The 62,411-nt window shown below is 41.7% G+C and overlaps 1 protein-coding gene across 1 annotated transcript; it reads left to right on the forward strand.

The window, feature by feature from the left end:
• Window positions 1–22,465: 22,465 nt before the first annotated feature.
• On the forward strand, window positions 22,466–56,139 carry LOC115149200 (calcium-binding protein 7-like). The gene is made up of 5 exons (XM_029691834.1): window positions 22,466–23,559; window positions 53,455–53,598; window positions 53,734–53,846; window positions 55,404–55,551; window positions 55,746–56,139. Exons 1-5 carry the CDS (start codon window positions 23,445–23,447, stop codon window positions 55,871–55,873), a joined length of 648 nt encoding a protein of 215 aa, XP_029547694.1. The 5' UTR covers window positions 22,466–23,444; the 3' UTR covers window positions 55,874–56,139.
• The last annotated feature ends 6,272 nt before the right edge of the window (window positions 56,140–62,411 follow it).

Here is a 62,411-nt window from a genome sequence, read left to right on the forward strand (position 1 = left end):
TCTCGGATCTCTACAGACAATTCCTTCAACCTCATGGCTTGATTTTTGCTCTGACGTGCACTGTCAAATGTGGGACCTTATAAAGAAAGGTGAGTGCCTTTCCAAATCATGTTCAATCAATTGAATTTATCACAGGTGGACTCCAATCAAGTTGTAGGAACATCTCAAGGATGATCATTGGAAACAGGATGAACCTGAGTTCAATTGCTAGTCTCATAGCAAGGGTCTGAATACTTATGTAAATAATATATCTGTTTTTTTATTTTTAATACATTTGTAAAACATTTTAAAAATCTGTTTTCGCTTTGTCATTATGGGGTATTGTTTGTAAACTGATGAGGAAAACATGTATTTAGTACATTTTAAAATAAGGCTGTAACATAAAACATTTTGGAAAAGGGAAGGGTCTGAATACTTTCTGAATGCATTGAACCATTTAATGTCACGATGGTGTGTTCACTAGAGGCCTCCACTGTCTTTCTGAATACTTTTAAATTAATCACGTTTTGCCCTTTGGTTTATACATTCTAACTTATGGAAACTTTTACATTCCAATCAGACTATCGGTCTTTGCGAAAGACCATTATCACAGGATTCAATGATCAAAAAGGGGAAAAACTGAATCGGTAATTATTATATTATTCACAGACTCATAATGGGTATGCATGATACGTGTGAAATATATTTTCATTAGAATACTGATAGGTCCAAACGTACAACCAATAATAACATTTTTGAGGATATGCAACTTTGGAACCATTTCTAGGTCATCTTGAACTGAAATGTTCCTTCTTTTGTTTCCAAATGAGTGTGTGGTGAAAAGAATGCATTGTGCTTGCATATCCTCAGTCATCATTTTTCCTCTTATGATAACGATCTGTCTCCGTCAGGAATCTCTATTTGTCATTGAATATTCACAAACCTGCTCATTAACATTGTGCATTCTATACCACCTAATGGATGATTCATTTTTGTTCATCCTCTACAACTTTCATCTGTTCAATGTTTGAGGGGGAAAAACACTATCTGGTGTCTAAGATCTGTAACAAAACACTGAGATCATTCAAACAGCACAAACGAGGTGTGCTTGTTCCCTGGCTGCACCAGACAATGGATTTTACTCTGAATTTCACCCACTGACTTGAATTACTTACCCACTGACTTGCATTACTTAACATGTTTTCTAGACTTGAATAATCATCTGAATTCCCCTCAGGCTAGTCGGTGAAAGTTATCAAACCAAAATCGAAAAAGTTGTGATAATATTGCTTAAAATGCTATCCACTGTACTCATGTTACTCCATCCAGCAAATGACCGGCATGAGCTATTAGCTGAAATTCAAGTATATTAGTGTTCTGTATCTAGAAGGTCATTGTTTTGAATAGACTGAACCCTCGGTTGCACTTTTTGAAGATCTTTCTGATCGCTTGCATTGCTGCGAAGTGCCAGGAGCACAGCAGAAAAGGACTGTGTAATTTATGTATCTATGCTGTTTTGCCTTTCCCAGTGAGTATGCTGGAAAGCTCCAGAAGGTAACCTAATTGGATACAGAGTGGCTGTGTGCCCTTCACAAACAGAAAAAAACACCCTTTTCAAATTAATGGGAAGGCTGCATTGCTATTTTGGATTTTCTACTCTTTTGAAGAAGGCAGGTTTAGAGTTTTTTTTATAGCCACACAGGCACACGCATAAAACAACATTTTGTCATGTTTTGCCTCAATAAAAGTGAGGGGTTAGGGATTAGGTTGCAATGTGAATACCTTCTGGCAGTCTGCCACAGAGAGTTAGTCAAATGTCTTCTGTCAAATTCAAGGCATCGATCTGTTTGACACTGGATACATACAACTCATGCTATACTTCCCTTCATCACCTAGTTGATTAAATACTCATGTAATTCCAGTCTCATTACAATTTAAATATGACATATCAACATCCTGTTGCTATTAATCTAAATATTGTAAACTAACACACTGATTGAAATACAGTCAGGAAATGTATTGTATATCACCTGGTAATGTACAAGTGCAGCAGTCAGTGTGTGTGTGTGAAAGAGAGAGCCCTATTTTCCAAAATTAGAGCAATGCTAATTTCATTCATCCAGGATTCAAACAGGCACACGGAGCTATAAGTCATAGCTGCCAAGTGAAAGCCTTTACAGTTATTTAATGTAAGTCTGGCTCTGGTGGCTGATGTAGAGTGTCTCTATCTGAATGACCTTGGCTCTCCTGCGCTACAGTGGTGTTCTCTCCCTCCCTCTCTCTCTCTCTCCCTCGCTCTCTCCCTACCTCTCTCCCCATCTTCCTCTCTACCGGAGTTTGTGCATAGGAGGGAAAGATAAGGCTCTGTGATCAGACATAGTGATACAGTCCAGGAAGTGTATCGTCAAGGCACAGCTTATACTAAAACAAATCAAATTTTATTTGTCACATACTTTGTAAACAACAGGTGTAGAGTAACAGTGTAATGCTTACTTACGGGTCCTAAAAAATGCAGAGTTAAAGATAAAAAAACTTAAATGTAATATATAAGAGGTGACATGAGGAATAAATACACAATGAACAAGAATAACGAGTAAAAATAACATAGCTATATACAGGGAAAATCAGTACCAAGTCAATGTGCAGGGGGGTAGAGGTAATTGAGGTAGCTATGTACATATCAGTAGGGTTAAAGTTGTCACTTTGATGTATGATAGACAGTAGCAGAAGTTGGTAGCCATTTGATGAGCTATTTCGCAGTCGTGTTTAGCACATTAATGGCTTGGGGGTAGAAGCTGTTCAGGATCCTGTTGGTTCCAGACTTGGTGCACTGGTACTGCTTGCCGTGCAGTAGCAGAAAGAAAGTCTATACCTTGGGAGTCTTTGACCATTTTTGGGGCCTTCCTCTGACACTGCCTGGTATAGAGGTCCTGGATGGCAGGGAGTTCGGCCCCAGTGATGTACTGGGCCGTACTCACCACACTCTGTAGTGCCTTGCGGTCGGGGAGCCTTGCAGTTACCGTACCAAGTGGGGATGCAGCCTCCTGAGGGGGAAGAGGTGCTGTCGTGCCCTCTTCACAACTGTGCGGGTGTGTGTTCAAACCTTAGTGATGTGTACACCGAGGAACTTGAAACTCTCCACCTGCTCAACTTCAGCCCCCTGCTCGCCCCTCGATTTCCTGTAGTCCACGATCAGCTCCTTTGTCTTGCTGACGTTGAGGGAGAGGTTGTTGTCCTGGCACCACATTGCCAGGTCTCTGATATCCTCCATATAGGCTGCTCATCATCATCGGTGATCAGTCCTACAACTGCCGAGTCGTCTGAAAACTTGATGGTGTCGGAGTCGTGCGAGGCCACCCAGTTGAACCGGTTAATAACGTTATATTATGTTCCATGCATTTCTTTTCTAGTCACACAAAGAAACGTAACAACGTGCCTATGCAAAGCCCTCATTCTGTCACTCAGGAACATATTCCAGCGTATGCCTGCAAGTTTAACATCTCTGCCAGTGTGTGTGCGTGCTAGGGCTAAACATAGGCTGACATTACAAGAGTGATTCAGAAAATAGGGAGAGAGATTTTTAATTAGCTAGAGAAGAATGGATTCACTTTTCAATGCTACTTATGGATACTATGGGCCTAGCTTTCACGTTTTTAATTCTGGTACCGCTCTGCACACACAAACTTGGTAGCTAGCGAAGTCAAAGGACATTCAAAGTTCCTCCATAGAAAGCCGCTCCTTCTAGGTATGATTCTGTGGACCTAATACAGATAATGCATGTCATAACAAGATGCCCAGTGCCACAAGCCTCCTCCTCACCCTCTCTCGCTCTCTCCCCACCCACAACTTTTCAGTTGCATCTCGTGCCATAGACAACACTTGTCTGTCCATCATGCATGTAAAAACAAGCTTGCCTGTTCTATCCTCACTGATTGCTAAAGCTAAATTAAAAAAATATATATATATATATTTTGTTGGTCGGAACAGTGGAACGGAACAAAAGAAATTGTGGTTCTGTTCAGGACGAAACTATTGGAAAATAATTTTGGTTCCAACTCCTGCTAAGCACACACCCCTGAGGGGCCCCCGTATTCATGGTCAGCATGGCTGATGTTGTTGCGTCATACCCAAGAAGACTCGAGGCTGTAATGTCTGCCAAAGGTGCTTCAACAAAGTACTGAGTCAAGTGTCTGAATACTTATGTAAATGTAACATTTAAAAAAAAAGAAGATAAATATGTAAACATTTCTAAAAACCAGTTTTTGCTTTGTCATTATGGGGTATTGTGTGTAGATTGATGAGGGGAAAAACTATTTAATCCGTTTTAGAATAAGGCTGAAACGTAACAAAATGTGGAAAAAGTCAAGGGGTCTGAATACTTTCCGAATACAATGTATGTATTCCTTTTGTCAGTTTGTCCTTTTAATGGCACATGTTCAAAGTGGATGGCCCTTGATAATGTCTCTCACCTGAGCCGCCACTGTCCTTTGCAGTCCGTTATGTCTTTGTACATTTTCCTACCAGTACAGCAGCAGCATGACAGAAGTTTGGACTGGATCTCTCTCCATGCTCACTCCACATGGACCCATGTTGCACTCCTGAGAGAAAAAGCATGAGAGAAAAAGCAGTTGAAAGCTTCGACTGGATGCTGTGTACAGGTTGCTGGCTTGGACTCAGGTCTCACGGTAGAAGTGGTGACGGACCATACTGAACATAATTTTGGCCTTTTTCAGCCGGTTAGAGGGGGTGTTGAGGTTCACACTGTTCTTGGCCGAATTATCTTCCATGCATCTAGATACCATCTGTGGTCACCTTCGCCATAACCTCAAGAGAGTACAGCCCAGAACAACAGTTTAGTTTAGAATAACAACACACAGTTGAAACAAACATGCCCCCCCCCCCCCAATTGGCTTACACTCCCCTATCATCTCGGCAATCTCACTGCAGAGTTACAGGTCAGGGAGTCAGGTGGCTAATCCTTAGGGAGAAATCCCGACCATCCAGCAGACCCAATCTGGTGAGATTTGTTATTGAAGCAAGACAAAAACAAAGAAAAGAAAACAACAACAGCAATACACATCTATCACTCAAGGTGGTGGAAAACTTAAATTAATTTGGAGTAACCAACATCTATTTTTTCCTTTTACAGGCAGGCATGTGAAGAAAAATAATTTGCATATTTACCAAAGGGCCCCAGGGGACCGGTAATTCCCCCTTTGGACACATGGCTCACATTGTAATTCATGCATCCCAAAAAAACAACAACACTGCCTGTTAAATCAAAAAGAAACAAATTAGAATAACAAATCAAATAATCTCTTGATAACTCCATAAGGAAATAATTGTATCCCATAAGGTAATGGTAAAAAAGAACAGAGACAGCTCTTTCTCTATCCTTCTTGTGGTCCGAATCACACATAGGATTATTGATAAATTATAAACTTCTTCCTAATTATTTATTTTTATATAGCCCATAAAAAACAAAACAATGTCTCCTGTCTTTCTAGTGAGGGTGATCAGGCCTCACCAGGAAGTCTGAACAGAGGTCAGAGGTCTCCTATTGAGTGAGTGTTTGTTTTCTTGTACCTCAGACATTATTTAAAGATATTTCAAACAAAAAACCTCAGCTCACACAGAACTGGTTGGGGTATCCATTTTTTCATGCACTCAGTAATCCTCTTTCACACTGAAGCTAGTCAGTCGCCTGACAGCTCTTATTCACTCTGTACAGTCAGCTTAATATCCACCATTTCAATCTCTTAATTAACATCCAAATTTCAATCAATAATTTTTTCATCCAAATTCCAATGAGCTTAACAACCAAATTTCAGTCAATCATCTTATTTTCCAAATTTCAATCAGATTAACACATCCTTTCCCCACTCACACAACCATACACAACTTTCACATCCACATTAACTTAGTAACAAACACAAACAAACACACTCGGTAATCTCCCTTTGTCACGCCCTGATCTGTTTCACCTGTTCTTGTGCTTGTCTCCACCCCTCTCCAGGTGTCGCTCATCTTCCCAATCATTCCCTGTGTATTTACACCTGTGTTCTCTGTCTGTTTGTTGCCAGTTCGTCTTGTTCGTTCAAGCTAACCAGCATTTTTCCTGTCAGCTCCTATCGTTTCCCAGCCTCTCTATCCTCGTCCTCATGGTTCTTGACCTGCTATTCACAGAGAAGTTATATTTGCATGATTTAGCATAATTCATTAATCTTTACCGTTTTGTTCATTCATGTGACCGACCAATGCTTCTTCTTTCTAAGCTGAGACCTTGAATCTGAGATATCTTTTGTTCTCAAAACAAGGTCTGGGCGTACTGACAAATTGTCTGGGCGTACTGCCAAAATGCAGCTACTGATAGTGAGGATTCGTTCAGTCAGCCACTAAGAAAAGCACAAACATTAAATTTCCATTACACCAGTTCCTACATTTGAATATAAAAATGGATTGTATCAAACAAAACGATGCTTCATTTTATCTCTGGGACCCTCAGGGTGACAAATCAAGATTACTGAATGTAAGTACATTATTTACCTTCAGAGGTGCATGTATCAAACCAGTTGCCATGATAAGTGTTTTGTTGTTGTGCACTATCCTCAAACAATAGCATGGTATTTTTTTTTGCTGTAATAGCTACTGTAAATTGGACACTGCAGTTAGAATAACAAAAATGTAAGGTTTATGCCCATAAATCAAATCAAATGTATTTGTCACATACACATGGTTAGCAGGTGTTAATGCAAGTGTAGCGAAATGCTTGTGCTTCTAGTTCTGACCATGCAGTAATATCTAACAAGTAATCTACCAATTCCACAACAACTACCTTGTACACACACACAAGTGTAAAGGAACGAATATGAATAAAAAAATATATAAATGAGTGATGGCCAAACGGCATAGGCAAGACGTAATAGATGGTATGGAGTACAGTATATACATATGAGATGAGTATTGTAGGGTATGAAAACATATAAAGCAGCATTGTTTAAGGTGGCTAGTGATACATTACATCAGGATGGCAAGATGCAGTAGATGGTATGGCGTACAGTATACACATATGAGATGAATAATGCAGGTAATGTAAAAAGTATCTAATATCAATAAAGTGGCAAGTGATAAATTGATTACACCCATTATTAAAGTGGCTTGAGTTGAGTCAGTATGTTGGCAGCAGCCACTCAATGTTAGTGATGGCTGTTTAACAGTCTGATGGCCTTGAGATAGAAGCTGTTTTTCAGTCTCTCGGTTCCAGCTTTGATGCACCTGTACTGACCTCGCCTTCTGGATGTTAGCGGGGTGAACAGGCAGCGGCTCGGGTGGTTGCTGTCCTTGATGATCTTTTTGGCCTTCCTGTGACATCGGGTGGTGTAGGTGTCCTGGAGGGCAGGTAGTTTGGACCCGGTGATGCGTTGTGCAGACCTCACTACCCTCTGGAGAGCCTTCCAGTTATGGGCGGAGCAGCTGCCATACCAGGCGGTGATACAGCCCGACAGAATGCTCTCGATTGTGCATCTGTAAAAGTTTGTGAGTGTTTTTGGTGACAAGCCGAATTTCTTCAGCCTCCTGAGGTTGAAGAGGCGCTGCTGCGCCTTCTTCACCACGCTGTCTGTGTGGGTGGACCATTTCAGTTTGTCCGTGATGTGCACGCCGAGGAACTTAAAACTCTCCACCCTCTCCACTACTGTCCCGTCAATGTAGATAGGGGGCTGCTCCCTCTGCTGTTTCCTGAAGTCCACGATCATCTCTTTTGTTTTGTTGACATTGAGTGCAAGGTTATTTTCCTGACACCATACTTCGAGGGCCCTCACCTCCTCCCTGTAGGCCGTCTCGTTGTTGTTGGTAATCAAGCCTACCACTGTAGTGTCGTCTGCAAACTTGATGATTGAGTTGGATGCGTGCATGGCCACGCAGTCGTGGGTGATCAGGGAGTACAGGAGAGGGCTGAGAACGCACCCTTGTGGGGACCCAGTGTTGAGGATCAGCTGGGTGGATATGTTGTTACCTACTCTCCCCACCTGTGGGCGGCCCGTCAGGAAGTCCAGGACCCAGTTGCACAGGGCGGGGTCGAGACCCAGGGTCTCGAGCTTAATGACGAGTTTGGAGGGTACTATGGTGTTAAATGCTGAACTGTAATCGATGAACAGCATTCTTACATAGGTATTCCTCTTTTCCAGATGGGTTAGGGCAGTGTGCAGTGTGATGGCGATTGCGTCGTCTGTGGACCTAATGGGTCGGTAAGCAAATTGGCGTGGGTCTAGGGTGTCAGGTAGGGTGGAGGTGATATGGTCCTTGACTAGTCTCTCAAAGCACTTCATGATAACGGAAGTGAGTGCTACAGGGCGGTAGTCATTTAGCTCAGTTACCTTAGTTTTCTTGGGAACAAGAACAATGGTGGCCCTCTTGAAGCATGTGGGGACGTCACCCTGCTCCTCCGCACACTCCACTGGCTTCCAGTTGAAGCTCGCATCTGCTACAAGACCATGGTGCTTGCCTACGGAGCTGTGAGGAGAACGGCACCTCCGTACCTTCAGGCTCTGATCAGTCCCTACACCCAAAGAAGGGCACTGCGTTCATTCACCTCTGGCCTGCTCGCCTCCCTACCTCTGCGGAAGCACAGTTCCCGCTCAGCCCAGTCAAAACTGTTCGCTGCTCTGGCACCCCAATGGTGGAACAAGCTCCCTCATGACGCCCCAATGGTGGAACAACCCCCCTCCCTCCCCCCCATAAAAGATATAGATGTACTATTGTAAAGTGGTTGTTCCACTGGATATCATAAGGTGAATGCACCAATTTGTAAGTCGCTCTGGATAAGAGCGTCTGTTAAATGACATAAATGTAAATGTAAATGGGACAGCAGACTGGGATAAGGATTGATTGAATATGTCTGTAAACACACCAGGCAGCTGGTCTGCGCATGCTCTGAGGACGCGGCTGGGGATGCCGTCTGGGCCTGCAGCCTTGTGAGGGTTAACACGTTTAAATGTTTTACTCACGTTGGCTGCAGTGAAGGAGAGCCCGCAGGTTTTGGTAGCGGGCCGTCTTAGTGGCACTGTATTGTCCTCAAAGCGAGCAAAAAACGTGTTTAATCTGCCTGGGAGCAAGGCATCGTGATCCGCGACGGGGCTGATTTTTCTTTTGTAGTCCGTTACTGACTGTAGACCCTGCCACATACCTCTCGTGTCTGAGCCATTGAATTGCAACTCCACTTTGTCTCTGTACTGACGCTTAGCTTGTTTGATTGCCTTGTGGAGGGAATAGCTACACTGTTTGTATTCGGGCATATAGGTATGTCTATGTCTCGGAAAGTTGTCTGTTGTTTACAACGTCATTCTAGTCACATTATTGCATAATGAGCAACAACTGTCCCGGTTTAGGGACACCGATCCTGTAGAGGTTTTAATACTGCCTAAACTGATGCATGTAGGGAATATCATCCATCAACATCTTCTAATTGAACTGTGGTTGGCTGTGAGAGCAGACTAAAGGATGAGACATTAGTGTAATTTAGCCACTTTTTGAGTTGTCCAACTCTGTCTTGCAAATCACCTTGTTAAAACTGCAACAGCAGTATGCCTTCACTCCCTCTCTCCTTTAAATAAATACAATATCCCTGCCTATCAATCAATCAACTCATCAAGAAACTATTCAATCCAACAATCAAGTATACAGTTGATCACACTTGAACAGGGCTCCGCAGCCGAGCGGAAATGGAGGAAAACTCGCCTCCCTGTGGACCTGGCATCCTTTCACTCCCTCCTCTCTACATTTTCCTCTTCTGTCTCTGCTGCTAAAGCCACTTTCTACCACTCTAAATTCCAAGCATCTCCCTCTAACCCTATGAAGCTCTTTGCCACCTTCTCCTCCCTCCTGAATCCTCCCCCCCCCCCCTCCTCCCTCTCTGCGGATGACTTTGTCAACCATTTTGAAAAGAAGGTCGACGACATCCGATCCTCGTTTGCCAAGTCAAACGACACCGCTGGTCCTGCTCACACTGCCCTACCCTGTGCTTTGACCTCTTTCTCCCCTCTCTCTCCAGATGAAATCTCGCGTCTTGTGACGGCCGGCCGCCCAACAACCTGCCCGCTTGACCCTATCCCCTCCTCTCTTCTCCAGACCATTTCCGGAGACCTTCTCCCTTACCTCACCTCGCTCATCAACTCATCCTTGACCGCTGGCTGACCCTTCCGTCTTCAAGAGAGCGAGAGTTGCACCCCTTCTGAAAAAACCTACACTCGATCCCTCCGATGTCAACAACTACAGACCAGTATCCCTTCTTTCTTTCCTCTCCAAAACTCTTGAACGTGCCGTCCTTGGCCAGCTCTCCTGCTATCTCTCTCAGAATGACCTTCTTGATCCAAATCAGTCAGGTTTCAAGACTGGTCATTCAACTGAGACTGCTCTTCTTTGTGTCACGGAGGCTCTCCGCACTGCTAAAGCTAACTCTCTCTCCTCTGCTCTCATCCTTCTAGACCTATCTGCTGCCTTTGATACTGTGAACGATCAGCTCCTCCTCTCCACCCTCTCCGAGTTGGGCATCTCCGGCGCGGCCCACGCTTGGATTGCGTCCTACCTGACAGGTCGCTCCTACCAGGTGGCGTGGTGAGAATCTGTCTCCGCACCACGTGCTCTCACCACTGGTGTCCCCCAGGGCTCTGTTCTAGGCCCTCTCCTATTCTCGCTATACACCAAGTCACTTGGCTCTGTCATATCCTCACATGGTCTCTCCTATCATTGCTATGCAGATGACACACAATTAATATTCTCCTTTCCCCCTTCTGATAACCAGGTGGCGAATCGCATCTCTGCATGTCTGGCAGACATATCAGTGTGGATGACGGATCACCACCTCAAGCTGAACCTCAGCAAGACGGAGCTGCTCTTCCTCCCGGCTGGGCTCCTTGCCTGTGCCATTAAACCCCTACAACTCATCCAGAACGCCGCAGCCCGTCTGGTGTTCAACCTTCCCAAGTTCTCTCACGTCACCCCGCTTCTCCGCTCTCTCCACTGGCTTCCAGTTGAAGCTCGCATCCGCTACAAGACCATGGTGCTTGCCTACGGAGCTGTGAGGGGAACGGCAACTCCGTACCTTCAGGCTCTGATCAGGCCCTACACCCAAACAAGGGCACTGCGTTCATCCACCTTTGGCCTGCTCGCCTCCCTACCTCTGAGGAAGCACAGTTCCCGCTCAGCCCAGTCAAAACTGTTCGCTGCTCTGGCACCCTAATGGTGGAACAAGCTCCCTCACGATGCCAGGACAGCGGAGTCAATCACCACCTTCCGGAGACACCTGAAACCCCACCTCTTTAAGGAATACCTAGGATAGGATATAGTAATCCTTCTAACCCCCCCCCTTTAAAAGATTTAGATGTACTCTTGTAAAGTGGTTGTTCCACTGGATATCATAAGGTGAATGCACCAATTTGTAAGTCGCTCTGGATAAGAGCGTCTGCTAAATGACTTAAATGTAAATGTAAGCATCATATGGTTGAATAGTGTAAATAGTAATCATATTATGGGTTAACTTCTGATTGAGTATTTGTTTGTTTTCATTCACACTAATTACATTTACATTTCAGCATGGCTGTGGTGCTAACATCCGCATGTAAATTCGAGTAAATTAAAATGAAGACCACTCCCAACAGATGCGTTAAAAAATCAACAGGATTTACAACAGGTATATTAACGTCATGGGCAATCTTTACTAAAGGGGTAGAAAAGGTTGATGTATTCCAGGCAAACATTGGGCCTAGGCTCTGATTGAGTTACAATAACAGTTACTGCAGAGTAATCAGATCAGGAAGAAAGTGATCCAGGCCGGCTGGAGTCCCTTATGGCTCTGCCAGTCAGTGTGCAGAGGGTGATGGAAGAAAACAAGGCAGGTTAGTTCAAGGTCAGTCTCACACCTTCAGTAATATACAGTACACACTCACTCACTTGGTGATGTTTGATAACGCCTCTGCCTAAAGACCCTAACTTGTAATGCCTATGTACATCCTTTAACAACATATTACAAGCATAAACTCAGATCTTCCACAATCTTCCACAGACACTCAAGTAAACAAGGTTTTGAAAGACCTTTGACAGTTTATCTTCATCCTTTTTATTATATATATAGATTTTTTTTACATATTTCCCTGCAAACACTATTTGTTAATCAGTGGTACAGTAGATGTGGCTGGTGGGTGGTTATAGCATTTCTTTCACATGACACACCAATTTACACATGTGTGTCTGGGTAAGCATCATCTAATAATTATAAAATATTTATACAATATTTTTATCTGGACACTTTCTATTTTTGATATTGCTACTATGCAAATATGCAAGTAACCATTTCACTGTACCGTTTACACCTTCTATATCCTATGCATGTGACAAATAAACATTGGTTTTATTTGATATAGTGTGTGTTTACCAGAGACGGTAATGTGAAGAACAACATGACCTGCCCCAAAGTCAGATTATGATATTGGCTAAGGACTAGATAAAGTTTATTTTTACCTGGAGTTTTTGCTTTTTGTAGGCTACTACTTTCACCACTTTTAGTCATGAAATCTTTGGTTGTTTACTGTACTACCCTACTCACGTGTGAATCATTAAAGAGAGGGGTGGTGCTAAAGAGGGTGTAAACGATCCTGAATAGGTGTAGACAAAGAGGAGCTCTCCAGTGGGTGTACCAAAAAATTTAAGGGCCATTTTCTCAAAAGTGGGGTTACAAGTTTATCAACTTTAAAAGCAGAATCACTTTCCCATTGTTCCTCAGCTGTAGTGTATGATATACCATTTTATAGCTCTGAGTCTCTACTTTTATCCAATGTAAATAACACAATTTCAAATGTTGCTATGTAAGACCGAATCGAGGCAGTCGATCACATATTGGCTGTTCTTTCTCTTTTCCCACCAACAAACTCTGCTCTGAATAAACTGGTTTTAATTGGGTCTTCACGTGAATAATCTGAAAGCAATATGTATGTACATGAATGCAATGTTTGACCCATCATTTGCATTTGATTAGAACCGTCCATCAATACTCTTACTGTATTGTACCTCATGCTGTCAAAGTTTAGAGGGCTATAATGCTGTCAACATTTCACCATAGTCAAGCTAACAATGACAGGATCATCTGTAGGCTGACTCACAAGGGTTTACTGCTGCATCATTCATCACCACAAACTGCTGTGTCATTATTGCTTGTGACACCCATTAAGCCATACTGGTCCCCCGTGGGAATTGAACCCACAACCCTGGCATTACAAACACCATGCTCTACCAACTGAGCCACACAGAATCATAAGTGTAACATAATTCTTAAGGAGAGCATCATTTGATGACATATGAATTGTTTCCTATTCAAGCTGGAGGGTCTGTTGGACTCTCTGAGTGATTTTCTTCTACCAAGAGAAACTTCTTTGAGAAGAGGAAGATTGTTAAACCCTCTGTCCCCAATATTGACTCAGCTCATACAAATCAGCTCTATAACTTGGAGCCTAATTGCTTTGAGAGACTAGTCAAGGATAATATCAACTCTACCTTACCTGACACCCAAGACCCACTACAATTTGCTTACCGCCCCAATAGATCCACAGACAATGCAATCGCCATTGCACACTGCCCTATCCCATCTGGACAAGAGGAATACCTTTGCAAGAAATCTGTTCATTGACTATAGCTCAGCATTCAACACCATAGTACCCTCCAAGCTCATCATTAAACTCAAGGCCCTGGGTCTGAACCCCACCCTGTGCAACGGGGTCCTGGACTTCCTGACGGGTTTCCCCAGGTGGTGAAGGTAGGAAACAACACCTCCACTTTGCTGATCCTCAACACTGGGGCCCCACAAGGATGCGTGCTCAGCCCCCTCCTATACTCCCTGTTCACCCATGACTGCGTGGCCATGCACGCCTCCAACTGTGTCGTCAAGTTTGCAGACGACACAACAGTAGTAGGCTTGAATACCAACAATGACGAGACAGCCTACAGGGAGGAGGTGAGGGCCCTGGGAGTGTGGTGCCAGGAAAATAACCTCTCACCCAACGTAAACAAAACAAAAGAGCTGATGCAGAGGGAGCACGGCCCTATCCACATCGACAGGACCGAAGTGGAGCAGGTGAAAAGCTTCAAGTTCCTTGGCGTACACATCTCTGACAATCTGAAATGGTCCACCCACACAGACAGTGTGGTGAAGAAGGCGCAACACAGCCTCTTCAACCTCAGGAGGCTGACAAAATATGTCTTGGCACCTTAAACCCTCACATACTTTTACAGATGCACAATTGAGAGCATCCTGTCGGGCTGTATCACCGCCTGGTACAGCAACTACACCGCCCGCAACCGCAGGGCTCTCCAGAGGGTGGTGCAGTCTGCCCAACGCATCACCGGGGGCAAACTACCTGCCCTCTAGGACACATACAGCACCCGATGTCACAGGAAGGCCAAAAAGATCATCAAGGACAACAACCACTCGAGCCACTGCCTGTTCACCCCGCTATCATCCAGAAGGTGAGGTCAGCACAGGTGTATCAAAGCTGTGACTGAGAGATTGAAAAACAGCTTCTATCTCAAGGCCATCAGACTGTTAAATAGCCATCAATAACACATTAGAAGCTGCTGCCCTATAGACTAGAAATCACTGGCCACTATAAAAATGGAACACTAGTCACTTTAATAATGTTTACATATTTTGCATTACTGATCTCATTTGTACAGTTGAAGTCGGAAGTTTACATATACCTTAGCCAAATACATTTAAACTCAGTTTTTCACAATTCCTGACATTTAATCCTAGTAAAAATTCCCTGTATAGGTCAGTTAGGATCACCACTTTATTTTAAGAATGTGAAATGTCAGAATAATAGTAGAGATAATTATTTATTTCAGCTTTTATGTCTTTAATCACATTCCTTGCTCGCACACACTTTTTCAGTTCTGCCCACAATTTTTCTATGGGATTGAGGTCAGGGCTTTGTGATGGCCACTCCAATACCTTGACTTTGTTGTCCTTAAGCCATTTTGCCACAACTTTGGAATTATGCTTGGGGTCATTGTCCATTAGGAAGACCCATTTGCGACCAAGCTTTAACTTCCTGACTGATGTCTTGAGATGTTGCTTCACTATATCCACATCATTTTAGTTTCTCATGATGCCATCTATTTTGTGAAGTGCACCAGTTCCTCCTGCAGCAAAGCACCCCATAACATGATGCTGCCACCCCCGTGCTTCACGGTTGGGATGGTGTTCTTTGGCTTGCAAGCCTCCCCCTTTTTCCTCCAAACGTAACGATGGTCATTATGGCCAAACAGTTCTATTTTTGTTTCATCAGACCAGAGGACATTTCTCCAAAATGTACAGTCTTTGTTCCCATGTGCAGTTGCAAACTGTAGTCTGGCTGTTTTATGGGGGTTTTGGAGCAGTGGCTTCTTCCTTGCTGAGTGGCCTTCCAGGTTAAGTTGATATAGGACTCGTTTTACTGTGGCTATAGATACTTTTGTACCTGTTTCCTCCAGCATCTTCACAAGGTCTTTTGCTGTTGTTCTGGGATTGATTTGTACTTTTCGCACCAAAGTACGTTCATTTCTAGGAGACAGAACGCGTCTCCTTCCTGAGCTGTATGACGGCTGCGTGGTCCCATGGTATTTATACTTGCGTACTATTGTTTGTATGGATGAACGTGGTACCTTCAGGTGTTTGGAAATTGCTCCCAATGATGAACCAAACTTGTGGAGGTCTACAATTTTTTTCAGAGGTCATGGCTGATTTCTTTTGATTTTCCCATGATGTCAAGCAAAGAGACACTGAGTTTGAAGGTAGGCCTTGAAATACATCCACAGGTACACCTCCAATTGACTCAAATTATGTCAATTAGCCTATCAGAAGCTTCTAAAGCCATGACATCATTTTATGGAATTTTCCAAGCTGTTTAAAAGGCACAGTCAACTTAGTGTATGTAAACTTCTGACCCACTGGTATTGTGATAGAGTGAATTATAAGTGAAATAATCTGTCTGTTAACAATTGGTGGAAAAATTACTTGTGTCATGCACAAATGAGATGTCCTAAGCAACTTGCTAAAACTATAGTTTGTTAACAAGACATTTGTTGAGTGGTTGAAAAACGAGTTTTAATGACTCCAACCTAAGTGTATGTAAACTTCCAACTTCAACTATATGTACTGTATTCTGTCCTTTTCTTCTGTATCTTAGTCTATGCCGCTCTGACATTGCTAGTAGAAATATTTATATATTCTTAATTCCAATCCTTTACCTTAGATTTGTGTGTATTTTGTGTATTGTTGTGAAATTGTTAGATATTACTTGTTACATATTGTTGGAGTTGTTGGAACTAGAAGCACAAGCATTTCGCTACACCCGCAATAACATCTGCAAAACACGTGTATGTGACAAATATAATTTGGTTTAATTTGATTTGATGAGTTATGTCACATTCCTGCTGGAATAGAAGCACTCTGCTAAACTATCACAGGATCATCCTTGTACCACTCTTCTGTACACTCGCATTGCAGGGTATAAGAAAAATATATAAAAGGTATAGGAAAATAACTTTGAAAAGGAAGCATTTGTTTATTATCTATGCGTAGAGGTCTCTTCATAGTCCCCAAGTCCAGAACAGACTATGGGAGGCATACAGTACTACATAGAGCCATGACTACATGGAACTCTATTCCACATCTAGTCTCTGACGCAAGCAGTAAAATTTGATTTAAAAAACACCTTATGGAACAGCGGGGACTGTGAAGCAACACAAACATTGGCACACACACACACACACACACACACACACACACACACACACACACACACACACACACACACACACACACACACACACACACACACACACACACGGATTTAGTACTGTAGATATGTGGTAGTGGTGGAGTAGGGGCCTGAGGGCACACAGTGTGTTGTGAAATCTGTGAATGTATTGTAATATTTTTGTAACGACCGTCCGAAGGATTTGACCAAGGTGCAGCGTGGAATATGTTCATCTTGTGATTTATTTACTTAGAACACGATAAAAAGTAAAGAACAAAGAAAATACGACCGTCACGTTCTGTAGGCACACAAAGCAATACAAAAATAAGATCCCACAAACACAGGAGGAAAAAAGGCTGCCTAAGTATGGTTCCTAATCAGAGACAACAATAGACAGCTTCCTCTGGTTAGGAACCATACTCGGCCCAACACCAAGAAATACAAAACATAGAATGCCCACCCCACACCCTGACCTAACCACATAGAGAAACAAACCCTCTCTCTCAGGTCAGGGTGTGACAGTTTTAAAATTGTATAAACTGCCTTAATTTTGCTGGACCCCAGGAAGAGTAGCTGCTGCTTTGGCAGGAAGTAATGGGGATCCATAATAAATACAAATGTACAAATACCCCTACACCCTTCACCCCTACCTACATGTACAAATTACCACAACTAACCTGTACCCCCGAACACTGACTCGGTACCGATACCCCTGTATATAGCCTCATCATTGTTATTTTATTCACTTTTTATTATATTTTACTTTAGTTTATTTGGTAAATATTTTCTTAACTCTTCTTGAACTGCACTATTTGGCGCATGTTACAAATAAAGTTTGATTTGATTTTTATTCAGAAGAGCATCGTTCAACTGGGAAGCAATCGGAAAAAACTCCAGAAAAACCTCAATGCCCTATATTACATAATCTGTTTTTCAACTTGTGTCATGTCGCCTTCTTTTGCATACTGCATCAGATATTCTTGGTGAGGATATTTTTCTCCTGACTGGCTGACAGGTGCAGAACTCCACATGAAAAACCTCTCCTAAGAAGACATGATGAACCTATGTTACTCTCACTTCATGAACATGTTAGCTTATTCTGAGTAATCTTGGAGGCAAAGCAGGTGAATTTTTGTGCAGTTGACTGACGGTATCTGTGAGATGTACAGCTAATGCTCATGCAAAACTTCCTGAAGAGTCTGTATTCTCATGGCTCGGCATGAGAATTCATACAGAAGCTTACATTTCACATGTATCTCATTAAACTGGCTGCCTGTGGGATTTAATGACAGTTTGACAGTATAGACATAAACAACAACAATTTAAAAAAAATATTTGGTCATGAAAAGCAGAAAGTTGTCTCTATCTAAAAAGTTTTGCGATGCTGACAGCACCCTCAAGATGTTTAATTATGAGCACTGTGACAGCCTACCCGGTGAGAAATAGTCCCACTCTCCCATACTAAAGTAAAGACTGAATGGGCAAGAGAAATAAGTACATTTCCTTGCTGATGATTGTTTGGTTTAGAGAATTGAGCTGAAAGCTCTGGATTTCATTCTCAGTGCATATCTGAGTCATTAAAGAGGCTCTTTGATGTGCTGTGTACATACTGCATCATTAGTTCTTAGAAAGACAGGTTCTGTAAGAGTATACGTTATTGTTCAGGTTGGACAAGAGATTATCATTTCAAAGTAGAACACCTATTTAAATAAAGTCCAAAATATATACAATTGTATCCAAACATCATTGTGCCTCATTCCTCTCAAGCACTCTAGGCAAGTCAAGAGCATACATAAGCTGGTTGTTTTGCATATGTCACATTGATTACAAACATGGACTGATTGCAGTTAACAGGCTGTTGTCCCAAACCACCTTACTCTGTATTGAGAGGTATACGTACGGTGGTACTAAGGGCAGAAATCCTTGTGCCTCGCTTCTCTAAAACACTCTAGGCAAGTCAAGAGCATACGTAAAATAGGAAGTAAGATGGTCGTTTTGCATATGTCACATTGATTACAAACATGGAGTGATTGAAGTTAACAGGCAGTCCCAAACCACCTTACTCTGTGTTGAGAGGTATAAGTACGGAGGTATAAGGTCTCTCTTCGCACTTAGCTAACAAATAACTTGATAATAGCTACAAGTGAAACCCCTTGTCACCCCAAAATGTTATTGTTTGGTGAAATGAGGCAGAAGTAATAGAGTGCGCCACAGGAAAAGAACACCCTGGCATTCTTCCTTGGCAATGTTAGAGCGAGACATCCTGTGGGTTATCTGTTTAAAGTGGTGATTAGAATGGTGATGATCACAAGATTCACCCAAGCAACAACCGTGAGTTACAAATCCGTGTGTAAAGCGAGACAATAGTAATGGAAATTATAGCTTTTCATTATGCGTATTTAAGGAATGTTAATTATGCTGCTTAATGGTATCATACATCTGAGGAACATTTGTTCAATACAAACAAATCAGAATCAAAATGAAATTCATTGGTGTCTACCCCACCGCAATATCATGATTATTGCCCCATAGATATGCAGAAGTGCATTCGGGAAATGTAATTGGAATCATCAGTTCAGATGATCTGCTCTCAGGTTATTCATGGTTTAATCCAGATTGAGGGATAATAAAGACCAAAGCAAATAAAATCCAAAATACACAAGTCTCTTAAATCTTATCAAATAAAACCACTTTCACTTTTTCTCTCTCACTTTTGTTGTAAACAAAAAGCTGATTCAGGATTGGATATCAAGATTATGCTACAACATAAATGGTACTTTTGCCAGTCAACAAATTACTTCAAACACGGCTGTATTTGGTCAGTCGTGCCACTTCTATGACAATGTTATGATTGTGCAGTGGAAGAGATAATGACCGTCTTGAATTGTGATTCAGACTGTTAATATATATATATGATAAATATTACTAACTACAAGGGTACTGGCAGACCAATTCAAGATAAGAATTGTCACATGCTCTGCCATGGGATAAGCCTTGGGAGGGTGTTACTTGGATAATGGACCAGGTTCCATTCGGATCACATGCATGCTGACAGATAAGTGTACACTGGAATTGAGGGTCCTCCAGTCAATTACAGAAGCAATCAATATTGCCAATAGAATCGGCCATGGACCTGTTGCAATGCAGGTCCCGTTGATGAGATTTTGGGGGACTTCTTTCTGCTCTGCTAGTTTTACAGATTGCATTTTTCATGGAGGGAAAATCTCTTCTAGTTTGTTTGTTTATCAGCTGATTTTTTTTCTTCTGGTTTTAACAAAATCTCATCAAATAGGTATTCTACAGGAATTTCTTCAACCTCCATCAATGAGCTATTTACCAGAACAACAGAGGTGGAAATAAATGGAATGGAGTCCACATTGATTTATTTCTCTAATAGATATAGGCCATTCTTATTCACATCAGAGCATTTGTTGGTAACAACTGACATAAATCTTCGTCATCGGCTATGGGTGTGTGTGTGTGTACTGAATAGTTAAATGACAAACTTTACAACCAATAGATTTTACCTAATAATTCCTATTAGATTGTTGTGTGTTGTATATGATCTTATGTAATAAATGGGACATCTTAATCCATTTTCAAACTTCTTTAACCTAAAACAAGAAATCTTATCCCCTGTGATAACTAGTATTTCCAGTACGAGCTACAGTGCATTTCAAACACTCAGTACAGAAGTTGGGAAGGTTGATAGCTTTAGGCAAAAGACATGAACAAGCAAAATGATTTCAAGCCATCAAATCCGATCCCTCATCTAGTGGTTGACTAAGAACATTTGTACTTCATTTGCCCTGCCAAGGCATAAAGATGAGGCTGAAATCCCTTCATGGAGGTTTGCTCCCAGCGCAGAATGTTTTATATCTAATATGTTCACTCTGAAACAGCCATAAGCAAACCAAATAAATTAGTAGCACTAGAGGTTATTTTAAATGGGGTTCTTTATGTTGTTTTAACACGACTCTACATAATTTCACTTTGACCTCTATCACACTATTGAAGTTCTGACACGTTTAAAATTGATAGTGACACGTTTTAGGGGATCTAAATTCATTGGTTTACTCTTACAAAGATGGACAGAGTGTTATGTTTCACCTGTGTGTAGTACAAGCAAGGAAATCATGGAAAATAGCAGAAAGTGGTTGTATCGACAGATTCTTTCACCTCTTGGTCTCTAACTATGGTCTGAGACCATTAAAGATTTTACATGAACAAAAGATGAACCCATGCTGGCTGTTGGATAAAAGCATTCTAGACGTCAAATGCTGTATAGATGTCTGACCTTCTAGTACTGCCCGTGGACAAGGGTTTGTATGCTGTTGAGGGGCACCTTTTCTGGTTTGCCCTAAACCCACTCCCTCCCTCACACATACACATGCACAAACATACAGACACAAAAAAAGCTCATGCAGTGTGGTGCCCACACAGTGAATAAACAACAGGTTTTCAGCATATTTTATCCTAGCAGGGCAGCTGTGACATTGAGAATCAATACATATTTAAAGGTGATGCACTTACTCACCAAACATGCAAGGATGCCTTTGTAAACAAGACACGTACTGTGCAGTGTGGGGGCATTTTGGATGTGATTATCAAACCATGGCTTTCTCAGGGCATTGTGTTAGAAAAATCATTAAAGCTGAGCCTGTCTTTCTGGGTTTGAGAGGATGACTCAGGGTCTGAACCATCACATCCATTGTACTGTGGATCGGTTTGGAATGAGAGGTGCCTGTTATTCAGCTTTCATAAAGCTTGCTGCTGTCAGAGCCCAGGCAGTGCTCAGACAGAGGCTCAGGGAGGGGCCCAGGTGCAGCAGAGGGAGACAATCCCCCCAGCATCCAGAGAGGAATAGACCTGTCAGCCAAACCAGCACTAAAACAGCCCAGAGAAACCATTCAGAGCCCTCACCACAGGATTCTCATTCAACTATGTGAAGAATCCTGACACATAGCCAACAAACAAGCAGTACATAAAAATAAATACACACACACACACACACACACACACACACACACACACACACACACACACTGAAATTGTGAATAATTCTAGTTTCATCTACAGACTTGAGTGATATGTTTCATAGAGTGATGTTTAATTGAAATCACATATTGGAGAACTCCATAAGGAAAGCGCGGTAGGAAAGGCGTTTGGCGCCACGACGTTAGACTGACATGAGGAAGAGGAGGCAGTAAAGTGCATGAACGTTAGAACGCGCTATCCTTGGTGCTGGAATCGTATTACGGCGCGCAGCTTTGACCTTCCTACCACAGTAGCTATCGTCCAATAAAGTCAAACTGAAAAACACCTGTTGTTCCTCGGGATCAGCTCTTGCACATTTCAAGTAAAAAAAAGAAAATATATATATATGTATTAGCATATACAGCTTTAGCATAAAACTATATAATTATATAGACAGACTATACTATTATTTCTCTATCTCTACGTCCATCTATTCATTTACCATTACGTGCCCTAGTACAAGATACAGTGACCATCATGTTCAAGCGTCACTAAATAGTACAAAGCGTCAGTCATCAATGTCAACTTTGAGAGACACGTTTTGTGTTCAATAAGATCATTTATAAAGTCTACTACGAAGGGGGAGGTGGATGGGGTTGTCATCACTAGAAACCGTGGGGAGCTTGGATTGAGGGAACCAAAATGAGACAACAGTGTGCAGAGCAGACGGCTCAAGGATCAACCTATACACGGAATGTTTCTCCATCAGAATAAAGAGACAGTGGGTCGACCAGGAAATCCATTGACTATTGAATACCATGACAACTCTTGTTTTTAGTTTAGCTGTTATTTAGTTGTTAGGCTATACATTTTTTTCGTCTATTTTTGCCGCCCAAAAAAACGTTAATTTCACTGAGAACCTTACCGATGAAAATCTGTTCAATAAGCTACTGGTTGCAGCTGTTTTGGGCTAATGGTTACTTACAGTTTTATCGACTGGTTTCAAGAAGTGAAGATAAAGGAACAGGAGAGGAACGTGTGAGGAAACGGAAGGCATTAGCCTACCTTGATCTATGATTTAACACAAAAATATGTGCACGCTAATCCTATCAAACATGAAATAGAAATCTTTAGTCTCACAAATATGTAATGGCATGCATTTTTAAGCGGGTGCGTACTTAAACTGCGCTCGACTCGGATTTGTAATTCACAAGTTGTGTTTTTATGTATAGTTTTTTGTATCATTATTTTATTCCCAGATATGCGGAATACAATATGTGGTTTCAAATTGGAGGTTTTGGTCTAACACAAATATTCGCTCTTCTTAGGTGGATCATTATTTGAGACAATAACATAGATATAATTACACCTGCTTATAAAGTTTAAGCACTATATGTAGTACTTATATCCTTTGGTAATTGTATTGCGAAGTTGGCGTGACATATATACACAAGCACTCTTCTTGTATAGCCAGTCATTACATGCATGAAGCCAAAGGCAGAGACACCTGCCACTTTGTCGGGGACTTCACGTGCTTCGATTCCGCCACTATTTTCTCAACAGGCTACACCAAAAAACAGAAAATATCAAGTGACATAACCTGAACAGATTTTTGTTCTCCAAAGTGGACTATAGTAAAGTTTTGTTCAGCAAACAGTGAGCTATAGCCTATGAAGATCGCGACACAGATCTTCCCTCGCAGAAATGCCAGTGCGAATGCCAGTGCGAACCACCAGGTTGATGTACAGGGGAATTTGCACTATTCCAGATATCCTGTCATACCGGACCCCCATTAACCTGCCTGAGGATGAGGTGGAAGGTGAGTCATGATTGTTATATCTACAGATGTAGGATCTTAATTTGATCAGCTTTTGTTGTTGAGAATTTTCCTGCACAGCATATAGTGTTTTTGAGGCTTAAAAATGCTTATAAAGTTTGTAATTTCCACATTGAAATTTCAGACTTGACTCGTCCTTACAAAAAATGTATCAACCCCTACAAAAGTGTCCATTAATGTATCAACAAAAAATGTATCAACGACCAAAAACATCTCCATTAATTATAATAATTTTAATTGCTGTTGCTGCAAGATTATTTTCCTGCTGTAGAAAACTGTCTCAAATTAATATCTTACATCTGTATTGTTTCATGTCTTGCCTAAATCCATTCTGCATGTGGTGGATCAATCCAGCCAGGGTAAGAGAATGACCTTAGCCTTGACCATAAAATGAGTCACATAAAATGAGTCAGCAAATTGGAGAGCGCCTCACAGCTACGGGGCTAAATGTTTGCACATCAGAATGGTCTCAAGCAAGAGCAACAATTACAACTTAAATGTACTCACATTTTTGGGCTTGCCGTAATATTCTCGATTTAGGTGATAAAGCCAGAGAATCCGGTGTTTGGAGGATATATTGGCACGGGTGTTGTTAGGTCCGAGATGAACTCGAACACCGGCAAACCGTGCCAATATATCCTCCAAACACCGGCTTCGAGGGCATTATACCTTTTATACAACGGGTTACCAACATATTCAAATAATGATTGACATATTTTCTTTAAAAACTTTATTTTGATGAATTTATTCATAGTATTTCAACTGTCCACAAGATATAGTCCCGACATAAATCTAGAGACGCGACACAATCATTCAGTCTTTTTGTTCTGTATCTGTGGATGCGACCCAGTCGTTCGTTCTAAATGTTCCATTTCCGTACTGGCTGGCAACATTCTTATCCCTTGCTTGCTAGCAAGCCAACTACGGCTTAAAGTGCAGCCAGAATAACAGCAAAGTAGCCGCATTTGCATTTGTTTAAGCTGTTTTCTAGTGACATTTATTTGGGTACATCCATAACAATGAGCTAATGAGGCGCAATTTCGCCTGGCATAGAAAATGTGCTCTCTCGTCAGGACACTGTTGTTCAGAGGAGCTAGCCAACAACACAACTACAGTAACACAATCACTTCAAACTAAAGCTGGAAAGACTGCAAATTAGGTATGTTTTGTTTTACCTTTTTTCAATTGACATTTTTTTGTATACAGTTGAAGTCAGAAGATGCACTTAGGTTGGAGTCATTAAAACTCGGTTTTCAACCACTCCACAAATGTCTTGTTAACAAACTATAGTTTTGGCAAGTCAGTTTCAGTTAGGACATCTACTTTGTGCATGACACAAGTCATTTTTCCAACAATTGTTTACAGACAGATTTTTTCACTTATAGTTCACTGTATCACAATTCCAGTGGGTCAGAAGTTTACATACACTAAGTTGACTGTGCCTTTAAACAGCTTGGAAAATTCCAGAAAATGATGTCATGGCTTTAGAAGCTTCTGATAGGCTAATTGACATCCTTTGAGTCAATTTGAGGTGTACCTGTGGATGTATTTCAAGGCCTACCTTCAAACTCAGTGCCTCTGCTTGACATCATGGGAAAATCAAAAGAAATCAGCCATAACCTCTGAAAAAGATTGTAGACCTCCACAAGTCTGGTTCATCATTGGGAGCAATTTCCAAACGCCTGAAGGTACCACGTTCATCTGTACAAACAATAGTACGCAAGTATAAACACCATGGGAGCACGCAGCGTCATACCGCTCAGGAAGAAGACGCCTTCTGTCTCCTAGAGATGAACGTACTTTGGTGCGAAAAGTACAAATCAATCCCAGAACAACTGCAAAGAACCTTGTGAAGATGCTGGAGGAAACCGGTACAAAAGTATCTATATCCACAGTAAAACGAGTCCTATATCAACTTAACCTGAAAGGCCGCTCAGCAAGGAAGAAGCCACTGCTCCAAAACTGCCGTAAAAAAGCCAGACTACGGTTTGCAACTGCACATGGGGACAAAGATTGTACATTTTGGGGAAATGTCCTCTGGTCTGATGAAACAAAAATAGAACTGTTTGGCCATAGAGACCATAATTATGTTTGGAGGAAAAAGGGGGAGGCTTGCAAGCCGAAGAACACTATCCCTACCGTGAAGCACGGGGGTGGCAGCATCATGTTGTGGGTGTGCTTTGCTGCAGGAGGGACTGATGCAATTCACAAAATAGATGGCATCATGAGGAACGAAAATGATGTCGATATAGTGAAGCAACATCTCAAGACATCAGTCAGGAAGTTAAAGCTTGGTCACAAATGGGTCTTCCAAATGGACAATGACCCCAAGCATACTTTCAAAGTTGTGGCAAAATGGCTTAAAAGGACAACAAAGTCCTTGTTTTTGGCTAAGGTGTATGTAAACTTCCGACTTCAACTGTATATCCGTAGAAATTATGCTAGCTGATTCATGATTTCCACTGGCTGAGAAATGCTTCCTGCTTGCCTGTCTGTCTTGTCCCGACTCCCGACACATACATTATTATGGGACAGCAGGAGATCCAATTTGAATACTGAAACAATGTTGCAAATGTCGGAGAGACAGACAGCAAGGTTTTTGCAAATCTCTGCTGTTGAAAACAAAATGTTAGTCTAAAAGAAATGTGAGATAATGTCTAGATTCTTTTTATAGTGGAGATCAAGTTTATAAATTGCCTGGCTGGGCTGATGAGACAGCGGATTGCGTCGAGTGGATTGCACAGAGTAAATAGGCATTTTAATGCCATAGATTAAAGGTCCCGAAGCTTCTGCACATGTTTGGGTTTCTATTTACGCACAATCTCTGCTCTACTCGTAGAGAACAGGCGACTCTGGCGAATGGTGCTCATTTAATAAAGTTATATCAAAGCTGAATCAATTTCTGCAAGATCACATAATGATAGTATTTTACATAAAATAACAGAATATAATAGCATAGTCTAACATTACTGTGAAACAATAAAACACCACCTAATTTCTTATGAGATTACAGCATGATGGTCAAATTTATCTCTCATGTAGCCGAAACTCAACAGCCATGACACTAGGCAAAATATGTGCTTTGAAACAAAACACAGGTAGGCTATGGTACAGTTTATTAACACCATCTGCCCTAAAATTCAGTCACTTTACACAATTCAAACAACAAAGTAGGCTGCTTCGAAACAACACTGTATAACTCAACAAGATCTAAATGCATATCCCCATGAAACTGATTGAGGCAAAATGGTTGGTATGCAGATGCTGCATGGACGTCTCACAGGTTAAATCTGAAGAATTCTCATTCACGATTGACAGTGAGAAATGTGAAGGGAGGGTGACCACAAAAATGTGTGCATAAAGTAGAGGTAAAGAAACACGTGTGCAAAACGTGATTCGGATCTTCAGCTCCGGGGAAACGGGATACAGGGGGGCGGGACGGAGTGGTTACCTATGGATCGCAAACAACTGCCTATCATTAATGTGTTGGAGCTGCAGGGAGGGGACATATAGAGTAAAAATCAAGAGAAAGAGGATATCACCAAATGTAACTGTGTAGCAGGATAAATCCAAAAATGTCACCAGAATGTCCTAGGAAATGCAATCAGATTTTCCTGAGAGGATGTACTGTAGCTAAAATGAGCTGACGTGTACAAAACGTACCCCTACCTAAATGTACAAATTACCTCGACTAACCTCTACCCCCGCGTATTGACTCGGTACCGGTACTCCATGTATATAGCCTCGTTATTGTTATTTATTGTGTTACTTTTGATAATTTTTTATTTTAATTTATTTGGTAAATATTTTCTTAACTCTTTCTTGAGCTGCGTTGTTGGTTAAGGGCTTGAAAGTAAGCATTTCACTGTTGTATTCGGCACATGTGACAAATAAAGTTTGATTTCATTTGAATATAACCTCTGTATGTCTGTTTTTTCCAACTTTGAAACACAGAAAACCAAGTACTTAGAATCCAAATAGAAGAAAACAATTTTTGCCAATTATTTACTTCTTCACACTTCCAGAAAACAACAGTCATTAGAATACAATGCATGTCCATTTTGACATTAGAGGGAGGGTCCTCTCTAACCCTGAAGTAAAGGAAATGGTGCATTTCGGTCCATTGGTGTGCACTGTGTACATATTGGAACTCACAATATGTGATGACTGTTGATGATGAGCATGACTCCCGGCTGCCAATTAAAAGTGAAAATATGAATGTCATTGACTGTTTTTATGAAGGTCATTGATGATTGACAGCAGACGATGGTATGGTGCAGGGAGGAGTGACTGCTATTTGGAAGGACCAGATAACAATGAGAGAAGCTGCATTGCGAATTCTGAAAACAAGTGTTTCATGGAGGAGATTTGAAATTGAACTAAATACATAGGAATTAAAACAATCAACAGCATAATAAAAACCTTAGAAAAGAGTTAGGGATTGATCGGCATTGACGCATCACTGTTCTAGTTGACATTAGTTTGGCTATAGAGGTTGCAAATCATAGAGAACCTATGGGTTTGGGTAATATAGAACCTAGTCTTGCACAGGATATTTGGTCCTGGGTGACGAGATTATAGAACCCAAATATAAATATAGAATCAAATATAAACTTGAGACTATGTTTTGTCTACTACTCCAGGAAGAACGGACTGTCGAGTTGAGTTCATAAGGGATGTTTTCATTTTGAAAAGCCAAATTCTAAAGTTCACATAGGTGCATCTCAGCAGACGAATTATTAAAGAGATTTGGCATTGGGTAAAAAACTAAACCCTGCCAGAATATTGTAGCCTTCCTCCTGTCTGAAAGGGCAGTTTGGTGGTTCCTGCAATGACAAGATACACATTAATTAGAATAAATGTGTTTTCATAAGTTTCCTGGAAGTTAAGAATAGAGATTTTTTTGTAACAAAAAAGAGATGAAAATCAGATCAGTCTTTTATGCTGATAATGAAATCCCTATTTTCTGTTTCTGCTCTTGGTTAGACACCCTGGCCCCAGACCTGGCCAAGCTGTCTCGCCTTAAAATTCCATCATCGCTTTGAGCAATTAATTTGCTGTCAATCAGCTGTACATTTTTTGGTCCTGAAAATTAAACTGGTATACTTTTTTATTTATCACAATTTTCTTTCCCAAATTTGGTCAAAACATTACGTCAGACAAGTTCCTTACTTTCTCCCCCTTCCACTTGCTTCTTCCATTTTTGCGGTAATGCTGCAATTTATTTATTTTTATTTCACCTTTATTTAACCAGGTAGGCAAGTTGAGAACAAGTTCTCATTTACAATTGCGACCTGGCCAAGATAAAGCAAAGCAGTTCGACAACATACAAAAACACAGAGTTACACATGGAGTAAAACAACATACAATCAATGATGCAGTAGAAAAAATAAGACTATATACAATGTGAGCAAATGATGTGAGATAAGGGAGGTAAAGGCAAAAAAATGCCATGGTGGCAAAGTAAATAAAGTATGGCAAGAAAAACACTGTAATGGTAGATTTGTAGTTTGAAGAAAGTTCAAAGTCAAAATATAAATAATATGGTGCAAAGGAGCAAAATAAATAAAATAAATAAATACAGTAGGGGAAGAGGTAGTAGTTTGGGCTAAATTAAAGATGGGCTATGTACAGGTGCAGAGATCTGTGAGCTGCTCTGACAGCTGGTGCTTAAAGCTAGTGAGGGAGATAAGTGTTTCCAGTTTTAGAGATTTTTGTAGTTCGTTCCAGTCATTGGCAGCTGAGAACAGGAAGGAGAGACGACCAAAGGAGGAGTTGGCTTTAGGGGTGACCAGAGAGATATACCTGCTGGAGCGCGTGCTACAGGTGGGTGCTGCTATGGTGACCAGTGAGCGGAGATAAGGGGGGACTTTACCTAGCAGGGTCTTGTAGATGACCTGGAGCCAATGTGTTTGGCGACGATTATGAAGCGAAGGCCAGCCAACGAGAGCATACAGGTCGCAGTGGTGGGTAGTATATGGGGCTTTGGTGACAAAACGGATGGCACAGTGATAGACTGCATCCAGCTTGTTGAGTAGGGTATTGGAGGCTATTTTGTAAATGACGTCGCCGAAGTCGAGGATTGGTAGGATGGTCAGTTTTACGAGGGTATGTTTGGCAGCATGAGTGAAGGATGCTTTGTTTTGTGAAATAGGAAGCCAATTCTAGATTTCACTTTGGATTGGAGATGATTGATGTGAGTCTGGAAGGAGAGTTTACAGTCTAACCAGACACCTAGGTATTTGTAGTTGTCCACAAATTCTAAGTTAGAACCGTCCAGAGAAGTGATGCTGGACAGGCGGGCAGGTGCAGGCAGCGATCGGTTGAAGAGCATGCATTTAGTTTTACTTGTGTTTAGGAGCAGTTGGAGACCACGGAAGGAGAGTTGAATGGCATTGAAGCTCGTCTGGAGGGTTGTTAACACAGTGTCCAAAGAAGGGCCAGAAGTATACAGAATGGTGTCGTCTGCGTAGAGGTGGATCAGAGATTCACCAGCAGCAAGAGCGACATCATTTATGTATACAGAGAAAATATTTGGCCCAAGAATTGAACCCTGTGGTACCCCCATAGAGACTGCCAGAGGTCCAGACAGTAGGCCCTCCGATTTGACACACTGAACTCTGTCAGAGAAGTAGTTGGTGAACCAGGCGACGCAATCGTTTGAGAAACCAAGGCTACTGAGTCTGCCGATGAGGATGTGGTGATTAACAGAGTCAAAAGCTTTGGCCAGGTCAATGAATACGGCAGCACAGTATTGTTTCTTATCGATGGCGGTTACGATGTCGTTTAGGACCTTGAGCGTGGCTGAGGTGCACCCATGACCAGCTCTGAAACCAGATTGCATAGCGGAGAGGGTGCGGTGGGATTCGAAATGGTCAGTAATCTGTTTGTTGACTTGGCTTTCGAAGACCTTAGAAAGGCAGGGTAGGATGGATATAGGTCTGTAGCAATTTGGGTCAAGAGTGTCACCTCCTTTGAAGAGGGGGATGACAGCAGCTGCTTTCCAATCTATGGGAATCTCAGACGACACGAAAGAGAGGTTGAACAGGCTAGTAATAGGGGTTGCAATAATTTCGGCAGATAATTTTAGAAAGAAAGGGTCCAGATTGTCAAGCCCAGCTGATTTGTAGGGGTCCAGATTTTGCAGCTCTTTCAGAACATCAGCTGAATGGATTTGGGAGAAGGAGAAATGGGGGAGGCTTGGGCGAGTAGCTGTGGGGGGTGCAGTGCTGTTGAATGCAGTAGGGGTAGTTAGGTGGAAAGCATGGCCAGCCGTAGAAAAATGCTTATTGAAATTCTCAATTATAGTGGGCTTATCGGTGGTGACAAAGTTTCCTATCGTCAGTGCAGTGGACAGTTGGGAGGAGGTGTTCTTATTCTCCATGGACTTTACAATGTCCCAGAACTTTTTAGAGTTGGAGTTGCACGAAGCAAATTTCTGTTTGAAAAAGCTAGCCTTGGCGTTTCTAACTGCCTGTGTGTATTGGTTTCTAACTTCCCTAAAAAGTTGCATATCGCGGGGGCAGTTCGATGCTAATGCAGAACGCCACAGGATATTTTTGTGTTGGTTAAGGGCAGTCAGGTCTGGGGAGAACCAAGGGCTAAATCTGTTCCTGGTTCTACATTTCTTGAAAGGGGCATGCTTATTTAAAATGGAGAGGAAGGCATTTAAAAAAAATAACCAGGCATCCTCTACTGACGGGATGAGGTCAATATCCTTCCAGGATACCAGGGCCAGGTCGATTAGAAACGCTTGCTCGTTGAAATGTTTCAGGGAGCGTTTGACAGTGATGAGTGGAGGTCGTTTGACCGCTGACCCATTACGGGTGCAGGCAATGAGGCAGTGATCGCTGAGATCTTGGTTGAAAACAGCAGAGGTGTATTTAGAGGGCACGTTGGTTAGGATGATATCTATGAGGGTGCCAGTGTTTGCGGCTTTGGGGTTGTACCTGGTGGGTTCATTAATAATTTGTGTGAGATTGAGGGCATCAAGCTTGGATTGGAGGATGGCTGGGGTGTTAAGCATGTCCCAGTTTAGGTCACCTAGTAGCACGAGCTCTGAAGATAGATGGGGGGCAATCAGTTCACATATGGTGTCCAGAGCACAGCTAGGGGCCGAGTGGGGTCTATAGCAGGAGGCAACGGTGAGAGACTTGTTTTTGGAGAGGTGGATTTTTAAAAGTAGAAGTTCAAATTGTTTGGGTACAGACCTGTATAGCAGGACAGAACTCTGCAGGCTATCTCTGCAGTAGATTGCAACACCGCCCCCTTTGGTCGTTCTATCTTGTCTGAAAACGTTGTAGTTAGGGATGAAGATTTCAGAGTTTTTGGTGGACTTCCTAAGCCAAGATTCAGACACAGCTAGGACATCCGGGTTGGCAGAGTGTGCTAAAGCAGTGAATAAAACAAACTTAGGGAGGAGGCTTCTAATGTTAACATGCATGAAACCAAGGTTATTACGGTTACAGAAGTCATCAAAAGAGAGCGCCTGGGGAGTAGGAGTGGAGCTAGGCACTGCAGGGCCTGGATTCACCTCTACATCCCCAGAGGAGCAGAGAAGAATAAGTATGAGGGTACGGCTAAAAGCTATAAGAATTGGTCGTCTGTGACGTCCAGAATAGAGAGAAAAAGGAGCAGGTTTCTGGGGGCGATAAAATAGCTTCAAGGTATAATGTACAGACAAAGGTATGTTGGGATGTGAGTACAGGGGAGGTAAACCTAGGCATTTAGTGATTATGAGAGAGATATTGTCTCTAGAAACATCATTGAAACCAGAAGATGTCATAGCATGTGTGGGTGGAGGAACTGAGAGGTTGGATAAGGTATAATGAGCAGGGCTAGGGGCTCTACAGTGAAATAAGCCAATAAACACTAACCAGAACAGCAATGGACAATGCATATTGACATTAAGGAGAGGCATCCTTAGCCGAGTGATCAAAGGGTCCAGTGAGATTCAGACAGCTAGCCGGGCCATAGGTAGCAAGCTGGTGGAAGATGGGAGGGAGGTCTGTTTTTAGCCACCTCGTGCGTTTCCGTCTGTGGGTTAGTGGGGTTCCGTGTGGAAGGGGGGACCTGTCCAAGTTGGCAAAATAGTTAGTTATAGTGGCCCAAGAAAGGTGTCCGATAGACCTATTCAGATCGCAGCCGAAAAGACAGCTAACGATTAGCTGGCCGCAGATGGGCGATCAGGTTACGTCGCGACGGAGGGGCCAGTTGGATAACTCCCTCGGGCAGATAACGTCGGTGGTCCAGTCGTGAAGACCCGATGAGGCTCCGCATCGGCAGTAAAACGGGTCAGGATAGGTGAGTTGTAGCCCAGGAGACACTTCAGCTGGCTAGCTCAGGAATAGCCCAGGAGTGGCTGACGGAACTCTTCAGCTGGCTAGCTGGCTAGCTCCGTAATAATGTGTGTTAATTCCGTGACCGACGTTGCCAATAGTCACTCAGATAGCAGCTAGCTAGCTGCAAGATCCAGGTGTAAATGTCCAGAGCCTGCGGTAGAAATCGGGGAAAGGAGAGAGAATAGGTCCGGTATGCTCTGGTCTGAGTCGCGCTGTACAAAAACTGGCGAAAGCTTTTCGAGCTAATGGATAGCTGAGGACAGCTAACCGTGGCTAGCTGAACTTCAATGTTAGCCAGTGAGAATGGCTAACCTCTGGCTAGCTTCTGTTGTGGAATTCAGATGAGGTAAATAATTCTTTCTTTTTTAACTTGGTGAGGCGGGTTGCAGGAGAGTGCTTTGAGGTTGAGTTTTTTAGAATAAAAAATGTAAAAAGATAAGTGAAGAAAAAAAAATGTAAATATATATATATACACGGGACACGACAAGAGGAGGGTAATGGACGTCTGAACTGCTACGCCATCTTGGAATGAAAAGAAGTAATTAGCATGGTTGTAATTTTGTGTAGAGCAGACATTTTCATATATTTTTGTTAGCTGCATGTGTGACATAATTCCACCAGTCCTATTTATCAAATCAAATATTATTTCTCACATGCACCGAATACAACAGTTGTAGACCTTACCTTGAAATGCCTACTTACAAGCCCTTAACCAACAATGCAGTTTTAAGAAAATAGAGTTAAGAAAATATTTACTAAATAAACTAAAGTAAAAAAAAAAAAGAAGTAACACAATAAAATAACAATAATGAGGCAAAACACAGGGGGTACCGGTACCGAGTCAATGTGCGGGGGTACAGGTTAGTCGGGGTAATTTGTACATGTAGATAGGGGTAAAATGACTATGCATAGATAATAAACAGCAAGTAGGAGCAGTGTAAAAACAAAGGGAGTGGGGGTGTCAATGCAGTGCAAATAGTCTGGGAGGCCATTTGATTAATTGTTCAGCAGTCTTATGGCCTGGGGGTAGAAGCGGTTAAGGAGCCTTTTGGACCTAGACTTGGCACTCCGGTACTGCTTGCCGTGCTGTAGCAGAAAGAACAGTCTATGACTTGGGTGACTGGAGTCTTCCTCTGACACCTCTTGACAGTTTAATACTTTCTGTGAAGTACCCATTATTTACTATTTTTACACCTACGGCTGCTATACTTTAACCCATTGTATAAGAGATTCCCCAAAATGGAAATATTCCAGGCATTTATATATAAATCTCAATCGTACTTTATCAAAAGTATTTTCAAAGTCCGCTATGAATACCAGGCCTGGTTTCCCAGATTTATCCTAGCATTCTATTGTTTCCAGTATTTGTCTTATATTATCTCCAATGTACTGTATTGTCCATGTAAACAACCTGTCTGATTAGGATGAATAATATCCGACAAAACCTTTTAAATTCTATGCGCTATGCACTTTTCTATAATTTTTTGCATCACAACACTGAAGTGTAAGGGGACTCCGATTTTTTTAATGGATTGGATCTTTATATTTACCACTTGGGTCCTGTTTCAGTAATAATGAAATCAGACCTTCGTGTTGAGTATCTGATAATCTACCATTTTGATAGGAGTAGTTAAAACATGCTAATAGCAGTCTTCTGATTACATCAAAAAAGGTTTGGTATACCTCAACTGGTATGCCATGCAGCCCTGGAGCTTCCCCAGACTATAATATATTACACTTGATCTTTCATGAATAAGTTCCTCCATTCCTTTTTGTTTTTCCTCTAACGTATTCTGTGCCTCTATGGTACTGTTTTTGTTAGTATCTATCTGTACTGTTAGTCACTCTATTTCCTTTCTTAATATGAATTATTTTGACTTAAATTGCTTTTGTTTTATAGATGAGTATTGAATTGCATGGCCTCTAAAGGCACATTTAAAAGTGTCCCATACACAATGGGGATCTGCTGTACCTACAATATATTTTGTCAGAAAAAGTCAGTTATAAATTCTTCTGTCCTGGTTAATAACAAGCTGTCATCCAATAGGCCTTGATAAAGTGTCCAATATCCTCGCCCACTTGGAAATTCTGTAAGAGAAATGTATATGCCAATCATTTGATGGTCTGACTGCATTCTGTCTCCTGTCAACACTTTATTTTACTTTTGGTGCCAGCGAAAATGACATAAGTATTCAATACGACTAACTTCATTGAGCTTCCACCATTTCTATCTCACTAGTTCAGGATATTTAACCCTCCATATATTCACTAGTTCCATTATATCCATTATATTCATGATTTATTTAAGTGCAGAAGGGTGATAGTTTGTAGTGTGATGTCCTTAAAATATTTTAACGGTCCATTGAGGTATTTAAAACCGTATTGTAATCTCCAACCATAATAATAGAGTATTGTATTGCTTGTAGGCAGTGGCGATTTTATCATGTAATTTTTGGTGGTGCCACAAAAAAAAAGTGGAATGCATGCCAGCATTGCCACTACACAACACATCACTAAACAATACATTAATTGCACTATGACGGTGACAAACTGTTCCCACAAACTGTTAGGGCCTACATAAAGCTGTCCCAACAGCAGAGTCCCAAAAGTAGTCCCAACACCTTACCACCGCTACACCTGGCAATCAGCAGAGCCTTGTCTGGCAGCGAAACAGTTCATTCAGTCTAATTTACTGCCTTAACAAAAAACATAACTGATATGGATGACTTGCTTAAACAAATGTGGTTTCTACTGACAATTGAGATGTACAAACTATGGAATAAGGGGACGACAAGTGGATAAGAGGAAATCCATAATTTTGATTAAGACAATGAGCGAGCTAGGACAGACGTAACGTTAGTCAATATAACTATTTGTTTAGTACTTTTGAAATGTACAGCGACAGAATTCAGGACATGGGCCGTTCTTACAGTGCGCTCCCTGTACAAAAAGTTAGAACCGTAGGATCAATAAAGGGGGCATATAAGTAGACAATGAATGCTCTTACAATATTCGATTATTACATTTCTCTAAAACAGGTTATAGGCTACAGTAGAACAGTCAGAACAGTAGGCAAAATTAAGAGGGGTAAATAGACCAAATTATTAGGGTGAGGCAGATAGGCTACTGACATCTTACTACACAACATACACTTAGTATTACTATCTTAGCTATAGTATGGTATACATATCTCCCTGGTATATTACATAATCTATGAAGCAGCATACAATACATTTTTGGACTCACATTGTTGTGCTCGGCTCACTTGAACAGGAAGGTGGCGTGGAGGTCCTCCGAGTTAACAGTTGTTTGGAGCATGGCACAAACCATGCTTAATTGACAGCATGGCCAATGTTGGATGTTTATCATTTTAAACTTGGAAAAGAGCCCCTTAATCCACACACAGCCACTGTCACTGATTCCTTCCAAACCACTCGTTGAATATGGGATTTCCAACTTGTTGTGTCATGTTTATGTCCAATGGCCGATGAGCACCGATACGTTTTATCTATAATTTTTTGTTCCTTATTTCACATCATATGACATGGATGAAAAAGGATTTGCCAGTAGATTGTCGACTTGATTCATTATGATGACTGCTAGCTAAGATTGTAAAAGTATAATGTTGACATGATTGGTCCAATCAAAGTGATTTGACGTCATTTTATCTGTGGCCAATGACCCTGAGCCTTCTTGGATAGGCACTTCTATGGCAGCAGCCGATGGGATAGAATTTTCAATGTCTCCTCTGACACTTGGCAGTGACGTAAAGTCCCCATGAGTGACAGAATCACGGCACAACGTTTCGTATTTTCTGCTGGCTTTCCCCTCCACCACAGAAAGCACTGAGCTAGGCTGAAACACCTGCATTTTGGAGCTGCATTTCTCAAGAAAACAAAAGAGACAATGTTATTAACTCAACGATACATTTACATTTTAGCAGACGCTCTTATCCAGAGCGACTTACAGTAGTGAATGCATATATTTCATAAATTTTTTCTCCGTACTGGTCCCCCGTGGGAATCAAAAACACAACCCTGGCGTTGCAAACACCATGCTCTACCAACTGAGCCACACGGAACCTGACCCAAATAGGACCTGTATATATACTTTTTACATTGTTTTCAAACTGATATGTGACACTTATTAATGCCACAATAACATGCAAAACAGGCAAGCCCCCCCCAAAAAACAAACCCAAAAATATTTTATTTATTTATTATTTGCTAAAAACCTGCCCTGAAGGATGGGTCGCCACTGCTTGTAGGCTTGATAAATTATTATATATACAGTGCCTTCGGAAAGTATTCAGACCCCTTGACTTTTTCCACATTTTGTTATGTTACAGCCTGTATTAAATAAAGAAAAAATCCTCAGCAATCTGCACACAATACCCTATCATGACCAGTGGCGGTTCTAGACCATTTCAACTGGGTGGGCCAAGCTGGGGCTAGTTGTACTGTTAGAGGGGCCAGTTACATTAGACGTTATTGTTGTCATATCGTTTTCTTCACTGCATTTCAGGCATTAGCAGGCAAAAGACCATGTTCATAATCAAAATCGTTGCCACTGTCTAATAACGGATGTAAAAAAGAACGATAAAATTATTTCATACTCCACATTTAGGGGGGCCACAAGGGGGTCCAGAATTGTTGTCACAGGGGCACTGGCCCCCCCTGGCCACCCCCCAGAACCGCTAGTGATCATGACAAAGTGAAAACAGGTTTTTAGAAGTGTTTTCAATTAAACATAAAAAACAGAAATACCTTATTAACATAAGTATTCAGACCCTTTGCTATGACACAAAATTGAGCTCAGGTGCATCCTGTATCCATTGATCACCCTTGAGATGTTTCTACAACTTGATTGGAGTCCACCTGTGGTAAATTCAATTGATTGGACATGATTTGGAAAGGCACACTCCCGTCTATATCAGGTCCCACAGTTGACAGTGCATGTCAGAGGAAAAAACTGAATTGTTCGTAGAGCTCCGAGACAGGATTGCTTTGAGGCACAGATCTGGGGAAGGGTACCAAAACATTTCTGCAGCATTGAAGGTCCCGAAGAACACAGTGGCCTCCATCATTCTCAAATGGAAGAAGTTTGGAACCACCAAGACTCTTCCTAGAGATGGCCGCACGGCCAAACTGAGCAATCGGGGGAGAAGGCCCTTGGTCAGGGAGGTGCCCAAGAACCTGACGGTCACTCTGACAGAGCTCCAGAGTTCCTCTGTGGAGAGGGGAGAACATTTCCAGAAGAACATCAATCTCTGCTGCACTCCACCAGTAAGGCCTTCATGGTAGAGTGGCCAGACTGAAGCCACTCCTCAATAAAAGGCACATGACAGCCCACTTGGAGTTTGCCAAAAGGCACCTAAAGACTCTCAGACCATGAGAAACAAGATTCTCTGGTCTGTTGAAACCAAGATTGAACTCTTAGGCCTGAATGCCAAGCGTCATATCTGTAGGAAACCTGGCACCATCCTTACGGTGAAGCATGGTGGTGGCAGCATCATGCAGTGGGGATGTTTAAAAGCGGCAGGGACTAGGAGACTAGTCAGGATCGAGGCAAAGATGAACAGAGCAAAGTACAGAGAGATCCTTGATGAAAACCTGCTCGAGAGCGCTCAAGACCTCAGACTGATGCGAAGGTTCACCTTCCAACAGGAAAACGACCCTAAGCACACAGCCAAGACAACGCAGGAGTGGCCCTGCCAAAGCCCGGACTTGAACATCTCTGGAAAGACATGGAAATAGTTGTGCAGCAACGCTCCCCATCCAACCTGACAGAGCTTGAGAGGATCTGCAGAGAAGAATGGGAGAAACTCCCTAAATACAGGTGTGCCAAGCTTGCAGCATCATACCCAAGAAGACTCGAGGCTGTAATCGCTGCCACAGGTGCTTCAACAAAGTACTGAGTAAAGGGTCTGAATACTTACGTGAATGTTATATTTACGTATTTTTTATAAATTTGCAAAAATGTATAAAAAACAGTTTTTGCTTTTTCATTATGGGGTATTGCGTGTAGATTGATGAGGAGAAAAAAACGATTTAATACATTATAGAATAGGGCTGTAACCTAACAAAATGTGGAAAAAGTCAAGGGGTCTGAATACTTTCCGAAGGCATGGTATTTTCAAAGAAGCGTGGATCATCATTATTTGGACCGTATAGATTAATGAGCTTTAAAGATTAAAATAATCCCTCTTGGCCACCCGAGTGTCGCTGCGGTCTAAGGCACTCCGTCACAGTTCTAGAGGCGTCACTACAGACCCGGGTTCGTTTCTGGCTGTATCACAACCAGCCATGATCACGAGTCCAATAGGGCGGTGTACAATTGGCCCAGAGTTTGGTCGGGGAGGCATTACTTGGCTCATCGCGCTTTAGCGACTCCTTATGGCAGGCCAGGCGCCTGCAGGCTGATCTTGGTCGTCAGTTGAACGGTGTTTCCTCCGACACATTTTTGGAGGACGCTTAACTCGACCTTCGCCTCCCGAGCCCGAAAAATGGGTAATATACAAAAAAATACAAAAAGAAAATCCATCTACCTTGCGGATCTGTTTGAACAATTTGCACATTCGGATCAAATTGATTGTTAATTCATATCTTCACCCCTTTTCACCAAGGAAGAGGTATATTTCATCCCACCAGTCCATTCTCCACACAACTTAATCTAAAATAGTTGAATGACTTTCCTGTAAACAATGGATATTATATTCCTTCTCTTTTAGCCATGTAAATACTGATCGTCTTTTCTTATTATCTGCAAAGCTATTATAATTATAACTGGCTATACTTATTTCACCATGATGAGATACAAGTTTCAATTCTATTTATCATAATATATGTTTGTAAACTTACCATTAAAAAGTAACATAATGATTGGTTGGCCCATATAGCTATACCACTGTATTTGCACTGCTGAAACCTCCCGCCATCCGAAGTTGTATTGTCGTCCCAGTGACTGGCAGACCACACCTGTCAACCTGTATCCTAGGGCCTTTGAGAGATTGGGACCCATGCTTTCAAAAGAGCACATAGCGCCACCCACAGAATAGAAGCAGATTAACTGCCAAAAACATGTGCAACACTCTCACCTCGATTGTATTGTATACCGTTACTTAAAAAAATATTTATATAGAAAAGAAAATTGCAAATCTAAATTAATTTCCACAATTGGCAAATAATATGCGTAATAATGTTGGCAGTTCATACGAAGGATTGTTACTTATAACCAGGATCGGCATTAAAAAATAGCATTTTTGGCAAGCAATTATTGTTTTGGCCATGTACTGTTATAATCTCCACCCAGCATAGCCAGAAGGGGACTGGCCACCCCTCAGAGCCTGGTTCCACATTAGGTTTCTTCCTAGGTACTGCCTGTCTAGGGAGTTTTTCCTTGCCACTGTGCTTCTACATCAGCATTGCTCGCTGTTTGGGGTTTTAATTTGAGTTTCTGTATAGCACTTTGTGATATCTGCTGATGTAAAAAGGGCTTTATAAATACATTTGATTGATTGATTGAATTATTGTAATTCATCCTGTATTGTCCCTAACATTATAACCCCATAGCAACAGATGTGGGATACATACACACACACACACACACACACACACACACACACACACACACACACACACACACACACACACACACACACACACACACACACACACACACACACACACACACACACACACACCACCCTTCCCCAACAAACAACCACAAGCTCAGATGTTTAACAGTTATTCCATCCCGAGCCCAACTCAAGAGAAGGCTTAATGTGCGAATGCATATACAGTTGTAGCTGTTTGAGAAGGCACGCAAAATGGAGCAAGAATGGGGAGATTTGATTAACCAATGTCAAGTCTTAGCTGATGGTGCTCAGATACACCCCCCTACCCTGAAATACACTACCCTGAAACTCACACACACTGGTCCCCCGTTGTGACCATTTTACCAAGCATCTCTGTGCAGTCAGACCTTTTGATTATTTTGTCCCACCAGGGCAACAATAATTTGCCCCCTCTCTGATTGTGACCCCCTCCCCATGGGTTACTGCAGCTAGTGTAGCCAGTACTGCTTCTACCTGGGTGGGGACACCCCACCAGAATCCCCACCAGCTATGTACAAGGTCATCAAGGTTCTGATTAGCAGCTTTGAAAAATGTATTGTATATTATGCTCACATATCCAGGGGCTTTGGCTTTATTGGACCAACCCTGCCAGGCAGACTTGGACTCTTGAGGGGGCAGTGCTACTTTACTGGGTCTCTGACCGCATTTATCTTTCTGTCTTGGCTGCATATAGGCTACTTGCAGTAGGCCTATAAAACAGATAAGGATTTCTCCTTAGTGTGTGGGTCACTCAAGTGGGTGTCTAAGGTACAGGGTTGGGGACTGCTCCGTCATGATAAGAAAATAAATAAATAAACTATATTTATAATCTATTTTAAAATGTATATCCCAGATCTGCACAAAATTGAAAGCTCTCTCAGTCACTACTCCTGATGGCAGACACACATGGGCTCTAGCATTTGCAACCATTTTCCTTTTTCACTCACTTAACTACAGACTTTTCCAAACACAAATACCCCATCTTCCATCACAATACACCTACAAATACCCACATCCTCTGTTTACTGTGTTTTTTAACTCTACCATGTTGATTCCTACCTAATTTTGGGCTTCTAAGTACTTTTGTGTTCCAGTTCATTATATTTGAAATATGTATTATTTCAATAACTATCCTCTACATTACATTTTAGTCATTTAGCAGACACTCTTATCCAGAGCGACTTACTGTAGTGAATGCATACATTTCATACATTTCTTCTCTGTACTGGTCCCCCGTGGGAATCGAACCCACAACCCTGGCATTGCAAACACCATGCTCTACCAACTGAGCCACACGTGACCTCTCTTCTAATGCTGTTTTTTATCTATTTATAAATAATATGAATAGAAAGTCGAATACAAATTATTTTACAACATGCTATCTTGAATGATATAGTGTATTTGTAGTTTATTTCTTTATCAATTGTTGTATTTTCTTGTTTTCCCTTTTTTCCTTGATTACAATCCCTACCATGGATAGTATTGGGCGTTCCATTATTCTACTCCTCTTTTCGAACTTTGTATTATTTAGAATAGCCATGGAGTAGTCTTGGTGTCTCGGAACAGTTGGTTATCAATGTACAGTTAATCGACTACGGAGCTACACATTTCCCTATAAGTCTATTCACCTTGAATACTGGGTACAGAACTTTGCGCCGTTCTGCAATTTCCTTCAGGAACTGATCATTCATTCCTATTTTCGTGCCAGTGAGTTTTTTGCCCAGGCTTTTAACCATTATTTTATCTTTAAGAATGCAAATTTGGCAACAATTGGGCACTCGTATCGTTGTCCTCTCTATCCGAAACGGTGTACGCGTTCGAAAAAAGGTTGCAGTCAGAGTGCAGTATAACTCCAGTACACTGCAGTATAACTGCAGTTAGAGTGCAGTCTAACTTCAGTGTGCTGCAAATATTGCATCCAAATAACACAGTTTTCTTTACTGCTGTAATTTTGCAGCATAACTGCAGTTAGAGTGCAGTATAACTGGATCAGGATCTTTCACCCTCATTTTCTTTAAGCACCAGATTTTCTCGCATGGATCTAGTCTGTATTCCATGTAAGGCTTCTTTTAGAAACATGTTCTCTTTTTTAAGTTCATTAACATCCGATTCAATAGTATTGACTGTACCTTTTAGCTTGTTTGTTTCTTTCTCCATTGTCACAGCTTTTTCGTCACTCGTTCTCCTTTTTTTTTACTGACAACTTCGAATACTCCCAATTGATAATTTCTTGATTTTAGCAGGTCGGTTTCCACTCTTACCGTACCAGGTGGTGAAAAGCAGGTGGTGTCTGTCGAGGAATCGAGTTGTTTTCTCTTGGAGTTTGGTTCTTAATTCACATGGAAAGAGGGTGAGATCCGGTAGTCAATGGGGAGCTGCAAACGGTATGTTACCTCATTGACCCTCCGGAGTACTTTGAACGAACCCACAAACCGGGGGGTCAGCTTCCGGCAGGGCAGGCGGAGCGGGAGGTTCCTGGTGGAGAGCCAGACACGATCACCAGGACGGAACACAGGAGCCTCACTGTGGTGGCGGTCCAAACCTCCTCTGCACGCCGGAACCACTCATCTGCTGCTTCGGTCTGGCTCTGGATCCACGGGGCCAGGGCCGGCTGGTACCCCAGGACGCACTGGAAGGGAGACAGCCCGGTGGAGGAGTGATGAAGTGAGTTCTGGACGTACTGTGCCCAGGGAAAGAACCGGGCCCACTCCCCCTGCTGGTCCTGACAGTGACTCCTAAGGAACCTCCCCAGCTCCTGGTTGGTCCTCTCCACCTGGCCGTTGGACTGAGGCCGGTACCCGGATGTGAGACTGACCGTGACCCCCAGCTTCTCCATGAAGGCTCTCCATACCCGTGAATTGGGGGCCACGGTCGAAGACGATGTCCTCCGGAAGGCCATAGTGCCAGAAAACCTGTTGGAACAACGCCTCAGCAACCTGGAAAGCGGTAGGGAGACTAGAGAGAGGGATAAAATGGCAGGATTTGGAGAATCTGTCCACAACAACCATAACAGTGTTGAAACCATCAGACGGGGGAAGATCAGCAACAAAATCTATGGACAGATGTGACCAAGGCTGCTGAGGCACGGGAAGGGGAAGTAGTTTCCCTGCTGGAGATTTGGATTAGGTACATATGGAGCATGAGTTGACATAGTGGGCGATGTCCTGCGCCAAGGTGGGTCACCAGTACTTCTCAGAGAGAGATTGGATGGTGTGGGTGATATCTGGGTGTCCGGTGGCGAGGGATGTATGTGCCCAGGTCAACAGCCGATTTGTCACCCCCGTGGGGACATAGATGCGTTCTGGAGGGCAGGTAGCAGAAGCAGTTTCCCTTTCCAGAGCCTGACGACGGCTACATCTACGTCCCAAAACATGGGAAGATACAAAAGAACAAACATGGGAAGCGTACTGAACGTGAGGGAAAACCAATAACACCTAAAGACTGATGACAAATGAGGGCTAAATAAAGGGGGAGAAATCAGGGTATTGATAAAGTCCAGTTGTGCCTAATGATGGGGCGCAGGTGTGCGTAATGAGAGTTGCCAGGTGTGCGTAATGATGGGTTGCTAGGACCGGTGGTTAGTAAACCGGCGACGTTGAGTGCCGAAGCAGTGGAGCGGGAGTAGACGTGACAATGCGTTTGTAATATTTATCAATGAACTTCTCTGTCCTTATATGTTTTTTAGGGTTATTATCCAGTTTGAATGTTATTGCCCACTAGCAAATGGATCAGTGTAGTGCTACTATTTGGTCCGTTTTAGAGATAATAAATATTGCGATTTTTCATGAGGCATTCTGCACCTCCATCTTTAGTCTGCCATCTGCTAAATAGTTAACCAAATAGATACCCGGACAATTTCAAATGACTTTTTTTGTCTGCCTTATAAAGTAATTGTCTTTTGGCTGGGTGACTGGTTTCTGGGGCTGATTACACTGTAATACTGCACTGTCCAAGTTTCAGTATTAAAAACCTTTGTGCTCCTTGATGAAACTGCAAAGTGTTATAATAATAATTGTACCAATTTCCATTTTCTCACCAAAATTACAATTGTTACAGTTAATATATGACAGAAAAATTCATACCAAAATAATGCATAAAAAATATATATTGAAAATAGGTTTTTAAATATGTGGTCAGGAGGTGTAACTATATTCATCATCAGGGAACTAAAGGGGATTACAGCGAATGGCACTTTTTGTTATTCTTCACAATCCCTATTCCCTACGAACAAGAGTCAACACCTCAAAAATAATCAGACTGAAACAGTTAATTCAAGTGCCTCTCGACAGCTATGGCATAGTCAGGAAAGTATTTTAGGACTGCCAGTTCTCGCCCTTGAACAAGTCTGCCGAGCAAGATAAGACCACAGAGCACTGATTTCCTTAGAGTGAGATCCCATGTCTCAGTCTCCACCTCTCTTCCTGTTTCTCAATGCACAACTGACGGAGCTCACAAATGTTCTTTATAGATCACAGAATGTCAGAGAATCCCCCAGACACAAGACATTGTTGTAGGACTCAGATCACTTTCCATTTTGTATGCAAAGCTGTCTTCATACATGGTTACAAATGGGAAGATAAGCACCTCATATAAAGAGATGAGGTCTCTGACTACTGTAAATCTGAAAATTAATTAGCTATTAAATTTGATACAATGCTAACATTTGACAGAGACCATAACCCTCTGTATGACAGCAATGCTCCCCATCAGCTGATTTACACATAATACCTAACACACAGTTGAACACACACTGGACTCTAATTGGGCTATAATAGAGTTCATACATAGGGTGTGTTCGTAAATTCCATCTGGCTATCTAATCCGATTTCAGAGCACTCTCTTCTGAGTGTGCCAGAACGCAGAATAACTGATAAATTTAGGAACGCTCAACATTCATCGGAAATTACCGGTGTCAGTAAACATCTGCAAAAAAAGCGTAGTTAAATAATTGCCAGCAGCACATTGACGTGTTCTCTCATTTTATGTCTGGAAGTAGATAGCAAGCTAGCTAACTTTAGCCAGTTAGTTTGGGTGCTTGACTGCCGTTGTGAGGTCAGAATGCTCGGAGCAACCCTACTCCTTGGTTAGAGCGTCCAGTGTGCTCACTAAATGCTCAGAGAGCGAAACGCTCTGAATTTTCAAACAGACAATCTGACAAAGCTCTGTATTTACGAATGTCCAGAGTGCACTCTGAGCGCTCTCTTACACTCCAGTGTGAATTTACGAACGTACCCACAATAGAAAGAATCATTAGAATTATATTTCATTGAGCAAGCGTTGCTATAAACAAAGTGGCATGGCATTGTTTGAAGATTGTTTGAACAAATTAGAACACTGTAGCATACAGCGCTGTTCTCATCAAATACTGTTACCCTACTGTATGTAGGTGGGTCAATTCCTAGAATGGGGAATCCAATGCCAAATGTGGATATATGGTAAGCAGTGGTGTCCTCGTGGACCAGCTGTTTAAATTAGTACCAGGAAGGCTTTTCCCACAGTGTTGAATCTACAGGGTCCCAGAATAGTGTGAACTATAAGAGGGTTTCCATCACCTCTTACTGTGTCGAGTCCACCTCTGGTATATAGCGATATAGGATCTTAATTTGATCACTCTTTTGTTGCTGAGAATTTTCCTGCACTGCAGGAAATGCAGATGAGCTTCGTGATTTACATAGATTCACTGAAAACCCACACTACAACACGGTTATATTAACAGTATTGCACTTTTCATTTAGCCTACTTTTAACCTGCTGATAGCCTAACCACCGATCAAGCAACATTATGGACTAAACATTCAAATCCTGTTGCTGCAGGATTATTTTGCTGTAACAATATAGGTCAAATTAAGATCCTAAATCTGTAGCAGACAGCTTGTACTGCAATTCCCTTGGCACATCAGAAGAAGCAGAGTTTTCTGTAAAGTCTGTAAAGCTGAATAGATAACCCGGGATGAGTTATTTGTTCAAGCTGAATTATTTAAAATGTCATAACAAAGATCAAGTCATGACTGGAGATTGTGATAATTTATTGGAGAGCTCCAGGCTCACAGTAAGCTATCTGAAGAGGAGGGATCTCTAGAAACCCTCTCTCTCTCTCTCTCTCTCTCTCTCTCTCTCTCTCTCTCTCTCTCTCTCTCTCTCTCTCTCTCTCTCTCTCTCAGCCGCAGTCTAACTGAATGCAGAACCAATGTCACAGTGCCAATTCAGCTATATTATGATAAAAAGACAAGCCTTTTGAAAGAGAGAGAATTCTCATGAAATGGATGAGCAGGTCGCTTAAAATTGAATATCTGACACCAGCTTCAGCAAATACAATTGTCAGTCAGTTGGAACCAGACAGTCTTGTGGTTTTTCATTTTTGTTTGATTGTTGTCAGTCATTTGTTGGGAAAGCATTGGGACAGTGCAGAATAGAGCTATATCCCCCATACAAGACCTACCTGCAGAGTGAGACAGACAAGCAGAAAAAACTGTCCTCCTCAGAGAGGGAAACTATGGTCCTGAGGCACTGGGGAGGAATAGGGCTCAGGCTCATAGGTGACCTTTTGTTCAGGGCGAACGGTGCAGACAGACCCCTGTAGAGATCCCCTTTCGGGGCTGGGCTCACTACACCAGAGATGGTTTCTTTCTGCACTACAGAGCAGATTGACTGAGGAGATTTTAATACGCATCTAGATTGGAATCTTTTAAAGTGACTACCAGGTGGAAATGAAGGAATTGACTTATATCTTCAATAATGGAACGTTGTTCGGTGTGTGTTCAGGGTCCTGCCGCTGCTCAGGAATGTCAGAAATTCTATAGATCAGATGTGTATTGTGAGCATAAATAATGATAGTCGATGTGAGACTTCAACTCCAGTCAAATATCTGCAGTTGTGCAATTACTTTGAATGAAATGGACATGCGCAGGCGACGAGCTAGGCTTTGTAGTATTCAATTCTCAAAGCAACAGATCATGAATTTAACTCATTTGTAAACTAACTGTGGATTTTTAAACTAACTGTGGGAAACTAAACTTTTGACTGACTTTGAAGAAGTTCTGAACATGTAAAATAAATTATATGCCAAGGGAGCTAAGGTTTTAAAGTGTAACTCTTCTTGGAATAGGAGCAATTTGGTGGCCATAACCTTGACATTAAATCAAGGACTAAGACTTAAAACGACGACCTTCAAAAATCTATGACCTTTAACCTCTCTCACTCATATTAAGGATATCTGTTAGAGAGCCAAGATATACTTGGAGCTGAATCGTAATATTCAGCATTGACAATTAACACATCACAACATCTATATAAAATATGGCTGTGTTGAAAGAGAAAACAAATAAGTGAAAAAGTGATTAATCGCTGCCCCAATAATGCTCAGTCACTGATGGCTGTCTCTACAGCCTTAACACTCGAAGGGGCATTGCATTTATCAGCCTGATGGCATCATACACTCAGTGGCCAGTTTATTAGGTACACCCCCTGTTCGTGAAAATGGTTCGCTCCTACAGACAGTGAGTCACGTGGCCGTGGCTTGCTATATAAAGCAGGCATACAGGCATCGAAGCATTCAGTTACTGTTCGATTGAACGTTAGAATGGGCAAAACAAGGGGCCTAAGCGACTTTGAATGTGGTATGATCATCGGTGCCAAGCGCGCCGGTTCCAGTATCTCAGAAACGGCCAGCCTCCTGGGCTTTTCACACACGACAGTGTCTAGGGTTTACCGAGAATGGTGCGACAAACAAAAAACATCAAGTCAGCGGCAGTCCTGTGGGCGAAAACAGCTTGTTGATGAGAGACTTCGAAGGAGAATGGCAAGATTCGTGCAAGCTAACAGGTGTGCCACAAACAGGCAAATAATGGGCGCAGTACAACAGTGGTGTGCAGAACGACATCTCAGAACGCACAACTCGTTGGTCTTAGTCACGGATTGGCTACTGCAGCAGACGATCACACAGGGTTCCAGTCCTATCAGCTAAAGACAAGAAGAAGCGGCTCCAGTGGGCACGCGATCACCAACACTGGACATATGAGGAGTGGAAAAACATCACCTGGTCTGACAAATCCCGGTTCCTGTTGCGTCATGCTGACGGCAGAGTCAGGATTTGGCGTAAGCAGCATGAGTCAACAGCCCCATCCTGGCTGGTGTACAGGCTGATGGCAGTGGTATGGTCCCTTGATACCAACTGAGCAACATTTGAACACCACAGCATATCTGTAGCTGTTCTAGAGGCAAAGAGGGGTCTGACCTTTATTTAACTAAGCAACTTAGTTAAGAACAAACTCTTATTTACAATGACAGCCTACCCTGGTCAAACCCTAACCCAGACAACTATATGCTGCCCTATTGGACTCCCAATCACAGCCAGTTGTGATACAGCCTGGAATTGAACCAGGGTCTGTAGTGACACCTCTAACACTGAGATGCAATGCCTTAGACCACTGTGCCACTCATGGGCCCTAAATGGAGGGGTGTACTAAATGGGTGTAGTTAATAAACTGGCCAATGAGTGTATATCAACAGTAAGAGTTGGCACTATATGAGCTAAAGATAATTGTTCAATCACACCCATTGATCAGGTGGAAGTAAGACATGTGTTGCTATTATAATAATATCATAAGCCATTTAGTAGACACTTTTCTCTAAAGCAGCTTGCAGTCATTCATTTTACATGGGTGATGCCAGGAATCAAACCCACTACCCTGGCATTGCAAGCACCATGCTCTACCAACTGAGCTACAGAGGACCATTGTGAGGCATTGAGAGGGGCAGAAAGATGTCTGATGGCCAGGTCAATGTGACCTCATCTCTCTGTCAGAGCTGATAGAATGTCAATCTGACACAAGCAGTGAATTTAAATCAGAAGGGATACCATGAGAGGGAGAAGGAGGGGGATCTCTCTTTCACCGAAACAATAAAATAAAAAGGTGATACCCTGACAGCAGATCAAACAACCAGAGCCACGCTGGAGGGAGATGAAGTATAAGTAACAAACATCTGCCTAGCTGTCCCCTTCCCAGAGAACACACTTAACAATGGCTGGAGGACTGTCAGAGGACTGTCAACACAGCTGAAAAAGATGTAAGAGTTATTGATCCACACATCATATTGTTAGAACTGAGTATCTCTATGTGTGTTTATTATGGATCCCCATTACTTCCTGCCAAAGCAGCAGCTACTCTTCCTGGGGTCCAGCAAAGTTAAGGCAGTTTATACAATTTGAAAACATTACAATACATCCACAGATTTCACAACACACTGTGTGTCCTCAGGCCCCTACTCCACCACTACCACATATCTACATTACTAAATCCATGTGTATGTATAGTGCGTATGTTATTTTTTTAAATATTTTTTTTATTTCACCTTTATTTAACCAGGTAAGCTAGTTGAGAACAAGTTCTCATTTACAACTGCGACCTGGCCAAGATAAAACAAAGCAGTGCGACAGAAATAACAACACAGAGTTACATGGAATAAACAAGCGTACAATTATTGTGTCTGTGTGTGCGTGCGTGTGTGTGTGTGTGTATGCACGTGTCTGTGCCAATGTTTGTGTTGCTTCACAGTCCCCGCTGTTCCATAAGGTGTTTTTTTTAAATCAAATGTTACTGCTTGCGTCAGTTACTTGATGTGGAATAGAGTTCCATGTAGTCATGGCTCTATGTAGTACTGTGTGCCTCCCACAGTCTGTCCTGGACTTGGGGACTGTGAAGAGACCTCTTGTGGCATGTCTTGTGGGGTATGCATGGGTGTCTGAGCTGTGTGCCAGTAGTTTAGACAGACAGCTTAGTGTATTCAACATGTCAATACCTCTCATAAATAAAAGTAGTGATGAAGTAAATCTCCTCCACTTTCAGCCAGGAGAGATTGACATACATATTATTAATTTTAGCTCTGTGTGTACATCCAAGGACCAGCCGTGCTGCCCTGTTCTGAGCCAATTGCAATTTTCCTAAGTCCTTTTTTGTGGCACCTGACCACACGACTGAACAGTAGTCAAGGTGCGACAAAACTAGGGCCTGTAGGACCTGCCTTGTAGATAGTGTTGTTAAGAAGGCAGAGCATCGCTTTATTATAGACAGACTTCTCCCCATCTTAACTACTACTGCATCAATATGTTTTGACCATGACAGTTTACAACCTAGGGTTACTCCAAGCAGTTTAGTCATCTCAACTTGCTCAATTTCCACATTATTTATTACAAGATTTAGTTGAGGTTTAGGGTTTAGTGAGTGTTTTGTTCCAAATACAATGCTTTTAGTTTTAGAAATATCATTGGATGTGGTGAAAACCTAATTATTATCAGAAACAGTTTATTACATTGAGGCCCTGGTATTTGTAGCAACCTTCCTAATACTGCCAAGATTAGAGACATCCATGAAACTATTTGGTACGGAAAGAGATAACCTTTATACATAGGATGTGAAGGCTGAACAACTTTCTCATTCATTTGACAGTTATAGAAATCATTAATCACGATTTCCTTTGATGTGCTTTCTGGGAAACATAGCAGTTATAACAGCACTCACTGTAATTGTATTGTGTGATTTGTCTTGATCCTGCTGTTGTGTCCCAGAGCAGTAGGGTCAGTCTGACCCTGGCCACAGATTAGACACAGGGAAAAATCTATTTTCAGCCCTCAGTACACCAAAGAGGTTCCGATATGCCTTTTATCAATTGCATTTAACAGAAGGTTAACACATGCACACAAGTGCTCAAATTATTCATCAGTCATTTGAGTGTCATTTGAGTGTAGGTGTAACGACCGTCGTCGCAATGAGACCAAGGTGCAGCGGAGGATGTGTTCATTATAAAGGATTTAATGATCGAATGAACACTTTACAAAAGAAACCAAAAAAACGACTAGCAACAGTTCTGTCAGGAACACACTAAACAGAAAACATTCACCCACAAACCCCAAAGGAAAAACAGGCTGCCTATGTATGACTCTCAATCAGCAACAACGATCTACAGCTGTTCCTGATTGAGAGCCATACACGGCCGAAACAAATTAAACCACCAACATAGAAAATGAACATAGAACGCCCACCCATGTCACACCCTGGCCTAACCAAAAACAGAGGAAAAAACCCTCTCTATGGCCAGGGCGTTACAGTAGGCTAGTTGGTTTGCATGCTATTTCTATTACAATTCTCCTGTCAAAAAATGAAGTTGTGTTTTTTTACAGATAATTACTTCACTAGCATATTGTAATTCAGATTGCATACATTTAACAATACAATATGTATTAGATAATTTTGTATGTGATGTGAGTACAAACAAGCCATAGTGAAATCTGCAAATCCTTTGGACTTTGCCTCAACTCACTAAATATAAATGTCCTATGGCCACTCAGCTACTGTACCATTGATGCAGGATCCATTCAATTGCTATACCGTTTAAGTAACAGCCTCCTTGGATTATACATTCAGCAGGGGAATATAAAAACCAGTTCCTCGAAACACATTATCCACTTAATTTGTCATTTTCAAACCCCTTGAGTCTTGTTACAATTTGGTAAGTGCAATATTTAAAGCCTCTTTGTCACTGGAAGGACTATTCACCATCAAATGTGGATTTAAAGTGGTATTTGCATGGATTATGCACAGGTTGAGTTTAGTGTTTGAAATTCATTTAACCTGTTGAAAGGAAAGCTGTATACCTCATTTGAGCACAGTATTATTGAAGTTTGAAGTGCTGAAATCTTATGACTGTATGCATAATATGCTCAGTTTGTACTAGTTGATTCTGATCTGTTGTCTTTTACCGAGCCTGGAAAGATGGCACAAAACCTCAGTGGTGATATACTGTATCTAAGTAAACTCCAGGTCAAGGATATTACAAACCTTATCCAAACAAACATATAAAGTCCCTTACCATGTTGATGAGCATTTTGTTTATTTGCCACCCTCCAGATTTGGTATGGAAACTATTCCATAACCCCTAGCTACTACTATTAGGCTTGTAGCCTCTCCTCTTGTTCTACAGTATTCTGTTTGAAGTGAATAAGATACAGTTGGCATCACAGATGTAAAATGTCAGACCCTCTGCTGTTTGATGCAAACAAACACTCATGGATTTAAAGCCCTACAAATTCAGCTGAGCAATGCAAATATCAGCCAACTAGCTGCAATAAGATATGAACATAATACCACATATTTCTAAGTCAGCATTATTTACGTGAACATAACGCCACATGACTCTGAGTCTGAGCATTATTAACACATCCAATCAAACTGTATTTGTCACATGCGCCGAATACAACAAGTGTAGACCGTGAAATGTTTACTTACAAGCCCTTAACCAACAGTGCAGTTCAAGAAAAGTTAAGTAAATATTTACCAAATAAACAAAAGTAAAAAAATAACACAATAAAATAACAATACCGAGGCTATATACAGGGGGTACTGGTACCGAGTCAATGTGCGGGGGTACAGGTTAGAGGTAATTTGTACTTGTAGGTAGGGGTGAAGTGACTATGCAGTTCTCTATGAGTGGTTTGAGAGGTCAGGACAGCTCTGTTGTGTGGTGGGGAAATGTGAACTACAAATGATCAGTGCATTAGAAATAGAATATAAGACTAGTCTCAACCCTTCTACCCTCCATTTCCCCACAGAGATCCGCGAGGCCTTCAAGGTGTTTGTTCTTCTACCCTCCATTTCCCCACAGAGATCCGCGAGGCCTTCAAGGTGTTTGTTCTTCTACCCTCCATTTCCCCACAGAGATCCGCGAGGCCTTCAAGGTGTTTGTTCTTCTACCCTCCATTTCCCCACAGAGATCCGCGAGGCCTTCAAGGTGTTTGTTCTTCTACCCTCCATTTCCCCACAGAGATCCGCGAGGCCTTCAAGGTGTTTGTTCTTCTACCCTCCATTTCCCCACAGAGATCCGCGAGGCCTTCAAGGTGTTTGTTCTTCTACCCTCCATTTCCCCACAGAGATCCGCGAGGCCTTCAAGGTGTTTGACAGAGATGGAAACGGCTACATCTCAAAGCAGGAGTTGGGGGTGGCGATGCGGTCGCTGGGATACATGCCTAATGAGGTGGAGCTGGAGATTATTATCCAAAGGCTGGACATTGATGGTGAGTTACAAACATACGCAATATGAAATGAGGTTTACTGGGATAATTCAAGATAAACCATTGGCCCCATTACATGTGTAAAAGTGTTTGGCTGACGAAACTATTTACTAAATATCCACTCTCCTGTCCCTGCAGGTGATGGCCAGGTTGACTTTGACGAATTTGTTGCACTGCTTGGACCAAAACTTATTGCTGCTGGGATGCCTGATAAGTTCCATGGGGCGAACTTTGACTCTGTATTTTGGAAGGTAAAGTATCACTAGTATCACTATCAAAAGCCTCATCTATGCAGTCTCATTCTCTTCTTTCTTTTTCAGAGTTAATTATGGCTTAATATTTCCTCATCAGAGTGAGATGATTTTCCTGAGGGCTTTTAAAGCTTTTGTAATAATAAACCACAGTCAGTCTAATTAGAATTACCACAAAAACATGATAGGAGCTAAATGAGTCATTAACGAGAGGCCAATTCCACTGTGGTTATGAAATCACGTATTATATTCCTAATTGCCATTGCAATCGTTCCCCTGAGATTCAAATGTCTATTCAATTTCTCCATGAGAGAGAGTATTCCAGAGCAATGTTCAGAGAATTAATACAAACACTTTATTAGTTGCTTTATTGTTTAAATTCTTCATCACTCCGTGATGACTGGATCATGACATTGGATGTCATAATAGTCAGGGGGCTGTTCATGATTTTAAACTTCATAACAGTAATTCCCATCAGAAGAGGCTGGTAGGATGAGCTATAGGAAGATGGGCTCATTGAAATGGCTGGAATGGAAAAAATGGAACACAATCAAACATGTGGTTTCCATGTGTTTGATGTATTTGATACAGATCCATTCATTCCATTCCAGACATTACAATGAGCCTGTCCTCCTAAAGCTCATCCCACCAGCCTCCTCTGATTTACATCCATGTGTCTGTGTAGAGATAGAAACCCTTGCACCTCTTATAATTGTCTAACATAGAAATACTCCCCTGTGTAACCTTGCTCAAACATTAATATGCAGACAGACACCTGTAGTTGTGGTCAGTCACCAAGTTTCCATCCAACCTATTTATGCGAGTAAAGTACATGTCGGATAAAAAATGTCACAACAGGCCTATTGGAAACAGAAAACTTGTCAGGAAATGTCCAAATGTTGACAAAACAAAATACAATAGACAAGGTGGAATAATATTGATATAATAACCATCATATCGAGGTAAATTTGGAGTCACATGATGACATGTTGTGTGGTCCTCCCACTACGACTCGTCGGGGAGCATGCAGTTTATTAGGCTACAGATGAACTTCACAGGGTGGTGAATGTGGAAGTGGATGAGCTTAATTCTCCTTTCCAATAAATATTGAGGGTCTTATTCTGGTGACATGATGATCGTTGCTTGACTGCTGTTTGACACATAAAAAATATTGTCGCTCTTATCCATAATAATCTCATCATGTAGACTAGCCTACCCGCTCTGTATCTGTTGTTGGCTAGAGCGCATGTGCCAAGACCAGAGTAGGCACATGTGCTATTTAACGCAACAGTGTTTGTGATAAAACTATTGGTAGTGTGGAAAATGTTTGACACGATATATCAACATTTTTATTCAGTACATGAAAACGTAACTTTTTTGGTGTGCATTACCTCATCACACACTGATTGTTATCCGCAACAAGTACCTTTGGTGGAAACACACCACTGGTGGAACATTTGCATATTTTTTTATGTGCATTTGTGAATAATCGCATGAAAATCTGTGGCCTGTTGGATGGAAACCTAGCTAGTGTTTGTGTCTGGCACTATCCCCCAGTGTGACATGTCGAAGCTAACGGTAGATGAGCTGAAGAGGCTGCTGTATGACACGTTCTGTGACCACCTCACCATGAAAGACATCGAGAACATCATCATGACCGAAGAGAGCCACCTGGACAACCAAGTGTGCCAAGTGGACATTGACAGTAAGAGCTTCAGCCAGCACAATCTTGTTTAACACATTGCTGATAAATACAGCTATGCAATATTTCTAATGAGCAAAATTCATGCTACCGCCTCACGAAGGCTTGTAATCGATGAAGTACAATGTATTGTGTACTGTTTTCCTGATAGATTTCTCTCTGTCATTGTCTCTCTATTTTTCTCTCTCTCTTCACAGCGAGCCCGACACAACAGGTGAAGCACACATGTGTGCGGAAGAGTCTGATTTGTGCTTTTGCCTTTGCATTTATCATCAGTGTAATGCTTATTGCAGCTAACCAGATGCTCCGTAGAGGTATGAAGTAGAAAGTCCTTCACTACCAGAGGGGAAAATAGTTTTCTTCATTGTCCTTTCACACTCAATCCAGTGACTAAGCAGAGACAAATTAAACTGAAAAAAATAACCAAAATGACATGGATTTTCTTTGATCCAGAGACATACACTGAGTGCACAAAACATTAAGGACACCTTCGTAATATTAAGTTGCACCCCCAGAGCAGCCTCAATTTATTGAGGCATGGACTCTACAAGGTGTCAAAAGCGTTCCACAGGGATGCTGGCCTATGTTGACGCCAATGCTTCTCACAGTTGTGTCAAGTTGGGTGGATGTCCTTTGGGTGGTGGACCATTCTTGATACACACGGGAAACTGTTGATTGTGAAAAACCCAGTAGCGTTGCAGTTCTTGACACAAACCGGTGCACCTGACCCCCACTACCATACCCAGTTCAAAGGCAGTTAAATATTTTGTCTTGCCCATTCACCCTCTGAATGGCATACACACAATCCATGTCTCAATTGTCTCAAGGCTAAAAAATCTTTCTTTAACCTGTCTCCTCCCCTTCATCTACACTGATTGAAGTGGATTTAACAAGTGACATCAATAAGGGATTATTGTTTTCACCTGGGATTCACCTGGTCAGTCAGTCATGGAAGAGCAGGTGTCCTTATGTTTTGTACATTCAATTACCATTCTGTCCTGAGATCCATTTCAAGCCAGAGCATAGACCGAACCCCGTTACTAAAACCATCAACTGACGAATGGACATTCAGTGATGTAAAGTAACTAGTTTTAAGTTTCAAATTGTATTGGTCGTATGTACAGGATACACATGGTATACACCGTCCAACAAAATGCTAACTTGCAGGTTCCTTCTCGACAAGACAACAACAATAAGAAATAATAAAAGATAAGAATACGAACATAAAGTAAATGGCTCAGTAGAATATCATATTTTTTTTGCATAAGTATAATACAGGAAGGCACAATTTATAGTCCAATATTTACACATGTATCAGAGGAAGGGGGGATTGGAGGGAAAGTGTTTAAATTGTGTAGTATTAGGAATAGTAAATAAGAGTCTGGTAGCAGCAGTTGTGATGTGTGTGTGTGTGTGTGTGTGTGTGTGTGTGTGTGTGTGTGTGTGTGTGTGTGTGTGTGTGTGTGTGTGTGTGTGTGTGTGTGTGTGTGTGCGTGTGTGTGTGTGCTAAGGTGCGGAGAGTCAGTGCAGATTGTCAGTCCAGTTAAACTGTTCAGCAGTTTGATGGCTTGTGGATAGAAACGGCCTCTTGTTATCAGACCTCATACTCTGCCCGACGGTAAGGGAGTGAACAGATCGTGGCTGGAGTGGGGTCCTTGATGATCCTATGGGACTTCCTCAGGCACAGTTTCAAGTAGATGTCCCGGATGGGTGGGAACACGGTCCCAGTAATGTACTTCACCACGGGACTTGCGGTCGTGGATGGAGCAATTCCTGTACCAGGCCGTGATGCAACCGGTCAGGGCACTCTCAATAGTGCAGCAGAAGTATTTGGAGAGGACCCGGGGTGGCATGCCAAATTTCTTCAGCCCCCTTAGGAAGTAGAGGCGCTGTTGTGGTGGTGCTGTTGGTCCATGTCAAGTCCTCGGTGATGTGGATGCCGAGGAACTTAAAACTGCTGACTCTCTACTGCAGTCCCGCTGGATGATGTGGAACTATACTGAACAAAAATCTAAAAGCAACATGCAACTATTTTAATGATTTTACTGAGTTACAGTTCATATAAGGAAATCAGTGAATTTAAATAAATTCATTAGGCCCTTTCACATGACTGGGAAAGGGGTGTAGCCATGGGCGGGCTTGGGAGGGCATAGGGAGCTCCCCACCCACTGAGGAGCTAGGCCCAGCCAATCAGAATGAGTTTTTCCTCACAAAAGGGTTTTATTACAGACAGAAATACTCCTCAGTTTCATTGGCTGTCCGGGCGGCTGGTCTCCGATGATCCCGCAGGTGAAGAAGCCGGATGTGGAGGTCCTAGGCTGGCATGGTTACACGTGGTCTGCGGTTGTGAGGTCGGTTGGACATACTGCCATGCTCTCTAAAATGATGTTGGAGGCAGCTTATGGTAGAGAAATTAACATTAAATTCTCTTGCAACAGCTCTGGTGGACATTCTTGCAGTCAGCATGCCAATGGCATGCTCCCTAAAAACTTGAGACATCTGTGGCATTGTGTTGTGTGACAAAACTGCACATTTTAGAGTGGCCTTGTATTGTCCCCAGCACAAGGTGCACCTGTGTAATGTTCATATTGTTTAATCAGCTTCTTGATATGCCACACCTATCAGGTGGATGGATTATCTTGGCAAAGGAGAAATGCTCACTAACTGGGATATAAACAAATGTGTGCACAAAAGTTGATTGAAATAAGCGTTTTTGTGCATATGGAACATTTCTGGGATATTTTATTTCAGCTCATGAAACATGGGACCAACAATTTACATGTTGCGTTTAAATTTTTGTTCAGTATAAGTAAAAATAATTTTAAGTACTACTTAAGTATTTTTGGGGGGTATCTGTAGTTGACTTTACTATTTAAATGTTTACATCCTGCCATTGCATAGCATGTAGCCAATGGCAGTCACTAAAGAAAATGTGATAAGAAGCGAATGAGATTGGAAATGTAGAGATATGATTTTGGGGAACTTCTTAGACACAGATATATTAATTATCATTATCAAACCTAAGATGGGATCTGCCAATCCCTAGCTATTGAGCCACTGTTCCAACTGCTGGCTCACCCCAGTTCTCCTTCAAAACACACAGCAGATGTAAAGTACATGTAAATAATACATCCTGTGTGGCTCAGTTGGTAGAGCATGGTGTTTGCAACGCCAGGGTTGTGGGTTTGATTTCCACGGGGGACCAGTATGGGAAAGAAATTGTATGAAATGTATGCATTCACTACTGTAAGTCGCTCTGGATAAGAGCGTCTGCTAAATGACTAAAATGTAAATGAAATACAAGTAATACAGTTTGTGTACTTCCTCTGTGGTGGTTTTACTTCAAAGTCAGATGTATTTATTACAGTTATTATGCAAATTATAGTTCTTGCGAAAAGGTACATGACAGTTTTGTGTAAATATTTATGTTCTGTGAGTAACAGGTTTTACGGTATGCTGTGAAGGATATAGAAACATATCATGGATATCAATGTTGTTTTGTTTGACTGTTGACATGGTCCACCAAAACAACATTCAGCTATTGTTTAGATTTTGACTTGGTTATATTTTCTTAATGGAAGAAGAGACACGATATATCAAAGTTGATGATATCAAGAATGTAAACATATGATATTTTTTTAAACCAGGGTTATAATGTATGATTTCCAGGTTTACTGAAACTGGAATACCATTCTAACACAATTAATGTGTTAATGGCCATTTACTTAAATTTGACGTATTACTCTTTTGTCATATTTCTTTTTAAGAATCAGTGTTTATCATACAGTACCAGTCAAAAGTTTGGACACACCTACTCATTCAATGGTTTTTCTTTATTTTTACTATTTTCTACATTGTAGAATAATAGTGTAGACATCAACACAATGAAACAACACATATGGAATTATGTAGTAACCTATCAAACGCTATGATAAAACTGGATCTCATGAGGACCGCCACAGGAAAGGAAGAGGATAGAAGATAAGTTAATTAGAGTTAACTGCAACTCAGATTGCAGACCAAATAAATGCTTTACAGAGTTCAAGTAACAGACACATCTCAACATCATCTGTTCAGAGGAGACTGCGTGAATCATGCCTTCATGGTCGAATTGCTGCAAAGAAACCACTACTAAAGGACACCAATAAGTTGAAGAGACTTGTTTTGGCCAAGAAACACGAGCAATGGACATTAGACTGGAGTCCAAATTTGAGATTTTTGGTTCCAACCGCCATGTCTTTGTGAGACGCAGAGTAGTTGAATGGATGATCTCTACATGGTTGGTGGTTCCCACTGTGAAGCATGGAGGAGGAGGTGTGATGGTGTGGGGGTGCTTTGCTGGTGACACTGTCTGTGACTTATTTAAAATTCAAAGGCACACTTAACCAGCATGTCTACCACAGCATTCTGCAGCGATACGCCATCCCATCAGGTTTGCACTTAGTGGGACTATCATTTGTTTTTCAACAGGACAATGACCCAAAACACACCTCCAGGTTGTGTAAGGGCTATTTGACCAAGATGGATTGTTGCATCAGATGACCTGGCCTCCACAATCACCCGACCTCAATACAATTGAGATGGTTTGGGATGAGTTGGACTGCAAGGGGAACGAAAAGCAGAACAACAAGTGCCTAGCATATGTGGGAACTCCTTCAAGACTGTTGGAAAAGCATTCCCCATGAAGCTGATTGAGAGAATGCCAAGAGTGTGCAAAGCTGTCATCAAGGCAAAAGGTGGCTACTTTGAAGAATCTGAAATATATTTTGATTTGTTTAACACTTTTTTGCTTACTACATGATTCTATGTGTTATTTCATAGTTTTGATGTCTTCACTAAGACTATTATGTCTTCACTAAAATCCTTCTTTAACCTGTCTTCCCCCCTTCATCTACACCGATTGAAGTGGATTGAAGTGGATTTAACATGTGACATCAATAAGGGATCATAGCTTTCACCTGGTCAGTCTATATGTCATGGAAAGAACAGGTGTTCTTAATGTTTTGTACAATCAGTGTATATGAGAATTAACTATATGACTACACGCATTTGTGCAAATGTGAAATAGCCAGTGTAATAGACAATACATACAAAAATATTAAAGCAATGATATTGCATATGAACAATGTTACATTGAATTATTGAGGAGAATCTGTTCATGTGCAGTTTGTTGGGAGCTGATCAGATGTTTTACTCATATCCCTCAATCTGTCATATGTAGCAGTTTGGTTCTCTATGTGATTGTCATCAAGTCAAACATAGTGCAGCTCTGATACTTTGTGTCAAACACAGGAGGAAATCCACATATCAATCATATCAGAATAATATGTTTTATGGACCAACTATTCTTGATTGAAAAATAACTTGCAAGAAATGTATATGTCAGAGATCTTGCAAATCTAAATTAACACAAAATACAGGTACAGTTGAAGTCGGAAGTTTACATACACTGAGGTTGGAGCCATTAAAACTCGTTTTTCAACCACTCCACAAATTTCTTGATAACAAACTATAGTTTTGGCAAGTCGGTTAGGACATCTACTTTGTGCATGTCACAAGTAATTTATCAAACAATTGCTTACAGACACATTATTTCACTTATAATTCACTGTATCACAATTCCAGTGGGTCAGAAGTTTACATACACTAAGTTGATTGTGCCTTTTAACAGCTTGGAAAATTCCAGAAAATGATGTCATGGCTTTAGAAGCTTCTGATAGGCTAATTGACATCCTTTGAGTCAATTTGAGGTGTAGCTGTGGATGCATTTCAAGGCCTACCTTCAAACTCAGTGCCTCTTTGGAACTTCTGATCCACTGGGAATGTGATGATAGAAATAAAAGCCGACATAAATAATTCTCTCTACAATTATTCTGACATTTCACATTCTTAAAATAAAGTGGTGATCCTAACTGACCTAGGACAGAGAATTTTTACTAGGATTAAATGTCAGGAATTGTGAAATACTGAGTTTAAATGTATTTGGCTAAGGTGTATGTAAATTTCTGACTTCAAATATATATGGTGAACGGAAATTATCCCCGATGTGAACCTTCAGGTGTCCTAGAACTGTCTAATGTCGCCTTTGGTTATGGCATTCTATCATCATCAGTAAACTCTTCCTATGCTCTGTAGATGCAGAGGCGGCAGGTAGCCTAGCGGTTAAGAGCGTTGTGCCAGTAAGGGGTTTGAATCCCTGAGCCGACTATGTGAAAAATCTGTTGATGTGCCCTTGAGCAAGGCACTTAACCCTAATTGCTCCTGTAAGTCGCTCTGGATAAGACCGTCTGCTAAATGACTAAAAGGTAAATGTAAATGCACATACAGTATGTACCCATCACCACATCAAATAGACATTTTTGAAAGTGATGTCTGAGAGCATGTTGTCCAATAAACACAAACATAAATAGCCTTGTCAAATGCTTTTATTCCTATCGTACGGATACTGTAGCTTTTTAAGGGAACAGACATAAATATTGTAATGTTTTAAGATGTAGTGTGTGCAATTGAAGGCTAGTGATTGTTGGTGTGTATCATATTGCGAGCCAACAGGTGATACACACATTCATATAAGACTGCCTCGAAATCTAATCAGGGACGTTACTAGAATTTGATAGAAATAAGGAAATGATACAGAAATGTGAAGCTGCATTCTAATTAAGTTTGAATGTGAATCTTTCAGCTGATTTCTGTACCACCATTAGTGTTGTGGCTGTAGCTTTATGGTGGAATCCCAACGGACCAGATGATGGCCCTACCTTCTGACAGACATCAGTAGCTCTGGTTCCCTGGGACTCAAATCCCAGCATGAGTAGACAGGAACACTTTAGATACGGAGTAGTAGCAGATATCATTAGGCTGGT

This window comes from Salmo trutta, chromosome 15 (assembly GCF_901001165.1).
Source record: "Salmo trutta chromosome 15, fSalTru1.1, whole genome shotgun sequence".
Lineage (NCBI taxonomy): Eukaryota > Metazoa > Chordata > Actinopteri > Salmoniformes > Salmonidae > Salmo > Salmo trutta.

Bases quoted from the DNA above. Each gene is read 5' to 3' on its own strand.
- LOC115149200 (XM_029691834.1), top strand. From the start codon at position 23,445: ATGCCAGTGCGAATGCCAGTGCGAACCACCAGGTTGATGTACAGGGGA. The intron at 53,599-53,733 runs GTGAGTTACAAA...CTGTCCCTGCAG, and splicing joins CCAAAGGCTGGACATTGATG to GTGATGGCCAGGTTGACTTT. The intron at 53,847-55,403 runs GTAAAGTATCAC...ACTATCCCCCAG, and splicing joins TTGACTCTGTATTTTGGAAG to TGTGACATGTCGAAGCTAAC.